Genomic DNA, 60,948 nt, shown 5'->3' on the forward strand with positions numbered 1-60,948 from the left:
AGACGTGATTATAGTGCACTTTCTTGTACTGTTCTCATCTTAGCAGAAGAGGTTTTAGTATTTCGCCTTTAAATGTGAGTTTGTTATGTTTTTATAAAATCTTTTTTAAACAGTTTTTTCCCTTTTTTAATTTTTGTTTTTGATGCTGGTGATCAAACCCAGGGCAAGGTGCATGTTAAGTCCGCGCTTCACCAAGGAGCCGGGCCCCAGTCACACCTGTGCTCTGAGACACAAGGTGAAATGGTTACTCTACTCACGTGGTGAGCCTCTCAAGTGGCTGCCTTCTCTCTGAGTGACAATGGTGCCCGCGTCTGTCAGCAAGCTCCCAGCACCCATCGCGGGGCGAGGCACGCGCAGGCGGCGGGAGCGTGCTGCCGGGGTTGGGCCTGCCTTGGGGCCTGCTCCTGCTTCCCAGAGCCCAAGCTCTAGGGCCCTTGCTCTGCAGCCCCTGTGTCCACCCCGCCCACCCTGCCCCGGGAACCGCAGTTCATCCTCTACGCAGTCGAACTTTCTTGTTCTGTGGATTCCACACACAAGTGAGACCACGCAGTCTCGTCTTTGCCCGGCGTATTACTGGCATGATGTCCTCCGGGTCCATTGTCCTTTGTCTTTGAGGGACCTGAGAGATGAACGATCCTATCACCAATCGATTTATCTTGATCTTGAAAGTCTTGAAAGAGACAGAGCTTGTTATCCAGAGGAGGAAAAAGATATGAAGTCTGATAAGTTATCTACCCAACTATAGTTTCCCAGATAATAAACCCATTCTTGAAAGGAAGAAACATTACTCATTTCTTTAAAATAAAAAAAAAAAAAAAAAAAAAAAACTTACTTGTGCCAGCCAGGAAATGCCCTATCTTGCTTGGTCCCTTCTTCTTAACTAGGAAAGATATCTTCAAGTCTAGCAGCGAAAAGAGAAGACCCCCGTGGACATCGTCTCCTCCAACTTCTGAAGGGGTGACAGCTGAGTGCAACGGTTTCAGCGCTTCCCTCCAGCGCCCAGGAGACTTCCCAGGGGCTCCTGCCCTCAGGGCTTGCCCCAGGCCCCGGGCCGTGCCAGGCTGCCGCTCCTCTCCCCTGGGAGCTGTCGCATGGACTTGGTGTGCAGCTGGACTTTGGGCGGCACGGGGGCTGGTGTGAGCGCCGGCCTGCTCTGACCCTGCGGCTGGGGGTCTGTGTGCCTCTTCAGTGTCCTCCGTCCACTTCAGTCTGACCAGCTCGTTGGCTTATGTGGCGTCCCTGTCATCGTGGTGCTGGGCACTGTGGGGCTGTGGATGGCAGAAGGCTCCAGACTGTCCCCAGTATGCTCCGCTTGCAGCACGCAGGTCAAAGCTAGAGAAGCTCCTGTCCCGGCCTCTGAGGGTGAATGATTGCCCAGGGCTGTGGTGGTAAGAGAGAGGTAAGCCGGGCACGTGAGCTTGGAGGACCTCCTGCGAATTAAGACATTGACGGCGGGTGGGAAGGGCCAGGCGGGCAGACAACTGGCGGAATTAGACCACGATTGCCTGAGTATGGCTCTTGGCTATTGCTCTTGGCAAACCCGGCCATCTTGGTGTCCCCATTCAGCCCAACCTGACATTTCCCCACAGTGTTCACCATCAGCCCTTGTCCAGATCACCGCTGTGGAGGTCACTCTGCAGCAGCCTCCTGCCCACCCTGTGTGCCCACCATCACTGTGCTGTCCTGTCCACCTGCCTCTTGGCTCAGGTCCCCTGTGGCTTCCATCACACAGAAAGTAACCTGGAATTCTTTCTCTTGTTTGGCCTCCATAGCCTGAGCATTGGCCTGGCTGACCTGGCCTCCCAAGGCCTCCTCCTCCTCCTCCTCTCTCTCCTGGCCTGGGGTCCTCTGCGGGGCTCGGACTCTCCAGGTGCATCCTCTCCCTGGGCTCTGAGTTGATGGTCAACCATGAGGAGTGGCTCTCCTCGTGCTTCTCAGGACTCACGTCGTCCTTCCACCAACGTCCCTCCTCCTAGAGCCTGTCCTTTACCACCCTCTCCATGACCTGCTTCTCATCCTTCAAGGCCACATGCAAGGGTTCAGTCCTCTGCTGTCTGCTCTGCCCCAGATGCCTGGCTCCGGGCGGAAGTGGCCAACCTGGGCTGAAGGAACGTGGGAAGGCAGGACGCCCATGCAGCCGCCCCACCTGGACCGGCCGTCCAAGAAGCTCTGCCCCTCCTCCTGCGCAGGGTGTCCTCTCCTGCTGGAGTGTCTGTGTGCAGAGTCCTCTAGGGACGCAGGGGCCCCATGGGACGGAGCCCAGCCTGCCTGCGCAGAGCTACAGCAGTGAGCACGCTCAGCCTGTCTTGTCCACGGGCGGGGGCGGGACAAACGGGGGTTCAGTAGCCTGGAGCCATAGAATCCCCACCGGCGGCTTCCAGCCCCCCTCCTGGCTGCCCGGGCAGCTCTGGGCAGGGCTTGGAGGCCTTTCCAACAACAGTGGCCTGAGCCGGGCCCTTTCTGCAAAGCCCCCTCGAGCGCTCCTCACACACGCGCCCTCCCCTCTGCGGCCACACCAGCCAGGGCTACCTGATAGCCACGTCCAGGTTGGGTTACACGGGCGCCGCGGCAGTGCCATTGGCCACCATGACCGAGGCGACAAGGCTGAGTGACCGGGGGAAAACGTCTCCCGGCTGGACGCACCCCCTGCCGGCTGCTCACCACCGTGCCTCCTTCTATAATGAAAGAGGACATTCCTCCTGCTGGGAATGATGGCGGCTCCAGAAACGGTGAGCGAGGGACCCGGGGAGGGCGGTGTCGCGGAGCCGAAGCAGCTCCAGGGCCCGGCAGGCTCCTCGCAGGTCCGCCCTCGGAAGCGCTTTCACAGGAATCCCCACCCTTTCCTGAAGAGAACTCCTTGTCCGCCACGGGCCATCGAGGGCAGGATCAAAGCCGAGCCGGTTACTTTTCTAGGATATTCTTCCGAGTCGCTCCCGCGATGCGAGGGGAACGGTGGGTCTGGCAGACCCCACCCCCTGCCCAGAGCCAGCCAAGACCCTGTGCAGCCAAACTCGCTGCACGTGGCCGCTGGTTTCCTCTGGAGTTTCAGTGTCAGACAGGTAGTGAGGAAGAACGGAGGACAGACCGAAGGCCCATGTCCGCAAGCCTGTGGGTCCTCTGCAGGTGTTGGCTGGGGGACGCGTCCTCACGAGCCCACGCCTGATACCTGGGAGGGAGGCCTGTGGCTTGGCTTAGCCCCCTGGCAGCCCCCTGCCGTTTCCTGGCTCCCAGGGTCCCCCCTGGAGTTAGGGGAGTGGCTGCCACTGGTGGCCTTCCTGGCCTTGCGTGGTGGGGCTCTCTTGTAGAAGAGTCTGGTGTGGCTCTGAGGGCAGAGCTCCCAGCCACCTGGCTCCGTGGGGAGCTCTGGGCCCCAGAGGGCCTGGATACTTTGTCCTTAATTAGGTCACCTCCATGGGAGCCAGGAAAGGGAGGGTTTGGGGACTCTGTGCTGCTGCTGACACTGTGGCGGGCGCCCTTCCCTGATGCTGGCTCATTGAGGGCCGTGATGTTATGTGAGTACGGAAACTTGTCGTGCCGGTAGGTGTGTCAGGACTGGCAGGGGGTCTGTGCAGGGGGGTGGGGGAAAACTATCAGAAAGCACTTTGAAAGTGATTTACACCTGAAGCACAGTGACACAAAACCAACTACTAACAGGCATCTCTACCCGAGAGCCTTTTGGTGGATGGCATGCAGGTTAAACCAGCGACAGGAAAGCATGTTGTAAGGGAGTTACGTTTGTTTGCTCTTTTTGCCAACGCTGTGGCTTAAAGCTTCTCTGTGGTCTACCGCGGTTCTGGAAAACTGGGCATGTAGTTCATGGGTACCGACCATCAGATTGTAAAGATGTAAAGTTTGACGAAGCTGCTTCTGACCCTGGAGTTACGCACAGGGAATGAATGTCTCTGTTCTCCCTCGACTAAGGAGGTGGAGGTGGAGGTGGAGGTGGAGCCAAGCCTCAGAGGCCCTGAGGTAGTCACCATGGGGGAAAACGACCCACCGGCAACCGAGGCCCCCTTCTCCTTCCGGTCACTTTTTGGCCTTGATGATTTGACAATAAGTCCTGTTGTGCCAGGTAGGTGGGGCCAGGTGGGACCCTGTGATGTCTGCCTGTAGGTGATGAGTGTGGCGGGAGTCCCTGTGGGGAAATCTCTCCCTGTATGTCCTCTAGGTGGACACTGGCCCTTTCCCAGGGCTGCAGAATCCCAGAAAGAAGGTGCACCAGGAGGGGACACCTCCATGAGCAGCTTGCTAACCTGCCGAGACCTGGGCCTTACGCTCTGGTGGGAGGTTTTCAGAGTGGGGCTCCACAGGTGTCCTGGTGAGGCCTGGAGGAGGTCAGACCTTGGCCAGAAAACCTCTTAGGCCTCCAGGAAGTCCTGAGTAGCAGTGGCCACCGGTCCTTCCAGAGAACTTGTTCTGCCTCTGACTGCTTTCAAGCCAGGACAGTGGAGTTGGTGGTTGGGACGGGGTAAACGGCCTCTAAAGTTTAAAGTACCTGTCGTTTGGTCCTGACCAGTCTGCTGGCCCTTTCTGTGTCACGTGAAGTATCTCTGCATCTCTGCAAGTTGTTCTATCACAGCTTTTACCACTCCTCCCCCCCCCCCCCTCCGCTGGTCATCCAGGCTGTCCCCGAGCATTAACATTGTAAATGTCGCTCTCCTCAGTGTCCTTGTAGGTAGGAATTTGTAGGTAGGAATTTGTAGGAATGTCTTTGATGACACATTAGGATAAATTCCTAGGCTAGAAGTACTAGGTCACAAGTTCACCCACCTTGAAGCTTGCTGGCATCTATTCCCCTCTGCGCACAGACGCCAGCGTGCCGTGCTCGTACTGAGCGCAGGTGGGCACTTCCTTCACCTTGCACAGTGCACCACGACAGCTCCTTGTGCGGACCAGGTGCGGCTCTGCTAGCTCGCACTGTCTCCTTTGCAGGGAGGCTGGAGATTTCTCCTGTACTGCCTGCGCCCCTCTTAGAGAGGCTTTTCATGCCAGGCCTGCCTGTCCCCAAGGACACACAGGGAGAGGTGGGCCACCATGGTGACCACAGGCAATGATGTGGCAGAGGGACTGCGGGCAAAGGGAGACTAGTGCAGTCTCTAGCTCGGTGTCAGTCTCGATTCCACATTTGAGTCATTTCCTAAATCTGAACATACACAGCAGCAGGTCATTCTTGGGGTTCCTGCTGATTCTTTTTAGGGTGGGCATCTCAGGAGAGATTTGTGAATTTGGAACAGGCTCCTTCTGGGTGTGGGATGAGGGTGAAGAGAAGACCCTGCTAACTCAAAGCCTCAGATTTGTCACCCTCAAAGGAATTGGCCTCTCATACTGTGTTAAAAGTCTCCATTACCATCATGTCATTCACCCACTCACTCACCCAACCACCCAATCACCCATCCACCAAGCCACCCACTCATTCATCCTTCTATCCACCCATCCATCCACATATCCTCCCACCCACCCATTCACCCATCCATCCTTCCATCAATCCATCCATCCACCCACTCACCCTTCTATCTATCCATCCATCCATCCATCCATCCATCCATCCATCCACCCATCCATCCATACATACAGACAGACAGACAGACAGACAGACATCGAATGAGTACTCATCAAATGTTGCTGTTCAAGGCACTGAGAATACAGCCAAGAACAAGCTGCTCAGCTCATTCAGGCCTAAAACAAAGAACTTGCTGTCCATTTCTAGTCTCTGAGTAGTTGATGCACACCTTCCTTTTACTCCTCTGACCCTTCTGCTCCTTCTTCCTTTCCCTTCCATTCTATTTCTCTTCACCACTTTTGTCTTAGAATTCTGTCTTCAGCAGCCTCAGATGACACTGACCATTTGTGATCACACTCTACTCAGCTGAGGTGAAGCTGTGGCTTCCAAATGCAGGTGAGGAGACCTTTCCAGCTCTCCCGTGGGCAAGCTTCCCACTCCAAGTCTCCAAGCCTAGAAGAGGGGCAGGTGCGAGTCCCCCTCCTGGTTAGGGTGTGATCTGCCACAGGCTCTCTTCCCTTTTGGGTTCCTTTCTTCCTAGTTGTTAATGAAGATGACATCAGCATAGCTGAGTTTTTGGGACTGATGTAATAATCTGTGTGAAATGACCTAGTCCTGACAGGAGGAGCAACAGTAGGATTAATTTTGGTGTCCTGGAGAGATGGGCACTTCTGGGTATCTCAGTAGTCTTTAAAATTTCCCTTCCACCAAATCTGCCTAGTTCTGCAGGCAAGGCCTGTGAAGGGTCTGAGGTTTTACCCTTGTTGCAATCTAACAGTTTGGCCTGCCACAGTGAGAAGAGAGTCCTATGTCAGAGACAAGGGACACTCTGCTCACAGCACAGCAGGTGGCCTGAGCATCGAGCTTGAGCCTGTTGCTCAGCATCCAGTTTGAGCCTGTTGCTCAGTTTGAGCCACCCAGGCGTATATTGCACATGCAGGTGGTTTGCATCACAGCTGAAGAACCTGTAGTTAAGGGCTCCTTGTAACGGAGTGCAAGCTGAACTCTGTGAACTTTGCTCTGGAAGAAGACATTTTATTTATCAAACAGGACAGCGAGCAAACCTGTCCTTGCTCTGGAGGGACATGCTGCCTCTGTCTCCCACACATCCTTGGAGAGATGATCAAGAACAAAGGCTGTCTGTGTCTGTGCAGGGCCCATGGAGAAGGCTGTCCCTGTGTCCTGCCCTGGGCACTCTCTGGGAGATCCCAGCACCCTCTCTGCCTAGGGTTTACACGTTATCTTCGACACAGACACATTCTTGGAACCTGGGGCTCCGTCCTCCTCTGAACCAGTGTCCTGAGGCTACCGAAACCAAGTACCAAATCCTGGGTGACTTCAAATAGCAGGAATTCATGGTCTCCCTTCTGGGGGTCAATCCAGGGTGTCAGCAGGGGCGTGCCTCTTTTAGAACTTGTAGGGGCTCCTCCCTTGCCTCCTCCAGCTCCAGATCACCTGCCAGCAACTTTCTGCAGCCCTTGACTTCTGGGCGTGTGGTGCTGTCCTCCCTGTGTCTCTTCCTGTCATCCTCCTCTAAGCATGTCTGTCTGTGTCCACATTTCCCATTAGTAAGGACTACAGTCACATTGGGTTAGGCCCGCCCTCTGGGCCCCATCTCGAGTTGGTCGCTACATGAAAACCCACCAAATAAGATGACGTTCTGAGGCCCTGGGGGCGAGGACGTCAGCCTGTCCTTCTTGGGTACACCCCTCAACCCAAGGCACCATCTTTCAGTCCTGCATGGACAGATTAGGCTGGAGTGGGACGGAGGAGCACTGGCCTTCTAGAGAATGTGGCCCTTTCTCTAGTTAAGCCACCTTATGGGGGTCGTCCTGCGCCGAGGGGGGGGACGAGCCGCAACCCTCAGCTTTGGTTGCCGGGTGCTCTGTGCCTGGGTTTCAGATGCAGACGCTGTGGCAGCCCAGATCTTGTCTCTGCTGCCCTTGAAGTTCTTCCCGATCATCGTGGTGGGGATCATTGCGTTGATCCTGGCGCTGGCCATCGGTCTGGGCGGTGAGTACCGTCCATTCTTCGTGGGCTCCAGATGCCGGTGAAGCTCTGAGACGCCCACCTGCTTCCTCACTCCAGAGCTCTGCTGCCCTCAGCCCGCTGGAGACGGCCGTCCTTTCGGCTTGCTGACTTGGGGCTCTACTTACCGGCACAAATGCAAAGCCGGGCGGGGCTCGCAGGAGCCGTTGGCCATGTGTGGAGCTTTGTCACCAGGGAGCGGCCAGTGGGGAGTGTCCAGAAGCAGCTGATGAAACAGAATCCCCCGGGTGGGAGGGCCTGGGCGGGAGAGACAAAGAGTGCTTTCAGGCAACGCCAGGCTCTCCAGATACTTTACAGAAAGGTGCGTTTGGCTTTTGAGAAAGTGGCCACTGGAGGAGGGGTCTGTACTGGGGGACGGTTTCTCAGTTTCTCTTCTGGTGTGAAGATCGCAGACCAGGTTGGTATGCCATCTGCTCCGTCGGGTGGTCCACAGTCCATCCGTTCCTAGGCAGGGTTAAGGGGAAACAGGAGGCCCAGCCGGTTTGTCAGGGCTCCTGGCTTGGCTGGCCCACAGCCACCTGATTTTTCTTGACCCTGAACCCTCCAGAGCCTAAATTTCATGTTTGGTTGTGGCCTCCAGCGGGCCATGAGACAGCAGCCCCTCCCTCTGGAATTCAGCACAGAACCAGGGGCCACTGGTGAGGATGTGGTTTCAAGACAGGTTCCATTATTAATGGCAGGTCAGCGCCATGTGGCAGGTGGACAGTGGACAGTGCTGCACACTCACAGAGCTGCTTGCTGACACTCCTGTCCTCTTCCCTCTTCTCAGTCCACTTCGACTGCTCTGGGAAGTACAGATGTCGCTCATCTTTTAAGTGCATTGAACTAGCAGCTCGATGTGATGGCGTCTCCGACTGCAGAGATGCGGAGGATGAGTTTCGGTGTGGTAAGGTGCTGCCTGGAGGGAGCTGGCAGGAGGGATCCTCCCCGCTGAGGCCAGCCCTGTGCTCAGCGAGGTTCAGCTGTCACTTGGCCCTGGGCTGGAGGTTAGGGAGGGCCGTGGGGCTCGGGTGCAGAAGGAGGCCGGCTGCCCAGTGGGGAGGCTGCTGTGGGCGGCTGCAGGCTGTGGGGAGGAGGAGGGCTTGCGCAGCAGTGCAGCGGTCTCTGCCCGGCCTCACGGCGCCTCCTCCCGCGCGGCCAGTCCGGGTGAGCGGGCAGCACGCGGTGCTGCAGGTGTTCGCAGCCGCCTCCTGGAGGACCATGTGCTCTGACGACTGGAAAGGCCACTACGCGAGGGTCGCCTGTGCCCAGCTGGGCTTCCCCAGGTGAGCTCCGGAGCATCCCCACCCTGCAAGGCAGCCGAGTGACAGCGGTGAGGACGGGTGCCTCTGGGCCCTCCGTCCTCAGGCCTCCCTCAGCTCAGCCTCCTCCCCAGAGGGCAGGGCCCAGACGGCCTGGTGACTGGCTGGAGTCACACAGGAAACCAGGCGTGGGGCCCTCAGGGTCAGGGCAGGCCCCGGACGCGAACAAGCCACAGGCGCTTAGGTGTTGGAAGACAACGGCTCTGGTGCCCCTCCGCAGGGCCCGGGCAGACGCCTGGACACAGCCACTTGCTCCTGGCGGCCACCCCAATGTCTGTGTGTCCTTCCCCAAGACCCTAGAGCCCAGTTTTTAAAAAAGTCAGTGATGCGAAGTGCAGTCGTTTGAAACCTGGTTTGGCCACAGGCAGAAGAAAGACTGGCAGTGGTTTCTTTCTCGTGTCCAGCCTGGCCTGTGTGGCATGGTGCACGGGGCACACTGTTGTCCAGACAGGGCCTCCCTCCCACCCGCCCTTCCTGTGACTCCCTGGGCTGCCGCACCCCCCTGGGCGCCTGGCCTTGCCTGAGGCCTTGGCTCTGGTTCCCAGTGTGCAGCAGGTGGCTGTGTCCCCGCTCCTCTTAGGAACGGGGCAGGGCTGCCCATGGTGATCTTGGACTGCCTCCTCATCTGCACCTCAGGAAACAGAGGCCTCGCAGCCTCGCAGCCCCCATCCTTCCCCGAGGCTCGGTTTTCAAATCCGATGCACCACATGACTGCTTTCTCCAAAGCCAGTGAGTCCCTGGATGTCTGCCCCCTGCTCCCGAGACCTGGGTCCCTGTCACCCTGTGCCAGGCAGCCGAGTTCAAGTTCAGCCACAGCAGCTACAGTCGCTCACTCGGCTGCCTTGGAGAGTCACATGGACTCTATCCCGAGAGACCAGCGGGAGGAAGTTCACACCACGCATGCACGTGTGCACACGCACAGCACGAGAGGGTTTCTGCGCCCTCTCCTGCCTCTTCTTGCTTTGGCCTCCCTCTCCCCTCTTCCTCCCTGCTGACTCTCCCAGGGCCTGTGCTCTACTGTCTGGAGGCCAACTCCCTCCGCCCCCCAAGTGCACAGGCGACCCTCAGCTCTCCCTCCACTTCAGCTTGGTGGCAAGCTCCCTCCAGGAAGCTGGCTGTCCTCGCACCCTGTGTTCTGTGCTCTCTGTCCTCCCATCTGTCAGATGGACTTCAGTGTTCTTCCTTCTTCTTCCTACTTCTCTTTAAAAACCCTTCTTTGAGCCTCTGCTCTACCACATCCCATGCCAGATATTTGTGATAAACACACGACATAAACAGACCGGTCGACCAGAGAGCTCAGTTCCAACCCCATGCAGGCGAAGCGCGTGGCACTGCCAGGTTTCCTCCCTAAGCAGGGATGGCGCGGCTCCTGCTTAGCGGGCTGCCGGGAGTGGCCTTCGGGGTTGGAGGGACCTGCCACCAGGCAGCTGCTCTGAGGCCTGGTGCTGTGGCTCCTGCTTGGGGGCAACTGTGGCCCCATTTGTGGCACCTGGGGTCCCTCTGCATGTCTCAGGTCCCTGCCCACCACCCTGCCCTTGTGCCCAGGCTCTCTAGGGCCCAGCAACAGCAAGCTCATTGGTGCCAGGCCTTCTGTCCTCGCAGTGGTCTGAGCACCCCTGGGAGGGCCGCCAAGGTCACGGATGCAGGCTCCAAATGTCGTCCTCAGACTCAGGCTTGACATTCTCATCACTCCTGACCCTGATGACATCCTGCCTGCCAAGCTGCTGTGGTGTAGGGCGGGCAGCACGGGAGCGTTCCCCAGCAGAGGGGAGGTGGCTGGGGACCCCACCTTCCTGTGGGACTCTTCAGGTGCTTGATCCCCCTCCCTCCCTCCCTCCCTCCCTCCCTCCCTCCTTTCCTTCCTTCCTTCCTTCCTTCCTTCCTTCCTTCCTTCCTTCCTTCCTTCCTTCCTTCTTTCTTTCTTTCTTTTTTCTTTCTTTCTTTCTTTCTTTCTTTCTTTCTTTCTTTCTTTCTTTCTTTCTTTCTTTCTTTCTTTTTTCTTTCTTTCTTTCTTTTTTCTTTCTTTCTTCTTTCTTTCTTTCTTTCTTTCTTTCTTTCTTTCTTTCTTTCTTTCTTTCTTTCTTTCTTTCTTTTCTTTCTTCCTTCCTTCCCTCCCTTCTTTCTTTCTTTTTTTTAAATTTATTTTTATTGTAAACAAATGGGATACATGTTGTTTGTTTGTACATGGAGGAACAGCATACCATTTGCGTAATCACACATTTACATAGGGTAATGAGGTTTGATTCATTCTGTTATTTCCCCCCTGACCCCTCCCACCCCTCTTTTCCCTCTATACAGTCCCTCCTTCCTCCATTCTTGCCCCCCTCCCACCCACCATTATGTGTCATCATCCGCTTATCAGTGAGATCATTCGTCTTTTGGTTTTTTTGAGATTGGCTTATCTCACTTAGCATGATATTCTCCAATTTCATCCATTTGCCTGCAAATGCCATAATTTTATTATTCTTTATAGCTCAGTAATATTCCATTGTGTATATATACCACAGTTTCTTTATCCATTCATCAATTGAAGGACATCTATGTTGGTTCCACAGTCTGGCTATTGTGAATTGAGCAGCTATGAACACTGATGTGGCTGTATCTCTGTAGTTTGCTGATTTTAAGTCCTTTGGGTATAGGCTGAGGAGTGGGATAGCTGGGTCAAATGGTGGGTCCATTCCAAGTTTTCTAAGGAATCTCCACACTGCTTTCCAGAGTGGCTGCACTAATTTGCAGCCCCACCAGCCATGTATGAGTGTACCTTTTTCCCCACATCCTCTCCAACACCTATTGTTGCTTGTATTCTTGATAATCGCCATTCTAATTGGGGTGAGATAGAATCTTAGTGGAGTTTTGATTTGCATTTCTCTTATTACTAAAGATGGTGAACATTTTTTCATATGTTTGTTGATTGCTTGTACATCTTCTTCTGTGAAGTGTCTGTTCATATCCTTAGCCCATTTGTTGATTGGGTTATTTGTATTCTTGGTGTAGAGTTTTTTGAGTTCTTTATATATTCTGGAAATTAGTGGTCTATCTGAAGTATGAGTGGCAAAGATATTCTCCCACTCTGTAGGATCTCTCTTCGTATTGCTGATAGTTTCCTTTGCTGAGAGAAAGCTATTTAGTTTGAATCTACCCCAGTTATTGATTCTTGCTTTTATTTCTTGTGCTATGGGAGTCCTGTTAAGGAAGTCTGCTCCTAAGCCAACAAGGTGAAGATTTGGACCTACTTTTTCTTCTAGAAGATGCAGGGTCTCTGGTCTGATCTCAAGGTCCTTGATCCATTTTGAGTTGATTTTTGTGCAGGGTGAGAGATAGGGGTTTAGTTTCATTCTGTTGCATATGGATTTCCAGTTTTCCCGGCACCATTTGTTGAAGAGGTTATCTTTTCTCCATTGCATATTTTTGGCCCCTTTGTCTAGTATGAGAAAATTGTATTTATTTGGGTTTGTGTCCGTGTCCTCTCTTCTGTACCATTGATCTACCTGTCTATTTTGGTGCCAATACCATGCTGTTTCTTGTTACTATTGCTTTGTAGTATAGTTGAAGTTCTGGTATTGCGATACCCCCTGTTTCATTCTTCCTGCTAAGGATTGCTTTAGCTATTCTGGGTTTCTTATTCTTCCAGATGAATTTCATGATTGCTCGCTCTATTTCTGTAAGGTACATCATTGGGATTTTAATTGGAATTGCATTGAATCTGTATAGTGCTTTTGGTAGTATGGCCATTTTGACAATATTAATTCTGCCTATCCAAGAACATGGGAGATCTTTCCATCTTCTAAGGTCTTCCTCAATTTCTTTCTTCAATGTTTTGTAGTTTTCATTGTAGAGATCTTTTACCTCTTTGGTTAGATTGATTCCCAAGTATTTTGTTTTTATTGAGGCTATTGCAAATGGAGTTGTTTTCCTCATTTCCCTTTCAGCTATTTCATCACTTGCGTATAAAAATGCTGTAGATTTATGTGTGTTGATTTTATAGCCTGCTATTTTGCTGAATTCATTGATGAGGTCTAGAAGTTTTCTGGAGGAGGTTTTTGGATCCTCTAAATATAGAATCATGTCATCAGCAAATAGTGACAGCTTAAGCTCCTCTTTTCCTATTCGTATCCCTTTAATGTCTTTAGTCTGCCTAATTGCTCTGGCTAGAGTTTCGAGGACAATGTTGAATAGAAGTGGTGAGAGAGGACATCCCTGTCTTGTTCCCATCTTTAAAGGGAATGCTTTCAGTTTTTCTCCATTAAGAATGATGTTGGCCACGGGCTTAGCATAAATAGCTTTTACAATGTTCAGGTATGTTCCTACTATCCCTATTTTTTCTAGTGTTTTGAGCATGAAGGGGTGTTGTATTTTGTTGAACGCTTTTTCTGCATCAATTGAAATAACCATATGATTCTTATCCTTAAGTCTATTGACATGATGGATTACATTTATTGATTTACGGATGTTAAACCATCCTTGCATTCCAGGGATGAACCCCACTTGATCGTGGTGCACAATTTTCTTAATATGTTTTTGGATACGGTTTGCCAATATTTTGTTAAGGATCTTTGCATCTATATTCATCAAGGATATTGGTCTACAATTTTCTTTCCTTGATGTGTCTTTGGCTGGTTTGGTTATGAGGGTGATATTAGCTTCATAGAATGAGTTTGGTAGGGTACCCTCCTTTTCTATTTCCTGGAATACTTTGAGAAGTATTGGAATGAGTTCTTCTTTGAAGGTCTTGTAGAACTTGGCTGAGAATCCATCTGGTCCTGGGCTTTTCATGGATGGTTGATTTTTAATGGCTTCTTCTATTTCATTGCTTGATATTGATCTGTTTAAATCATCTATGTCCTCCTGGTTCAGTTTGGAAGGAGCATATGTCTCTAGAAATTCGTCAATGTCTTCGGTAATTTCTATTTTGTTGGAATACAGATTTTCAAAGTAGCTTCTCATTATGTTCTGTATCTCAGTGGTGTCTGTCGTGATATTTCCTTTTTCATCATGAATTTTAGTAATTTGAGTTTTCTCTTGCCTTCTCTTTGTTAGTGTGGCTAAGGGTTTGTCTATTTGTTTACTTTCTCAAAGAACCAACTTTTTGTTTTGTCAATTGTTTGAATTGTTTCTTTTGTTTCAATTTCATTGATTTCAGCTCTGATTTTAATTATTTCCTGTCTTCTACTACTTTTGCTGTTATTCTGTTCTTCTTTTTCTAGGGCTTTGAGCTGTAATGTTAGGTCATTTAGTTGTTGACTTTTCATTCTTTTCTGGAATCCGCTCCATGCAATGAATTTTCCTCTTAGTACCACTTTCATAGTGTCCCAGAGAATTTGATATGTTGTATCATCATTCTCATTGACCTCTAAGAATTTTTTAATCTCCTCCCTGATGTTTTTTGTTATCCATTTTCATTCAATAGCATATTATTTAGTCTCCAGGTGTTGGAGTAATTTCTGTTTTTTTATTTTGTCATTGATTTCTATTCTCAGTCCATTATGATCTGATTTTTTGCATTTCCTAAGGGCTGCTTTGTGGCATAACATATGGTCTATTTTCGAGAAGGTTCCATGTGCTGCTGAGAAGAAAGTGAATCTGTTCGTTGATGGATGGAATATTCTATATATGTGTGTTAAGTCTAGGTTATTGATTGTGTTATTGAGTTCTATGATTTCTTTGGTTGGATTTTGTTTGGAAGATCTATCTAGTGGTGACAGCAGTGCATTAAAGTCACCCAGAATTATTGTGTTGTGGTCTATTTGATTCCTGGCATTGAGAAGGATTTGTTTGATGTACAGGGATGCACCATTGTTTGGGGCATAAATATTTACGATCATTATGTCTTCCTGATTTATGGTTCCCTTAAGCAGTATGAAATGTCCTTCTTTATCCCTTCTGACTAACTTTGGCTTGAAGTCCACTTTATCTGATATAAGGATGGAAACCCCTGCTTTTTTACTGGTTCCATGTGCGTGGTAGGTTTTTTCCCATCCTTTCACCTTTAGTCTGTGGATGTCTTTTTCTATGAGATGAGTCTCTTGCAGGCAGCATATTGTTGGGTCTTTCTTTTTAATCCATTCTGCCAGTCTGTGTCTTTTGATTGATGAGTTTAGGCCATTAACGTTCAGGGTTATTATTGAGATATGATTTGTATTCCCAGTCATTTGGCTTATTTTTGGTTTTTAAGTTGGCTTGGTTTCTCCTTTGAGTGGTTTTTCTCTAAGGTAGTTCCTCCCTTTGCTGACCTCCATTGTTGTTTTTCATTTCCTCCTCATGGAATATTTTGTTGAGAACATTCTGTAGTGCAGGCTTTCTATTTGTAAATTCTTTTAACTTTTGTTTATCATGGAAGAATTTTATTTCATCTTCAAATCTGAAGGTTAGTTTTGCTGGGTATAGGATTCTTGGTTGGCAACCATGTTCTTTCAGAGCTTGAAATATGTTGGTCCAGGCCCTTCAGCTTTTAGAGTGTGGGTTGAGAAGTTGGCTGCTATCCATATTGGTCTCCCCCTATATGTAATCTGATGCTTTTCTCTCACGGCCTTCAAAATCCTATCTTTATTTTGAATGTTAGGCATTTTCATTATAATGTGCCTTGGTGTGGATCTGTTGTGATTTTGTGCGTTTGGTGTTCTGTAAGCCTCTTGTATTGATTTTCCATTTCATTCTTCAGGCTTGGGAAATTTTCTGGTATTATTTCATTGAATAGGTTGTTCATTCCTTTGGTTTGTATCTCTGTGCCTTCCTCAATCCCAGTAATTCTAAAATTTGGTCTTTTCATGATGTCCCATAGTTCTTGGAGATTCTGTTCATGATTTCATACCATCTTCTCTGTTTGGGCAATTTTATTTTCAAGATTAAATATTTTGTCTTCATTATCTGAGGTTCTGTCTTCCAAGTAGTCTAGTCTTTTGGTGATGCTTTCCATTGAGTTTTTTATTTGGTTTATTGTTTCCTTCATTTCAAGGATTTCCATTTGGTTTTTTTTGAGAACCTCTATCTCTTTGTTGAAATGATCTTTTGCTTCCTGCACTTGCTCTTTCAGCTTATTGGTATTATCATTCATTGCCTGCATTTGCTCTCTTATCTCATCCTTTGCTTTACGAATCATTTTAATCATGTATAATCTGAGGTCCTTTTCTGACATTTCTTCTAACATACTGTCATTTAATTCTATTACTATAGAATCTAGGTTTATTTGGATCATTTTCTTCCCTTATTTTTTCATGTTGCTTGTGTATCTTCCCCTCTAGCGCTGCAGATCTGGGGTACTGCAGTTTCCTCCTATAGGCTTATAGTGGCCCTATAGGTTTCCAAAACCCTTTCTTTAAGGGGAGATCAATATTAGCAGTGCCCAATTCATACACTACGCAATCCTAGACCAAATAGCTCCTATGAGGACAATAACAAAATTGTCATAATAAACAGAATGAGTTCAAATATTATCTTCAGTAAAACAAACAGATTTGCAATAAGGTCAGCAGTTTCAAATGGAGGATGCAGAGGGATGTAGAATGTGGCTATTAATGGGATTAGAAAAGAATATACAGAAGTTCTAGATAATAGAAAAGGTGAGAGTGTAATCAAAATAAATTGGATGTTAGCATGCAAAAAAGGGAGAAAGAGACTCTGAGGGAACAGGTAAACAAAAGGAAAAGAGAGCAAGAAAAGTAAAGAAATAAAAACCTAAATATTTTCAATAAGGAGAAAAAAGAAAATCTACAGTATAACAGTCATATAGTAATGAAACCTCCCATTCTTCAGTAGCCTGATGCATGAGAGGTACCTGACAATGAGCTTCAAGCCTCCAGCAGGCGTCTCAGGATGGGTTTTGCACCACCTAAAGATAGGAGCTCCGGCTTCCAGGATTATCCAAGATGGCCGCTCTGGCTTCGCGATGTGTTGGCAAATGGGGAACTGCAGCTCCTGTGTGGCTGTGGTCAGCAGGAGGTCCTGGAGGCGGGATGCGGTTGGTGAGGCAGGGTTCCTGGAGGTCGGGTGTGTTTGGTGTGGTTGTGGGATCCTGGAGGCTGGTTGCAATCTGTCGGTCTGGGGGCCTGGTGATAGGGCGCAGTTAGTTGGTCTGGGGGTCCTGTCGGCAGGGAGCAGTCAGTCGATGTGAGGGCCCTGGAGGCAGGGAGTGATTGATCGGGCTGAGGGATCCTGGAGACGGGGCTCAGTCAGTCCCGCCAGGGATTCTATAGGGCCTGCCTGTTGTCTGAAAATGGCAGCAGCCACGTGTAATCAAACCTGCAGGTACTATGACAGCAAACTTCCAGGCGACAGCAGGCAGCTGGTGCTCCACTGGTGGTCGGCGATCAGTTTGCTGACTGTTGTTGGATGATCGGGAGGTGAACCTCGAGCGTTGAGCATGGATATGTGTAAGGCAGGCGATGGACAGGCGAGAGGCAGGCAAATGGCGGATGATAGTTGCCAAGAAACAGATATCCTCTGCTTGAAACCGGAGTTATGGAGCGACAAGGAACGCAGCCTCCCTCCAGTCCGCCACCTTGGATCTCCCTCTTTCTTTCTCTCCTCTCTTCCTCCCTCCTTTCTTTCTTTCTGTCCTTCCTCCCTCCCTCCTTCCCTTCCTTCCTTTCTTCTGCAGTACTGGGGATAGGGCACATCTTTGATTTCTTTCAGCCCTGATTTTTTGTCTCACCCCTTTCCCGTTCCCGCCCAGGAGACCTGCTTCCTCATGCTTCGCACATTTGCTTGGCCCTGGGGTCCCTGAGTCCCAGCCCTCCACCTCTCCAGGGAGGCCTGCCAGCTCTGAGCAGATTTGGGAAGTCACTTGTGACCTCCCAGCCTCATGTGGGTCCCAGCTGATAATGCCAGATCTGGTTCTGCCCCCTCCCCGCCTCGTGACTGGCTTCAAGTCAAGCAAGGCCATTTCAGATGGATGCTTCGTGGTGGCGCCCACAGGGTGTGTCAGGATGTGGTCCTTCCTCTGCGTGGCTGGAGCCAGGGCAGGAGGGCAGGGTGCGGGCCCTGGTCTGTGATGCCTTGCTAAGCTGTATTCAGTTCATTTTATCAGCAAAAGGAAGTTTTTGACTGTGGGGTGGACAAAACTACGCCCCCGCCCCAATGCTTCCTATCGGCTTGTGACTCGCGCTGGGTTGATGGTGTGATGCAGCCGTGAAGCCTCTGAGTCTGTGCTTCTGCTGTGCTTGCAGCTACGTGAGCTCAGACAACCTCCGAGTGGACTCTCTAGAGGAGCAGTTCCGGGGGGACTTTGCATCCATCAATCACCTCTTGCCAGACGACAAGGTGACTGCGCTACACCACTCGGTGTACGTGAGGTAAGCAGTCCACGCTGCGTTGAGTCACTGTCCAGCTTCGTGAAGCCGGACTCGGCTCCAGGAGGCAAGAGCACGGAATGAGCTTGCAGGGTGGGGCGGCCACCTGGTTAGGCTGGGCGGGTGGCCCAACAGAGGAAGGGGAGGAAATACAGTAAGGAGTAACGATGACCAGGACAGGGCTGTGCCTGCCACCCGCAGGGACTCAGGTGTGTTTGGGAACTGGAAACAAGGAAGAAAGGAGGGAACCTGGAAATAAGGAAAGCCATTTGCTTACAAAGTACTGCGACATTCCTCACTGCTTTCCGTGCTTCCCATGGGCAAGGGAAGCCAGCGTCCTTAGCAACAGCTGTGGCCTGCAGATGAGGGGGTCACCTGCGTTGCCCAGGTCAGACCCTGGGGGAGACGCAGTCAGGTGTTCTAAGCCCACTCTCCTCCTGACACCTGGGACCATGCTCTGAGCTGAATGTCCTTTGCTCTGAAAACAGGCACTGTGGCCCGTCCACCCTGGGTGAACGGCACCGGGGTCCGCAGGCAGCGCAGAGGGACCTGCCTGTGGCGCTGTCTTCGCTTGCGTGTGAGGCTGGGGCTCTAAAGGCAGAAAAGTTGCCAAGGCCTCGGCTCCCCTCTCCCTTCAGTATGAGAAAATCGGCGTCCCAGGTCCCCACCAGTGCTGGGCGGGGCTGGGGGCGGCTGTGTTCCTTCAGTGCGCCTCACTGTCCCAGAGAGGAGTCCCGTCCAGGTGTGTGACCCCGGCTGAAAGGGTCCTCGGGGGCCAGGCATGCCGTCCCCGGGGCACCCTGAGAGAACGCCGGGGGGCAACCGACACAGCAGCACCAGCACGTGTGACCTGCCTGCGAGGCCTCAGTGCCAGCCGAGGCCTGGGAACCAGAGTCAGACGAGGCGCGTGGCCTGGCTCCCTGGTTTGCCTTCTTTTTTAAACATGCACCAAAATAGTGATCCAAGGGCAAATAGAGTTGGTCTTTCTTCCTTCCTTCTTTCTTTCATTTCGGGAATTTAACCCAAGGGTGCTCAACCACTGAGCTGCACCCCCAGCCCTATTTATTTTTAATTTTGAAACAGAGTCTCACTGAATTGCTTTGGGCTTCGCTGAGTTTCTGAGGCTGGCCTCACACTTGTGATCCTCCTGCCTCAGCCTTCTGAGTTGCTGGGGTCATGTTTGGGCCACGGTGCATGGCTTTTCTTTTACATCAAGATTAAGTTAAAAAAAAAAAAAAAAAGTGTCCATTTCACACGCCTCAGAAATTTCTCTCAAAGCCTGCCATTGTTTCCATTTCAGGGAGGGCTGTGCCTCTGGTCACGTGGTTACCGTGAAGTGCACAGGTAAGAGCTTCAGACGCAGAGGACTAAATGGATGTCAGTGCTGGCGATATTCCGTTCCCTCCTCCACCTCCCAGGACGGCTCTGGGACCCTCCTGCCCAGGGGCCAGGTGGGAACCCCATGTCTCTGCACCCTGGAGGAGAGGACCATGCCAGCCTCACCTGTCAAGCGGGGACGTGGCCCCAGGTGCCTTCTTAGCAGTGGCTAGGCCCGAGGTCCCTGCGCATGGTCTGGGAGCCTGGCTCACCGCTGCTCCCTCCCTGAGCACACGCGGGTTGCTAAGGGCCTCCTGTTCCTGCAGAAGGCAGCGTCCCCCTCGCAGGGGTGGAGTGCGGTCTGACTTTGTCCCCTCACCTGCTCATGGAGAGCCTCTGTGAGCTCCAGGTGGTGGCCACCATGTTGGGAGGAGCGGGTCGGAGGGGTGACTCCGTTGGCCTGGAGCAGCCTGTGGGCCTCCCCAGCCCTTTCTCCCTCCGCAGTCTGTGGTCTGAGAACAGGCTACAGCCCACGCATCGTGGGTGGAAACGTGTCCTCGCTCGCACAGTGGCCCTGGCAGGTCAGCCTCCAGTTCCAGGGCTACCACCTGTGCGGGGGCTCTGTCATCACGCCCCTGTGGATCGTCACTGCTGCACATTGTGTCTACGAGTGAGTGGCCCTGGCCTCCGGGTCTTCCCAGACCTCTGTCCATCCTGGGTCAGGTGGGGTGGCCTGAGCAGACACACCAATGACCACGAAGTCTTGTCCTCCCCACCCGGGATCCGACATCATCAACTGGGAGGGACTGGTGACTTCTGCTCATTTAAAGAGCTTCAGACCTGCAGATCATGCAGGAAAGGCAGAGGAGAAAGCTTGTGACCAGGAGGGAAGCCACCAAAACAAAAGGCCCTAGAGCTTTTGAGTAGCTGATTCCCTCGGCAGAACGCATCATGACTGACAGGGCAGGCGGTGCAGCACGGGGTGGGGACAGGGTGCAGGACACCGAGTCCCCCAGAGCAGTTGCTCTCAGGGGTGTAGAGGGCGAGAAAACCACAGAAAGATTTCTGAATGCAATGGCTAATCTCCTGTTATTTTTACCTCCTGCTTTGGTTGCTGTTGGATGGAGACTAGCCCCTGATAGATCCCTTGCAGTGAGCAAGTTGAGACCAGTTCTCAAATGCAGAGAAGTCCTCATGGCGCAGAGTGATGCCTGTCTAGGATATACTCAGGGTGTGGGCCAAATTTCTGCAGGGCAGGAGAGCACGGTCAGATGCCAGGCACAAATAAGCAGGGTGCTGGACCATCTCTTGCCTGATGACATCGCCCACATCTCCTGGGCCCCCAGGATACCTGAGATCAATGGGTCGCTTGATTGGATTTTTCCTGTGCCCCCCTCTGGGTCTGTTCATTTCAGCCTGTACCGCCCCAAGTCATGGACCATCCAGGTGGGTCTGATTTCTCTGCTGGACAGTCCAGAGCCTTCCCATTTGGTGGAAAAAATCATCTACCACAGCAAGTACAAGCCAAAGAGGTTGGGCCATGACATCGCTTTGATGAAGCTGGCCGGGCCACTCACCTTCAATGGTATGTCTGGGTTGCTACGTCATTCCATTGCTTCTCATTTGTTTCCAGAGAATTCGTGATCGTTAGTTGAATCATTTTTATGAAAGCTGCCTAATCTTTATCAGAAAATTCTAGTGCCTGACTTATGTGTGTGTTTCCGTCAGTTGGTTGTCTTTTCTCAGTTCTTGGTATAAATAATTTTCAATTACATCCTGGACAATTTGGCTATTATGTTAGGAGACGCAGTCCTACACAAATTTTCGATTTTAGCAGTCTGTTGCCTTCTTTAGCTTCATCTGTTGCCTGGCCATGGTTCCAATGCCGATTTAGTTTCAAGGACTTCCTGGTGCTACTCTAATCTCTGTGGACTGTTTGGTGGCAGAAAACTTCTTCCGGTCAGGGCACTTGGTGCCCATAGGTGGTGGAGGGAGTCGTTTCTGTAGGGACAGAGACTTCCCTGTTCAGGTGCTTGCTGTGTGAAGTCCTCTTCCTCGAGGAAGAGGAGCAGAGTCCCAGCCTCTAGGAAGCAGAGCTGCCTGGTGGATGTGGCAGGGACTGCCATCTCCTATCAGCTCTGGAAAGTACCAGGCAGCCTCAGCTCCCCAGAAATTCTCAAAATAGTTGTACCAGCTACCGAGCTCTGCAGGCTCCAAACGGCTCTGTCGCTTTGAGTCAAGTCCAGCCCCAGGACAGTATAAAAATGCCACAGCAGACACCCCTGATAGAACTCTTAAGGGTGTGTGGTTAGAACCTCCCCTAGTAAAGTCAAGCTCCTTCCCTTGCCAAGGACATGGGCACTCAGAGGGCAGGTGGGTCGTGATCCATGTGGACTCCCCTCCTCTGAAATAGGACCTGCCCCGAGCCGCTGGGCTCTGTCCCTAGTAGTGTCTGTGTGCTCGCTTGAGCGTGCAAAACATGCAGAAAGGAACGTTTCCAGAGAGCCAAGGACAATTGCTTTGCTACACATGGAAGTGGGTTTCCTCGTTCCTTTTTGGCCTTCCTTTACAGTCCCACCAGGGAATACACTTGCACGAAAGCCCTGGGCACATGGGTACCGTTCCTGCTGGCGGGTTTGGGTAGCACAGCCCCACATGCGAGCCAACTTGCTGCCACTAGACTAGGCACGTCAGCAGGGGCAGGAACACCCACAGGACCATGTTCTGTGATATGAAGCACGTACCCGAGGTCAGACCAGGAGGACCCACCTCGCCTGCTGCCTGGAGCGTGGCCCCATTGTTGACCATGCTCCAGAGGCAGAGCTGAGTGGCAGAGACAGACTGCGAGGCCTTGGAGCCTGGACTACTTCCTGTGTCACAGCAGAGCCCTGTCACCGCCTGTGGTCCTCTCATGGTGTGGGGAGCTCTGGGCGGAGGGTGGGGTGACTCCTGCTCTGAGCCCATGGCTCCCCAGAGGTCGGTTGTTTTCTCCGACGGGCGCGTCACCGAACTGAGGCCATTTCCCCTTCTTCCACAGAGATGATCCAACCAGTTTGTCTGCCTAACTCTGAGGAGAACTTTCCTGATGGAAAAGTGTGCTGGACGTCCGGATGGGGGGCCACAGAGGACGGAGGTCGGTGGTCTGAAATCAGACTTTGAGCTGAGGAGCTCAGAAACTTGGGACTGGGAAGGGGCCCCTCCAGTGTCCTCGTGTGATGTCCCTGTGGGGTGCAGAGAGCACCCAGCCACGGGTTTGCATGCCTTGTTGGGCACTCCCTCTGCAGTGTGGCTGGGGTCCGGAGCCAGGGCTCCCTTTGAGGACATCACGGGCCGGCGGTGTTCTCGGGGAGAACTGAGACTCCAGGGAGGACGGCTCAGGTGCCTCCCCACCCCTCCACCTCCCACCCACTAACCAAGTGCACGTGGCGCCTTCCTGGACAAGACTCCACACAGCCAGAGACGGGCATCAGCTGGAGCCCTGGTGCCTGTGGGACTTTGGAAAGGTGTGATATTTCATCCTACAGAGACCAAGTAGAAAAAGCAACCCGATAGGCTCTTATTGCTATGATAACAGCAGCCGTGGCCACGCAGAGAACGCCAGCAGCAAAAGCAGATGAAACCCAGCCCCTCTCCTCACAGTGGGGCACCGGTGTGGTGAGGACGCTGGCTCGGGGTTTCCGTCAGTCGCTCCTTGTTAGGAGGAGCGCTGTTTCTGCAGTCCACTGGCTCACCACTATAGAAACGTAAGGTCTCGCAGTTCTGGAGGCCAGAGGTCGGAGGTCAGGAGTGGGCAGGCCTGCTGCCTTCCGAGGCTCTGTGGGGGCATCTGCTCCGGGCGTCTCTCCAGCGTCTGGTGGCACCCACCGTCCTTCCCGTTCCTTGGCTTAGAGATGCTTCACTCCAGGCTGGTCTCCATCTCCATGTGCCTCGGCTCTCCCTCTCCTTTGTCTGTAAGGACTCCAGTCACAGGGCTTAGGGCCCACCTGAACGAAGGGTGTCTCACCTTGAGGTTCATCACATTTGCAAAGACTGAGCTCCCAAGAGAATCAGACTTCATGGCTCCACGTGTGCATGCTGGGGGCGGCCAATTCAGCCAGCGGCAGGAAGCTCAGTGTTTTCCTTAGACAGCCGTGAGCTGAGTGTGCCCTCCAGAAGGCACACGGGAGCCCGCCCAGGTCCAGAGCGTCCATGGGCCCTGCTTACCCAGCATTCCCAGCAGTACACCCAGTGTGTCCACCCTGTCTGAGGGTCTGTACAGTGTTCGATGGTTTCAACCCACCCACCCACTGTGCCACACTCTCTGCCAACGTGGCAGGAACAGGGGGCTCCCAGCTCCATCAGAATCAGCACCTCTGCTCTGTGGAGCAGAGCAGGGAAAGCAAACCACACCCTCTCCTGGGGAGCGCTCGCTCAGGACCATGCGGCCCACCTGAGGGACTGATCGCAGTGGGCTGGGAGAGGAGGGGCTGGAGGAGAACCCCTTCCCCCAGGAGTCCCGGCGCATCTGCTCATCTTTTCAGGGGTGGTTGTCTCTGTCCCAAGAGGCCCTCCTCTTCCTCACCCTGCCAGGCTCTGTCCCCAGGGCTTGCCCCCACCACCTGCCTGTGCAGGAAACTCCTCCCACAACCAGCTGGCCAGGGCCTGGTGTCCACCTTCAGCCTCCCACTCTGTCTTTCTCCTCAGCCATCTTCGAGGAGTTTGAGTGCCTGGAGGGGAGCTTGTCCCCAGGATGGGTGGAGAGGGCCGTACTCTAGCCTGTCCTCAGCACCAGGCAGTCCCACTGAGCATGTAGGGCACTATGTGGGCGGACCTGGGGCCCACACAGAAAAAGGGGGTGACTCTCACTTGTCGCTCACTTGAGAGCAGGATTTTTATTGGTGTATAGAATCGTACATAATCTTGGGATTTTTGGTTTCATATTTATACATGCACATAATATAGCCTCATAATTTGGTCATTAAGACGTGGGTTTTGAGGAGCACGGAACCCGCACCCCTGCTCTGCCTGCTGGGGATGGAGAGGACGGCCCCTCCTGCCTCAGGACGACTCTCGATGAGGTGGCTGGTTGATCTGTCAGTGGTGAGCAGATCTACCACAGGGCGTTGGTCTCCTGTGGCTGCTACAATGGGACCCCCCCAACTTGGGGGCTGAAAATGGCAGGCTTATCACTTACAGTTAGGGAGGCCAGAACCCAGCGAGGTCTCAGTGGGCTGAGGAGCGGTGGCAGCCTGGCTCCCTCTGGAGGCTCTGGGGAGAACCTGCTCCTTTCTTTCCTCTTGGGCTCCTGGGCTCCTGGCCTCTGCCCTCCTCCCCAGGGCCAGCAGTGAAGTGTCCTCCAACCTCTCTGGTCTCAACCTCTGTGTCTGTCGCTTCTCCTTCTCTGAGTCTGTTAAGCCCTGTGATTTCACTGGCTTCCCTCACATGATCCAGTTGGTGTCACCGTCCATACCTTTGTTACACCTGCTGAGTCCCTTTTGCCAGGTGAGGTGGCCGAGTCACAGGCTCCAGCAATTGAGATGGGCATGTTCTTGGAGGGGCATTTTTCTGCTGACCACTGCAGGGCCCTGCTGTGTGTGACCTTCATGAACCCCAGTTTCCTTTCTGGAACCTGGACTGGCCGGTGTAGCTCGGGAGCCTGGCCCAGGACAGCCCTGGAGCCCTGTCTTGGGAACACTGCCCCCACGTCCTCCTTCGCTCCAGGCTCTTTAGGGAAATTAGTGACCCTGACATGAGGCCCACTCAGGAGGGAGTGAGGCTCTAGGCCACAGCAGGCTCGTCTGCTCTCCCACCCACGGGCCCTGGCCATGACCACCATTGCAGCGGTGGCCTGCCCCTCACTTCCTGGCTCCCAGGTGCCCAGCACACACCCTCTGCGTTCTGAGCTGGGCCTCCCCCTCCCTCCTCCTGGCAGGTTTCCATTCTTTCTTTGAAACAGGTGACGCATCCCCTGTCCTGAACCACGCAGCTGTCCCTTTGATCTCCAACAAGATCTGCAACCACAGGGATGTCTACGGAGGCATCATCTCCCCGTCCATGCTCTGCGCCGGCTACCTGAAGGGCGGTGTGGACAGTTGCCAGGTGAGGCTCCTGGATGCCCCGGGGGTCATGGCAGCAGGCAGGGTTCCAGTGAGCCAGCCCATGAAACAGGCTACTACCCACATTTCCCTGTGACTGAACGAAAAGCAAATTTACACAGCGTGGGGAAGAAATTTGCTTAAGATATCTACCTTTCCTGGCGGCAGGGCCGGTGTTTACCCAGCGCTCCCGTCTGCAAGGCTGTTGGGCTTGGGAGGGACCTCCCCTCCTTCCCTCCAGCCCAAGTCTGTATGAGCAGGCTAACAGAGTGGGAGGCAGGTGGGAGCCAGGGAACCCGGGCCCCAAAGAGACACAGTGCGTGGGACTCCAATACTGCCTGGTGGACCACAGGGGGCCGAAGGCCTGGCCCAGGCAGACCTCCTCCAGAGCTCCCGTGGCTGTACTGACTGCCCTTGACCTTCGTGGGCTCAGTACCTGTCTCCTGGTGGGAGACACAGCTGGAGGGAACCCACCCAGAGGGGCCACGGGGCCACGCTCCTGGAACAGCATGCATTCTGGAAGGGCGGGTGGGGGAACAGAGCCATCCTCCTGCAGAGCCCATGATGCTGTAGGGCCTGTGACCAGGAGCACTCCATGACAGTGCTGTCCCCTTGACTTCTGCCTCCTTCCTGCCATCCAGGGAGACAGCGGGGGGCCGCTGGTGTGTCAAGAGCGCAGGCTGTGGAAGCTGGTGGGTGCCACGAGCTTCGGCATCGGCTGCGCCGAAGTGAACAAGCCCGGGGTCTACACCCGCATCACCTCCTTCCTGGACTGGATCCACGAGCAGATGGAGGTGGGTGTCGGCTCCTGCTCCCGCAGGCTCCCGTGTGGCCCAGCTCTGCTGCAGAAAGCCAGCATGAGCCAGTAGCTGCCGACTCAGCAGGCAGAGATTGGGTGGCTCCTGGGCCTCGGGCCTCCAGCATGGCTAACCCTTGGGTGAGGCCATTTGCAGGTGTGGTCCTGGCACACAGAGGCGGGAAGAGTGGAACTGATTTACCCAGTAGGGCAAAGGGCAGCCCAGTGGAACCTCTCTGGGGTGGGGACAAGTCCAGTGTGCCTGGACAGAGGGGGTGGTAGAGTGATCACGGACAGGCCGAGTCAGGCAGGGAGGACCCAGGACACTCCCTCCAGGACTGCACCTCGCTGGGAGGCAGGGTGGGACGGATTGCTGCCGTGTGCCCGCCCAAGCAGCGCTGCTTTGGGGGCATCCCTGGGAGGGAAGAGGCAAGGGCCTGCAGGAGCCTGGTCAGTACGTCTGGCCTGCAGGCCCTGGGCAGGCAGAGCCCGGAGCCTCCAAGCAGCTGGGACATGCTGGGCACCCAGGGGAAGGGAATTTCCAGGGGACACAGGTCCTGCTGTGATAGTGGAAGGGTGGGGGTGACCCCAGCCCTCCAGAGCAAGTGAAGGAGGCAGGAAGGCGAGGCCAAGCCATGGCCTCCAGGACACTCAGCAAATATTTGCTGACCTGACCTTAGATTGAGTCTCATATTACTCTTTGGACCAGTTTTGAAGACCTTCCCCCCCAATTCAGGTTAAATTTCCATAGCATAAAATGGACCATTTCAGAGTGAGCAGTGCCGTGTTGTTCTGTGCACTGACAGTGTCCTGCGGCCTCTACGTCACACAACACTGTTGTCATCCCCAAGTGAACCTCGTCCCCTTTAAACAGACCTCCCACTCCTCCAGCCCAGCATCCCCCTCTGCTTTCCGTCCCTGTGGGTCAAAGGCCATTTGAAGTCATTGAGGAAGAAAAGACACCACTTCCTAGTGTGCCTCGGGCATGGATCCCTGGGTTTTCCTCTTGACTTTTTGCCTCATGGGAAGGCGCGTGGTTCCCTGCCCTCCAGGTGGGGCCCAGGGCTGGTTCTGGACCCAGCAGCCCTGCGATGAGGCAGGTGACTGTGAGCAGCTTGCCTTCTCCCCACGGGGCGTGGCGAGGCCGTCAGGGTGGCTGGAGTGAGCCAGTCACGAGAGGCTGTGCCGGCTGTCTGCCCGGCCCTGGGCACTTAGTGCCGTGGCAGGCCCTTCAGAGGAAAATTCACCTGGAATGTGCCTGCACTTGGGAAGGATGGGTGGGTGTCTGAATGGGTGGTCTCCTCCATGCGGAGGCCCCTGAGGTGCCGTGGGAAGATCCTGGGGTGCAGATGGGCCATGTGTTGCAGGGAGCATGGACACACGCCAGCATGGCGTCTGTGTGGCTGCTCTCAGGACACAGGCCCCAGGTGACAGAACTGGAAGCTGAGCTTGAAACGCTGGAGGAGGCAAAGAAGATTCTCCTGTTCTCCATGCTGTGGGCAGCCTGGGCAGCTGGGGCAGCATCTCCCGTGGGGAGCCCACGGCCGGATGACATCAGCCCTTTCAGCCTGGCCTTGTCCCGGGTGGCAGATGCTATGATCCTCCTTGCAGGACAGGCACGGAAACCTTCTTAGGGCCCCCAAATAATAAAAGGGCTGAACGCGGGTCTGAGCAGATCCAAGACGGTTGCCCAGCGTGGCTGTGCTGTGGAATGACCAGATTTCAAACATGGCATGCGTAAGGCCCTCCCTCGTTGCTGCTGAAGTAAGACCTTCTCCAGACAGTCTGGCTTGCCGCCTGGGCGTGAGGGCCAGCTGACTTTGATGCCCAGGGGCTGCAGGGCTCTCTGAGAAATGTTGGCCGTGTCCTGTGGCTGCTGAAAGGGTTTAGGATAAGTTCTCACCACTCAGAGGAGCTGCCTGCTCTCTGAGGAGCGTCATCCATGGCGGCTGGCAGCTGCCTCTGAGGCTCTCTGTGGGGTATCCTAGGCACCTGCTGCCTCTGACCACGGAGTCTGCAGAATGCCCCAAATCCCTCCCGCAACATCTGGAGATGTTACAAGTGGCCTCTCCTCCCACGAGGGCTCGGTCTTGGGCCCCTCCAGCACGGGCTACCTGGGATCGCCGTCCCGTGGGTGACAACGGCCCTGTCAGGCCGCCTTCGTTTCACCCAGCAGGTTTCTGTACCGAGCTGGGGCATAAAGCAGAACTGTTCTGACTCAGCCAGAACTCGGAATACCAGGCTGAGTCGTAGGTTCCCGAGGAGGCCAGGGGCTTCTCTGGGCAGCAAGGAGAAGCAGGGCAGCCTCTCTGGGTGTCGGGTTTCACATACAGCCTCCTCCCTCGGAGGCCAGGCGTGTCCTCACTAGCCACGGAGATCACTCCTGGTGGGAGGCAGGCGCCCACCTGGCCGTAAAGCCCGAGAGGTGACTTGCAGGGTTACAGTGCTAACACTGCTGTTTCTCACTTCTAGAGGGACCTGAAGACTTGAAGAGGAGGGGACAAGCTGCCACCAGAGCTCTTGAGGGTCCAGCCCCCTCCTTCTCTGGACTCGTGCCTGGGCGTGATGGGCATGAGCACAGGTCTCCAGAGTTCTGACCGAGGCCCGACAGCAGAGCCAAAGGGAGGCGCACCCTCCTGGCCCTCTTCCAACGCCTTGGCCCAGGGGCTTTGGGCTGAAGTGACCTTGAAGATGCTTTCTGACTTCCACTTGGCACAAAAGCAGGAGCCCCCAGGCGCAGCCGTCCCCACTTGCCCACTGCTTGTCTGTACGGGGGTCCTCAAAGTTGCTGACACAGCCGGCAATCTCGCAAGCAAGAGCGCCCATAGTCACTCAGTCAAGGCGTGGGGACCCAGGGACGCCGCCAGCCGTCCCTGTAGATGCAGCTGTCCCCACATGTCCCTCTAGACACCAGAACCATGTCCTCGTAGCCCTGATGCTTGGCCCCTTATTGGCCCTTGCTTCCAAAGAACATTGGCATTCCCGTTCTTTGCTGAGTGCTGACTGCTCGTGTAACTCCAAATCCTAAGTCTGGAGCCTCGTATCTGATCTCTTCCGTGTCTACTGTGGAGTTTGCGTTTTTCTGTTGGAACAGGTTTCTCAGCAGGATCATATTAAGTCGTGTTATATCACAAGACTCACAAGCCAAGTCAGAAGGGATGCCATCCTGGGTAGAAAAGAACCACCCAGGTCCACCCCCTACCCCAGCGGGCACTAACAATAAGAAGAGCAGGTGGTCAAAGGTCCGCTCCATGGAATTTGTTAACCTTCCGCACACCTGCCCCTCCCAGCTGACCTCCCTGCCTCGAGTCCCACGTCACACAGTAACAGAGGAGGGTCACCTGGTAAGTTTCACTGGCCACTGGTGCTTGTCTCAAATTAAGTCATCAGAATCTGAATCAGTCGCTTCGCGAGTGGCAGTAATGAGCAGGGATGTGATCAAGTGCCTGGGGAGGAGCGGCTCCGGGAAGAAGCATGTGTGTGCGCACGCGCGCGTACCTGTATGCAGGGGACAGAAGAAGTACAAGAGCTAGGGCAAACTGGCTGGCGTGGCTGCACTTGGGTCTCCCCACCCATACCAGGGCTACGGCACAGACTTCCACACAGTACGGCCTGGTGCTCGGGGATCATTCAGTGGCCCTATGCGGATGGCTGAGCTGGGCAGTGCTGAACTCTCTCCATGCTTTCCCTGTACATACATGCCTACAGATTAATCTATAAAGTGGGCACAGGAAAAGATTAAAAGTAACAACTGATAATAAAGTAGAGCAATTCTGAGGATGTATTGTAATTAAAATGGTGTGGATATATCTTTCAAAATATCTTTCTGTACTTTCACCTTTGCTTGAAGGAAACTCCTCATGGCTACTCAGTGGCATATCCAAATTGTAGATGTGTCACAAATTGGCATATCTTGAATCTGGGGACCATGACTAAGTAAAATAAGGGTCACTTGGGCATAAATACTGCTGTATCTTGACAGCCAATCTTTCAGTTGAGATGATTCCAAGTGACTAACAGGGGGGTGGTGTGTCCAGTGTGGATACACTGGATGAAGGAGTGACTCACGTCCTGGGCAGGATGAAGCAGAACGGAAGCATATTTCACCACATACTCAGGATGGCACGGAATTTAAAACTTACTAATTGTTTACTTCTGGAATTTGCCACTTGGCAGTATTGGACTGTGATTGCGTTTGTGTAACTAAAACTTTGTGAAGAGAAACCTTGGCTGAGAGGGGACTTCGGCATTAGAAAATGTCCAGCCCATTTTTATTTTGAGTCTCTTTGCCTCACAGTCTTTGGACAATAGCTTACATATTATGTATCCACAGAGTGAAGAAAAAAGAATTCCTGTGCACCACGCTGCTTGAGAAGCAGGTTTCTATTCTGTTGTGGCTCTGGCCTTCTCTGACCACTGTCTCATCCTGCTAGGAGAGGTCTGGCACCTGGCAAAGGTGTTGGGTGATGCAGACGGGCAACGAGCCAGCATGTACACACGGCCTGCGTGCCTGTGGACTCCTTCCGTGGGGTGTGAGAGGCGTAGCACTTTCCCAGGGCCCCACGGAGGGTCTGTGGCGCATCTGGGGTCCAGAATAGCTCATCGTACTTCAGGAAAGGAAGCAAGACACTTCGGCGTTTGAGGCAAAGGTGCTTCGTGCTGGCTGTTTGAAGCCATCGGAGGCTTGTTAGTGAGTCCAAGTCCTGCTGGTTGCGTCCTCCTTCCTCCCAGGCAATGTTTGCTCTCGTGGAAACAGTTCTGGCTTGGAGTGGAGGTCCAGGGGGTGGGGCTGTTGGCTACCCTCTCTTCTCCACCTCCGCAGCACAGGCCCTGCCTTGTGCCCGCGAGCCAGGCCAGGAAGGAAGTCATGGCAAGGGCCCTCCTTGCCTGCAGCCAGGATGTACCAGAGGCCAGTGAGCTGTCCTGACTGGTGGGACCTGGGACGGGGAATGTGCAGGGCACTCTATCCCCACAGCCATCCAGGACCGAGCCACGGGCACAGCAATCTCTACTGAATTCCCTGTGCCTTTAATGTAACATTCAAAAAGAATTATAGAAGACCTGACAACAGCCAGGCCAGGTGCCCACCTGCAATCCAGTGACTCAGGAGATTGAGGCAGAAGGGTTGCAAGTTCAAGGCCAGCCTTGGCAATTTAGGGAGATCCTGTTTCAAAATAAAACATAAAAAGGATGGGGGTGTAGCTCAGTGGTACAGGAACTGGTTAAATGCCCAGCACCACAAGAAAGAGATGGAGAAGGAGAAGAACTAAAACATTCTAGTAAGTTTGGGGAGAAGAGTGTTAAAAATTGGCCACAGATTATTTATCTATTTTTTTTATTTGTTTGGTCAACAATTTAAATACCATAGTTGGCCATGAAAAAGGAAGGCTCGCCTTCCTCCTGGGGCAGGAGATGCCTGTCTGGCCCTGGGTGCCCTGGGACTACACGCTCCAGCTCTCCCCGGCTGGTGCAGGAGTGGAGGCCACAGATGCAGGGCAAAGCCCCAGGGCCTCCCTTGGCAAAGAATGGAGACTCCCCGCCTCGGGCACGCTGGCCTTCAGGTGGGCAGGTGCCACTTCTGAGCACCAGCCTCAGCAACGGGGAGGAGGAAGGGGCCGAGCCCGTGGGGACAGGAAGCACAGCCATGGCCAAAGAATAAAGCTTCTGTTGCCGGGATCGCCAGCATCAGCTCAGATCAGCTCGTTTAGATGGAGTAGACAGAGTCCCTTGTGGGCCACTGTGTCCCCCACAGCCTGTGACAGACAGCCTCGCAGGGCCTGCGGCTATGCTGGCTGCTTGGCCTGACGGTTCTCTGTCTGAACAGGGCCTTCAGAGGAGCTGGCCTGTAGAGCTGCTGCTGGTCTGGCCACTCAGGTAGATTCCTTTGTCTCTTTGGGGGATGGTCTTGGGGAGTCGTCTTGGGTGCCCCTGAATCTGCGGCCCCACTCTCTCCTCATAAATCCTGTGTGCGTGTGCACAAACCTGTTGTGTGTGTGCGGGGTGGCACTTCCATGGCAATGTGGCGTTTGCTCACAGGTCTCTCACTCCAGGCTGAGACTGACTGAGCACAGAGCTGCTCCTTCTCCCCATGTCCCTGGCACCCAGGCCAGAGCTAGGACCCCTGGGAGCTCAGGAACTCGGAGACGTGAATGAACAGCCACCACAAAATGAGTGCACCACTCCACAGCTCGTCCAAGAGCTGATGCTCCACAGGCTGGCACTCATCTCTCTTGAAATAGGCGAAGATCAGCCTGAAGGGAACATAAATCAGTAATAAGACTCATTTCTGCACTTAAAAGTGCAGGGACAATGCTGGAGGTGAGCAAGTGGAGGCCTGCCATGCCTCCGTCCCCCTGGGTTCTGGTCTGCCTTAGGGCAAGATGGGATCATGCAGAAAACCAGCAGCTCCAGGTCTAGCTCAAAGAGAGGCCAGGGTCCTACCACAGCTGGCGGCAAGCTGCAAGCAGAGGCTTCTTTTCTAAGAAGGAAGAGCAAAGCCGGGGGTGGGGTTTGAGAGCCACCCACAGCCCTGGGGTCGGGTTCAGGGTGTGTGCTGGGCTCTCAGGGCATTTCCTCCCTTTGTCTGGTGCCATGCAGAGGCCCCGCCCTCCCCCTGTCCTTGGCAAGGAGATGGCTGTGATGAGGCTATGTCTTCTATCCCCTCCTCACCTGCCTTGGCCGCTTGCTGACCCCTTTCTGCTGCGAGTGGAGGCTGGGAGGATGCAGCCCCTGCACCTGCAAGAGCCCTTTTCTGGCTCTCCTGGCCTGGAGAGGCCCAGCAGGCAGACTTCTGGGGCGGGAGCTGCTGATGTTGCAATCGTCAATCCCACATTCCCACCAGCAATGCAGGAGGGTTCCCTTCTCTGAATGCTCACCAGCAACGGGTGTTGTCACTTTTTTTTCTTTCAGCTGCTCTGATAGGTGTGCGGTGACATCTGGTGTGGTTTGGTTTGGATCTCCCTGGTGGCTAGCATCCTTTCGTGAGCTTGCTGCCATCCTCTCTGCGAAGCATCTCTGTGCCCTTTCCCATTTTCGGCCAGATTATTTTCTACTGTTGCAGTTTGGAAGTTCTTATTATATTCCGACACAAATCCTTAGCCAGATATGTAGCTTGCAAATATTTTCTCCTAGTCTGCAGGCTGTCTTTCTGTCCTTGTCTGCTGGGCTTTCCTGGAGCCAGGGTGTTAACTTTGGTGTGGTTCCTTGGATGAAGTTTTCCTTTTGCATCTGTGTTCACACTGTCAACCTGGAGAACTCTGCTCAGTTCTGGGGTCCCAAAGGTTTGTTTTCTTTCCACATTTTGTGAACCGGTGCATTGTAGTTGTACATAACGATGGGGTTTCCTGTTACACGTCCTGCAACGCTTTTTTCCTATTCCTCAAAGTTCTGCAGTTTCATATCTTAATTTGGATTCTGTGATGTGTTTTGAGTCTCATACCAGTTGTTCCAGCACCACTTGGTGAAAGGCTTTTCTTCTTCCACTGAATTGGTTCTGCTCCTTTGCCCACATCAGCCGGGCGTGCGTGAGTCCATTTCCCAGTCTCTCCTTCGTTTTGTTGATCTGTGAGTCTGTCCATCTGCTACTACCAGGCTGTCACAATTGCTGTCCTAAAATAGGAAACCTAAGTATGGCAGATGGGGTTCCTCCCGCTCGAATCTTCATTTTCAAGCTTGTTTTGGCTATTCTGGGGCCCGGGTCTTCCAACATCAACTCTAAAATGAGCTGATGTGTGTCTGTAGGAAACCTGGCCGGGGTTTGTGCAGGAACTGCTTTGCATCGAGTCGAGTCGGGGGCCTGGCCTCTGCCAAGTCGACCAACGCGTCACCTTGGCCGGCCTCTCCGTCTCCCAGGACCTCTGATTCCTTTCCTCAGAACCTTGTCACATCCACACGTGGATCTTGTTCATGTTCTGTTAAATGTATTCCATTTTTGAGTGACTGTAAGCGGCGACTGTGTTTCTAATGTTAAATTCTGCGTACCCAGTGACATTGCTGTGGGCTCTTGTGTCCCCGGGCCTCGCTGGCTTCTCTCAGGCTGACTGAGCTCTACCTCAGGCTGCAGCCCATCCTCCAGGTACTGACCTGTCCTGTCCTCATCTGAAGACAGCAGCTCCATTTCTTCCCTGCTCATCTCTGAATTTCGTCTCCTTCCCCTTCTTAGTTTCGGTGACGAGAGCTTCTAGGCTGAGTGGATTGAGAACGATGTTAGCTTTGCAGATGTTCCTCTCCAAGTGGAGGAACTCCCTCTGTTACTAACTTGCTGAGACTTCTTTTGCTAAATTATGGATAGGTGCTGGATCTTGTTAATTGTTTTCCATATTCGTTATACAATCACGTGCTTTGTCTTCTGTGCCTTGCAGGTGTAATGCTTTCCGTGACCTCCTAAGGTTGACCAGTGCCACGTGGTGGGAATGAGCCTGCCTGGTCACGTGGGACTCGTGCTGTGCATTGTTGAATTAGGTCTGCTAATGTTTCACCGAGGAACCTTGCATCTAATCCAAGATCATCTGTTCACGAGAGATGACAATGTACTGTTTTCTTTTGTGCATTGGTTGTCTGGCTTTGGTAACAGGGTAAAAGGAGCTGGGAAATGTTCACCTGACTTCTATCTTCTGGAAGAGATTGTAAAACTTGTGTTCATTCTTTAAAAAAAGAAAGGGGGGTATGTAAAAATTTCTACTTTTGGAGATTTAAAACTGAATTCAGTTTCATGGGTGATGATAGGGTTGTTCACGTTGCGTATGTCTTCTTACCTGAGTCATGGTACTCTGGTTTTTGAGGGCTGAGTTTATTTCTAAATTGTTAGATTCTTGAGTGATGTTCTTCATGATTTTCACTTTAGATGTTTGCAGGGTCTGTTGTGATGTTCCCTGTTTAACTCTGATGTGAATTATTTGTGTTCTCTTAATTTTTGTCAATTTTGCTATAGTTCCTCAGTATTACTGATTTTCCCAAAGAGCAATTTTTTTTTTGTCTTTTTCCCCCTATTTTTAATTTCATCTATTTCTGCTCTTAGCTTTGTTATTTATTTCCTTCTCCTTGTTTTGGGTTTATTTGGCTCTTCTTTTTCTATTCTTTTGAGGTAGAAACGTGGGTTATTGATTTGGGACCGTTCCTTGTGTGTGTATGTGTGTGTGTGTCTTTAAGATGGGCTTTCGCTGTTGACCTCACACTCCTGGGCTCAGGTGACCTCCTGTGTAGACTCCCAAGCGGGGACTGTAGGCATGTGCTCCTGGCCGGGCTCTCCCTTCATGTCTACTGTAGGCTAACCCTGCAGATTTCTATCTCAGCACTGCTTCAGCTGAGCCCTACACATTTTGACATGTTTTTATTTTCATTCAGCTCTTGTGTGTTTGAATCTCATTGAAACTTCCTTTTCAATCCATGCATTACTTACAAGACTGTCACCTGATTCCCAGGTGTCTGGAGAGTCTCCTGCTGTCTCTGTTTGCATTGCAGTCGTGGGATCCCCTCACGCCATCTCAGTTATTTAGATGCTTGTTTATGGTGTATTTTGTTTTTTATTTTTCTTTTTGTACTGGGGATTGAACCAGGGGTGCTTTACCCCTGAGTCACATCCCCAGCCCTTTATTTTATTGGGAGACAGGGTCTTGCTAAGTTGCGGAGGCTGGCTTTGGTCCTCCTGCCTCAGCCTCCCTGGCTGCTGGGTTTAGCGGCGTGCACCACTCTTGCCACAACCTGCATGGTGACGGAACACTTCTCAGAATGCAGGCAGTCGGTCAGATGAGGAGACTTGATATTATAAGAAATAATAAGAAATAAAGACTAAGACTCAAATACAGGTGAAGAGCAGGCCCCGCTGGCCGGTCACCCCTGACAGTGATCTGAGGGCTAACAAAGAGTGAGACTCCACTTGCTTTATTTTGTAGGTGAAGACTTCAAAAGGGTTTATTGTGAGAAAAGCTTCTTCAAGATAAACAAATAGAGTTACTTTATATTAGGTAGAGGGGAGTGAAGGGAGGGGAAGGGACACGGGGTAGGAAAGGTAGTAGAGTGAACAGACATTATTGCCTCCTGTGTTTGTGTGACTGCATGACCCATGTGGTCCTGCAACATGTATGATCAGAAAAAGGAGAGATGCACTCCATTGATGCATGAGCTCTCAGAGTGTATAAATGCATTCTACTGCCATGTGCAACTAATCAGAACAAAAACTAAACAAAAGTCGGGCCTCATTGAGGACTCAGTGACCCGCGAGGTGCTTCTGCCTCCTCCGGGCGGCTGGCGCCTCAAGGCTGTTTGAGCATACAGGTCACTCTTCCATCCCCGGCAGCTGGCATTTGAATTTAGGGCCATTTGAACCAATGAATTCCGTGGGACACAGAATCCTCTGTGAGCTGGACGTCACCAGCTGACCAGGTGACTGAGCTGTCTCCAGCCAGCAAGGTACCACGGAGAGTTCTCAGAAGGGCATCACCTCTGCCCTGAGATGGGTGGAACAAAGCGTGTTCCATTCGCCACTCCCCACCAGCCTCCGCACCTGGCTTACGGCGGGTCTAACCGGCACTTAGAGATGTACTGGCTGCTGTTCCTGGTGGCGTAGCCTAGAGAAATCTCTCGGAGCCCTTCCTTGGGTGGTGTCGTTGGGTTCAGATCTCTGGCGCCCTTGCCGACTTCCTGCCTTGAAGATCTATCAGCTGCTGTGAGGGGTCTTGATGTCCCTGCTGTCACTGTGTTCTGCTTTCCTTCTTCAATCCCGTCAGTTCGATTTCTCGTATTGTGACGCTCTGTTATTTGGTAAGCCCTGACACTTCTGAAACGCCATGCCCTCAGCATGAACCTTTTGAGACGATCCATGCTCCATTTTCCTCTGGGCCTCTTGCGCCTCCCCGTCCCCACTTCCCCAGTGCAGACTGGCAGAGAAGCCCAGGGGCCCTGAGGTCTGCTCTCAGAAACCGACTCCAGCTCATCATTTCTGCACGTGGGAAAATCAAAAAGACCATGATGCCCTTGGAAAGGATTATGGCTTCCCCTTCGTTAAGTGGGAATTTAAAAATATACACTGAAAAAAAAATACACTGATCTGGTGCATTTCCATTGCTCTAAAACGACACTGAGGCTCATACAATGAAGAGGTTTGTTTGGCTCCCAGCTGTGGCCCCGGCAGCATGGTGCTGTGTCTGGTGAGGACCCCCTGGCAGTGTCTCAACATGGCAGAGAAGCGAAAGAGGAACTGGCTTGCGCTGCAGGAGTGGAGGAGACTACTGTACCACACCACTGTCACCAGAGCTACACCAGTCCCTCCACGGGCACGCCCCATGACCTCATCATCTCCCACTGGGCCCCACCCCTTGAAGGCAACCCCATCTCCACGATTCACACTGGGGCCAAGCTTCCAGCACACCAGCCTTCGGGAGGCAAGCCACCTGCAAAGCCAGCACAGTGATGGGTGGACTTAGCTGCCTGCCATGCGCCCTGGAGATGGACTTCATACAGGGGGCCTGGCTGGGTTCTGTCAGCTTGGTGACTTTAGAGCCACCCCTTCCTCTCACTTGGAAGGGGTCAGCATGCCATGTTGCAGGGAGGACTCGCCTCCTCCTAACTCATGTTTCAAATGAAGTCGCTCATTTGAACCCTGCTGGTGCCATGGATGACCCACTGCTGGCCATGTGCAGCCTGTGGCATGTGCTTGGTACCCACCGTGGCAGGACACATGCTTTCCTGAGTGGGCTCAGTGGTTTCCAGGTGGTGAGGTGACCCAAGAAGAGGGACACGCTCTTCTGGACGCAGGTGGGCTCAGGAACCCTGGGTTCCAGGCCCTGCCTACCACAGGGCAGTTTTGCAGCCCAGGTGCCTTTCCCAGCCATGTGCCCTGCCCCCAGGGCTGCTTTACCACCTGCCTTTGCAGATGTCAGGGCTGCTCAGGAGATGAGAACCGGTGCCAGTGAAGGGCAGGGCTGGGAGGAGGGGCGGGAGAAGGGGACATGGGTAGACAGGGGTAAGGCCCCGTCTCACCACTGTGGCCACTCGTGTCCTGTCCCTCCTGGCCAAGCCTGCACATTGCTGGTGTGTGTAGGAGCTCAGGGTTTGCTGGGAGGGGCGCTTCCCTTGCTGGGAGCTGAAATCTAAGAGATACAAGTGCTCGGGCCTCACCTTGGGCCCGTGTTTAACTTCAGGGAAGGAGCGAGCAACAGTCACAGAGCCAGTGTGTCAGTGGGGCTGGGCCCCTGGCACCCCAACGTCAAACACCCCTCTGCATCTGGCTCTGACTCACTGGCCAGGGAAGGGGCACTTCCTCTCTTTCCCTCTCCCTTTGGGGGAAAAAATTGCCACACTGCACTTTTAAAATACAGTATTCTCAACGGTAAAAGTTAATTGTGTGCATTTTAGAAGTGCTTTAGGAGACTGGGAGGCGGAATCCAGGGGAAGGCTCTTCTTCCTACTGAGTTCTTTGTAAACTTTCGTGTCTGGTGCTTTTTGACTTAATACTGCAGCAGAACAATTTTCCATGTTATTACAAAGCTTCCCTAGGGGCGGGGGGGCAGGCCTCACTGGACACGCCCTGGGACCAGCTGAGCCGACTCAGCCATCACCTGAAGTCACACGCTGAGCTACTGTGGGGTTTGGTTTCTGAGGCTCCGTCAGGCCAGAGCTAATGCTTAATGACCCTGGAAAGCCTTTTTTCTTTCCCCAGAGCGTAGTCACACTGGTTGCATTAGCTCCTGGGGCTGTTGCAACAAAGTCCCCTGAACCCAGAAGCTTTAATGACGGAGATGCGCCATCTTGTGTTGCTGGAGCCTGGTGTCTGCCGCACACTCCCCCGTGGGTCCCTTCCAGCCCTCTCCCCGGCTTCAGTAGCCTTAGCTGTCCCTCGGCCTAGATGGTTGCTCCCTGTGTCTCCACTCGCCTTCCTGCTGCACCTATGTCCACATTCCTTGTTTTTATAGGGAGACAGTCCTGGCCACCTGAACAACTCCAACTCACCTGGCTCATTCACAAAGACCCTATTTCCAAGTCAGGTCATGCTCGCAGGTGCTGGGGGTCGGGACCTCGATATCTTTTGAGGGGATACAAGGTAACCCATAGCACCGGCACATGGTCCAGCCATTCTGGGGAAGGCTTGGGACAGAGGTCACCATATACCTTGTGGCCTTGCTCTAAGACCCCTCCCCAGACCCTGGACTCCATTCTCTTTGAGGGATTCTGTCCCACATCAACCCTGGCCTCAAAGCCTGGGCTACTGGACTTCTGAAGGATGCTGTGGGCATCTTTCTTCTTTTGATCCCACTTTATTTATTATTTAAATTGACTGAAAAATTAAAATTATGTCTATCTGTGGTATGCAAATGATGTTTCAGCACAGGTGTATACCTTATGGAGTGGCAAAATCAAGTACTTAACATATGGGTCGTCTCGTGTGCACATATTATTTTGTGCAGTGAGAGCACTTAAAATCTGCTCTCTGATTATTCAAATATACAGTATGTTGCTATAAACACTATCACCTTGATGGATGCTGGCTTTCTTGAACTTGTTCCTCTGGTCTGACTGGAACCGTGTGTCCTTTGATGCTTCCCCAAGCCCAGTTTCAGCCCGAGCAACACCACTCCACCCCCTGCTTCCAGGAGTCCAGCTGTCCATGCCTAGGACAAGCTGGATTTGTCTTTCTTGTTCAACTCAACTCACTCAACATAACACAATCCGGCTCCATCTGTGTGGTCCCCAATGACAGGCCCTTCTTCTGTCTTAGGGCTCACACTATCCCGTGGCCTGTAGGCACCGTGAGTTCCATGTCCATTCACCCCTCTGTGGTCCCCACTCCCCCAATCCTCCACCCTGGATTCCATGGTGTGGCCGACTGAAGCTCACGCAGGGGTGGAAAAGATTCCAGGATTCCCAATTTCCCTGTGGCATTTCTGCCCAAATCCCCCCCCCCCCCCCACGTCTCTGAGTTCTCTTAGGGTGAGGGACTGGAGGTGACGGAGGTCAGCTGGCCTGCAGACCCAGAAGCCCACAGCCCCCACCTGCAGCCCCAGCAGCCCTGTGTCCAAGGTGGAGGCCGCTGGAAGGGGAGCCTCTGGGTGGGGCCAGCTCCCTCTCAAAGGCCCTGGGTGCCTGGCACTCACGTACACATTTGCCATGGAGATGTCCAGCAGGACAGAGCAAATGGAGAGAAGGTGCCGGCAAAGGTCCAAACCCCTGGGGCGAGCAGAGTGGGGAACAGACTCGTCCCTCCCCTGGGCATCTTGTCCAGCCTCAGAAACCCTCCCTCAGACCTGGACTCTCCACATGGCTGAGAATCACTCCTGGGCCCATCAGAAAGGACTAGGTCAGCTGGATGGGGCTCCTCCTCCCCAGTCACCCTGGAAGGGGACATAGTTGAAGCTACTGGGCCTTCCTGGACCTTCTGTCCCTATGAATCAGCTCGGTGAGAGCAGCGTGTGCTCCTGTGGGAGGGACTGGACCCAGGTTGGTTGGAGGACCTCATGGATAAGACAGGGACTTTCTGAATCTCGAATCTCTGCCCCGGGGATCGCTGGCCACACAGCGCTCTCCCTATCAGCAAACTCGCTGACCGGCTTCACGGGGTCTCAGGAACGCCTTGTAATTGGTGGAGATTGTTTGGCGTGGAGGAATGGGGACCCTCCCTAGGCAAACTCTGTCTCACACTCTAAGCAAATAGTCCTGTCGTATAAAGGCGGGAACTCGGACCGATTCCCATCCTGACTCGTGGTCTGCTCTGGCCGAGAGGAGGTGAAGTAGCCATGGGGCACAAGGTGACCTGCGTCCTGCTCATGGTCCTCATGCTGACCCTCAGCACCCTGGCAGGGGACCAGAAAGGTAAGGCAGCCTCCTGCTTCCTGCTGGGCATGGCCCGGTGGACGTGAGAGCCTTGGTGTCGAGTGTCGCTGTGCAGCCGCTGTGCCTGCGCCAGCACTGTTCCAGCCCCTGGAAGTACACCCGTCGACAGGACAGCAGAGGCAGGCGGCAGACACCGCGAGGGCAGGCTCGGGGACCCGCGGGAAGTCGCGTTCTCCCTGAGAACGGAGGAGGAAGGGTCCTGCCCGTTCGGAGGACTCGTCTGTCCCCACTCCATCTGGAGAGGGGAAGGGTGCTCTGCCCGGGTCCCCAGCTCGGAGGGGCTGCAGAATGCTGCTGATGGGTGGCATCTGCTTTGGGGGGCGTGTAGCAGAAAGTATTTCCCAAATTTCCAAACCCAGGCCCTCCGCAGAGGCTAGAGAGGAGCTAGGGGTGCTTGCTCGCCTTCAGGCACCTGCCAGGCCTCCTGATGGCTGTGGCTGTGGCCAGGTGGAAGCAGGTACTTTAGGGCAGCAGGAAAGAGAATGCCTATAGTTTGGGGCCTCCAAGGTCATGGCAGGAAGTGGGTGGGCTTCTCAACCCGAGGGAGAAAATGGCCTGAGTGAGGGTCCCAGCCTGCTCGGCTCTTCCCCTCCCTGCCCAGTCCCCAGCTCAGCCAGATTCGCAGTCTGGCAGCCCCTGACCCTTGCCCTCTGGCCTGGGGCCCAGGGCTCGTTTTGAATCCCCTGGGTCCACAGCCCGTCGCAGCACAAATCTACAAGACCGTAATTGCATGTTTGGCCCTCAACGGTCCCTCGTGTGACCACGCCAGGTAGGCAGGACAGAGCCCTGTAGAGCACAGAGGCCAGTTCAGGAGATCTGAAACTCCTGTTTGGGGACCCCAGCTGGGAGGCAGTGGGTCACCCCTGCAGTGGCCAGCTGCCCCTATTGCCCCTTGGGGCTGCTGATTCTCCCTTTCTGTGGGCTCCCCTAGACCTCCAACTGTCCCATGGGGTGGACAATGGCCACCTTAGATTCATAATGGGGATCAGACCTGGGAAGGCTGATGTTCCCACTGAGGCCACCAACCAGTAGGGATAGGTCCTGACATTTCCTGCAAAACCAGGAGCCCTTCAAGAAAGCCCAAGGTAACTTCCACATGTGGACACAGACCAGGAGGGTGGCACCTGTAGAACCCTGGACATCCCCAGAGCGCTCCTGAGCCCTCCCTCCCGAACCCCAACACAGAGACGCACGGGGAGGTGCCGCCCTGTCTTCTGCTGCCTGCCACAGCCTGATGGCCACCAGAGCCCTTAGGCCCCCAGACTATAGTCCCCAGCTCGGGCCTGGCTGACCTCGTACCCAGGCCATGTGACCGCTGTGAGCTGCCCCTGTGAGCCTTGCCAAGCCTCCCCAGGAGTATCCCCATGAGTGAGTCTCCCTCTGGACACTTCACCAAGGCCCCGTTTCACACTGCTCAGGGGCCCCCAGGCTAAAGTCACCCCAGTCCCCACCTCTCTACTCACCTGCTCCTCACCTGCTCAACCTCCTCCTGCAGGAAGCCCTTCCTGTTTTGTTCAACCTGTCTGCCACGGGCCCTCCTGGGAGGCCCACTGTCCTGCACTTCCCTCTGAGCCCAGGGGTGACGGTGCTGTGCTGTCTTGTCTGTTTCCATGAGCTTCTCCGCTAGGCTCTGAACGACAGCTCTAGTTTACCCTTCTGGATACCCATTGCCTGGCCCAGGTGTGTTTCTTGCACGCATGAGTGGTGCTTGGTAAATACTCATTTACCAGGTGAGTGAAGCTGAACAATCCTTTGCTGGAATTAAGGAGCAGGTGGATAAGTCACGGGGCAGGCGCAGAGTGGCGGGCTTCCTCCGTGTGCCTATGTTTGCACATTTGGAAAGCGGGCCCTGCCTCCCACTCAGATCCAGAGCCCCACTCGGCATCAGCCTCACCAGGCGGTTTCTTCCTTGGAGAAGGAAGCCGGGTGGGGTGTGGATGATAGCATGGGGGAAGCCAGCCCTCGATTTACCTGTGCTTCTTGCCCTTTCTGCACTTGTAGAGTCGTGTGAGGTGGCCCCCAGTCAAAGGGAAAATTGTGGTTTCCCTGGGGTCACGGCCGAGGAGTGTGAGAAAAAGAACTGCTGTTTTAAAGCCTATCCCCCTGGGTACCCCTGGTGCTTCCATCCTCTGATCCCAGACAACACTACAGACCGTACTGACGAAGGTACTGCAGCTGGCAACACAGTGGGGTCTGAGGGTTGAGAATCAGAACAGCTGTGGGGACCCTGGGGCTGCTCAGCGCCTCGGGCTGTGCTGTGCCTGCCGGCAGCCCTGGGATGCAATGAGGTGGTTCTGCCTGCCAAGGCTGGGTTCCAGCCGGGCATGGAGAGTTGGGGCTGAAGGACCGTCCCGTCCGGGACCTTCGTCACCACTCGAACCAAACCCAGGGAAGATTCAGTCCATGTGACACTTTCTGCTACTTGGGGTGGATGTGGCAGGGTGATCATGGAAACATGAAGGCAGTTCCTGCTCTCTAAAGATTTTCCTGCTGTATTTTAAGCAAAAACTCTGCAATTGCTCCGAAGGGAGAGAGAACACGTGTTCCCACTAATGCCTCTCTCCCCCACTGCAGAGGAGTGCGCCTTCTAGACGCCCTTCCCGCCGCCCGCTTGCACCATGACTCTGCACCTGGTGGCCCTGGAGCTCCGCCACCTCCTGCCAGACCCACAGCCCTGTTTTGCAGCTGTTCTAGACGCAGACGGACCTCTCTGACTCTAGTACTTAAAATTGGCCTGAAATTAAAAGAGATGAGCGTTATTCTCTGCTTTATTTTTATTTTTTCTAAACACAAACTGCGTTTCTGTGTCTGAGAGTGGAGTGCAGCGTTTCCACTGCCAGTTTCCAGATCTGGATTGCAGACTAGCTGTGGGGCAGGAGAGGGCGGCTGGGGGGACAGGTGGGGCCCCGTGCTGGTGGCATCAGTGTCTGTGTGGGGCCTGCAGATTCCAGGCTCATTCTGGGTTTTGAGGAGCGAGTCTCAGCCATAGTCTAGTGAAGTCCCAGGGCTCTGCAAGCCTCGCTGTGGGGGCCCAGCCACCAGGGGACACAAATGCCCCTTTACCTCCCAAATGGAAGCTGGCTTAGGAGATAAAGCTTGACCGCGTGTCTGAAGTGCCAAAGATAAGAACGCAGACAGCGGGACACCTGGAGGCCCCACCCTGGAAAACTGAAGGAGGGGGAGGGACACTGTCGCGCAGAGTCATCTTGTCACCTTTCTACTATCACAGGCCAGATAAAAGGATGCAGAGCCACCTGAAATTCCCAACCAGACGCCACGGCACGTGGCCCTGCTGACGAGGGCACAGAGCCCCCTCCGTGAGGGTGCGGAGAGGTGCCCCCCCAGGCAGCTGGATTCCTCTCCCCACTTGGGTCTGCCAGGTGCCCTTGGGCTGTGTGCTACCTGCACAAAAGCACAGGAGGTCTCACTCTGGGTAGTCAGCTGGATCCCAGCAGGAAGAGTGTTGTGCCCTTAGACCAGCTCTTCCCAAATTAATAGTCAGGTCTGCCAGTCCCCAGACCATCGGCCAGTAGGCGGAGGAGGAAAGAGGAGCAGGAGGCCAGCAGACACCCACAGGAGAGCCACAGCAGGATGGGAAGGACCTCACCTGCACACAACAGCACAGCGGCCCCTGGTGTTCAGGTGGTGCTGGGTCCAGAACCCCATGGACGCCAAGATCTGCGGGTGCTCCAGTGTCTCGTAGGTAGTTGTGCCGATGATCTGGTATACTTTAGGAAATCTCTAGATGTCAAAACAGACCAGCTGGCTGGGGCCCCATGCCTTCTCCCCACAAGTCCTCGGGGCCAGGGAGGTGGCTTTTCCCCATGACAGTTCAGAACTGGCCTGTGTCCTGGGTGCCTGCTGTCCTCTTCTTCCCTTCTCACCTTCTGCCTTATCTCACTTCCACTCCGTGAAGGACGGGGAAAGAACTCACTTTCCACCCTCTCCTTCAGCCAGATGTGGCCACATGTCTATGTTGGCATGAGACGTAGGTGGCATCTTGAAGGTTCTGAGGAGAGACCTTTTCTCCCTGGTAGAAGCCTGCACGCCCCCGAGCTGATGATCTGAGCTCCCACTGCCTCCATTCTGAGCTGGGTGAAGCTGGTGTCCTTCCTTGCAGGTCAACTGCTGCTTTGACCACCTATTCCCAAGGCCGGTATAGACCCTCCACGGAGAGCAAGCCTGAGGCCCAGCACAGTGGGCAGTGGCAAGTGCTCTTAGCCGAGGTGAGAGTCCTGGGGACGAGTCCTCAGGAGGGTCCTTGATCTGTTGGGGATCTGCTCTCCATGCCCGGTGCTCACTGCAGTTCTCACTGCAGCCGGCAAGTGTCCCCTTCTGCCCCCGCACAGCCCCACTGCAGGTCAGTGAGCGGGGTCCAGAGAAAGTCTCCTCATGTTGGCACCATCGGCTGCGTTACAAGTGATGCTCCTCCCTGGCTTGATCTCCAATCTGTAGGTGAGGGGCACCTGCTGCCACACAGGTCAGGGTCACATCAGGTGGTCCCAGAACTGAGGGTGCTGATGACATGGAGGCCCCGTGCAGCCAGGATGAAGCGGGCTGAGAAGCCCGAGGTCCTGCCGTGTCCGTGGCATCTTGGATGGGAAGCAGGTTTGGGAGGATGTGCCACCTCTTCAAACTTGCAAAGGGACTTTGCTGCAGCCTCCACATGTGCTGATGCCCGGCTGGGCCTGCCGTGTGACCTCCGCACTGAGCACCCCCAGGGGCGAGCACAGGGTGCCCAGTGCCCATAAGCACACCTTGCCATGCACTGTCCCAGTGTCCAGAGCAGAAGACACACAGGCCACAGGCCCTGCACGATCACTGCCAGCAGCAGCAGGAGGAATCGTGTGCCAGCCGGGGCGAGCTTGGCCCTGGCTTCACCATCCAGAACCCTCACCTGCTCACCGTCCCTGCGCCCAGCACAAGCCCCAGTCAAGCCTTCCTCGGAGGGCGTTGCTGCCCCTTGGCGATTTCTATCTTGAGTGGAGCAAAAGAACCGAGCTGACCTGAGATACCAAGAACTGGGGACAAAGGCCAAGCAAGGCCAAGAGCAGCCCCTGGGGCATGGAGGGCACCCCACCTTCCCCCCCAGTGCCTCAGCCCCAGAACTTGAAGGAGGTGTGGGCAGATGTGAGGCATCTCCCGACAGAGCCTGGAAACCGGTCTGAGCCACATTCTCCCCGTGGGCTCCTACAGCGCACCTGTGGGCGGCCAGGAGCCTCCGCTGGGGCAGCCGCTGCGGACGCTTTGCTGCTGGCAGGCGCGACTGGATGGCGGCTGGGCCAGCTGACAGGAGGCTGACCAGGCAGGGCCTCTCCCCTCCTTTGGTCCCTGGGCCGCTGCCCGGTGGGGGGAGTGAAGGGGGTGAGTGCCACCACTTGCTCCCTTTCTCTGTGTTCCTCCACCACGCCCTCTGCTGGCACCCACCCTCCACACGCACACGCTGCCGCTCAGCGTCAGGATGGGCAAGAGGCCCAGGACTCCAGTGGGAGCAACCCTGCCACCACTGCCCTCTGCCCTCTCACTCCAGGAAAAGGGCACAAAAGAGTGTCTGGACAGCAGTCTCTGCTGCACATCCTTCTGGAAAGTCTCGCCAGCCAGGAGAAGCCCAGTGGTAGATTGCAGCAGAGGGGGCAAAGGAACACGCAGGGGTGGGCACAGCCGGAAGAATGGCAGAGAGCTCCTGGGCATGGGAGCCCGAGGTGCTCCAGAAACGGTCAAAGACAGATGCAAGGCCTCTCCTGGCCCCGGCCCCTTGGCTGCCTCAGGGCTTCTCAGGGGCATCTGCAGCTCCCTCAGTCTTTGTCGGGTGTGGGGAATTGCTGAATTTTGTACATGACAAGCACAGAGGCAAGTGAGAGGACTCATGGCTTCCTTCTGGTCCTCACACCAAGTGGTGAGGTGAGAGATGGGGGCAGGGGCAGAGGAGGCCCCAGGAGGGAAATGGCTTCCTCCTACACCCCGGAAGTAAGAGGGAAGCATCGGCCCAGCACCACCTCTGCTTGCCATTCTGGCACTTTCCAGGCAGAAGAGGAAGCTTTGGAACAGCAGCCCAGGAGCCGCAGGGTCCTTGGAGTGCCAAGGGGTGGGGCGGGCCAGCTGTGGCCCCCAGGACCTCAGTGAGACCCGCTCCACACGGGGGCTGAGGGTTTGTCGATCATAGCACCTGCCCACAACAGGTGCTCTCAGGAAGGGGCCTGAGGTGGGGCGTATACCGCCATGCGGGGCAAGGGCTCCTAGGACCCTGAATCCGTGGGATCCCTGTAGGGGTCCCCCACACTCACAGTGGCAAATGCTGCTTGGTGGTGGAGACTCCTTTGGTCTCTCTTCCTTTGGACACAGGCCCACCTCAGCAGTGGTCGGCAGAGCTGAGCCACACTCTTCCTGCTCTGCAGACATGAAGTCGAAGCACCTGTCTGACCAGTTCAATCCCAGGTGCTGCCATAGCTGGCTGCAGGTCCTGCACCCTACCCGCTTCCGACTGGCCTGCGGATGGCAAACCAGGAACTTTCAAGCACTTCCCATGTCCTCAGGTGGAAGTCCAGGGAGTCTCTTGTGGGGAGACATTCACCTTTGGAGGCAAGGCAGGGGCTTTCCAGTAGGCAGCGGGGCGTGGAGAGTCCTGTCTATCCCTGCAGCCGTCTGGCACGAGGGTGGGCTGCTCGTGGTCTGTCTGAGCTCTGATGTGGACTTGGAGTGTGGCCTGAGAAGCAGTGAGGGCTTGCCACCAGACCCAGGAGCCAGGGAGTGGCAGGGGTCCTGACCCTGCGGTTCCAGTGACACTGGGCCACACACAGAAGGCCTCTGTATCCTCGGGTCCCACATCTGCAGATTCCACTGACCTCAAGTTAAAAACATCAGAAGAAAAGTCACCTCTGTGCTGCACACACAGGCTTCTTCCTGTCATTATTCCCTGAGCAACGCAGCATGATGGCTCTTGTCTAACCTCTGCATGGTCCCGGGTGTCACATGTCATCAAGAGATGAGTTAAAGTGCGCAGGAGGCCCTGTGTAGGTGATGTGTAGAAGCTGCTCCCGCTCACATCAGGGACTTGAGCACCCTCGGGATTTGGTCCACGAGGGTCCTGGGCCACTGCCCTCCAGGCACCAACCCCTCCTCACCCCGAGTAGGCATGCGGGTTTCTCAGCAGCACAAGCACAGCACACTGAGGGGCTTCAACAGCAGACACTTGTTTTCCTGCAGTCCTAAGCTGGGAGTCCAAGATCGAGGGGACAGCAGGGCTGGCTTGTCCCAAGGCCTTGCACCTGGGCTGGCAGAGGGCCACTCTCCTGCTCTTCCCAGGAAATTATCTCTGTGTCTGGCATCTGCATCCAGTCACCTCTTCTCCTAAGGACATGGCCGTATAGAGGAAGGCCCACTGTAAAGACCTCATTTTACCTTCGTCAGCTCTTAAAGACTGCATCCAAACACAGTCACGTTTGGAGGCACTGGGTTGGGGTTTGAGCCCATGGACGGGGAGGGTGTCATGATCCAGTCCGTGACCCTGTAACATGCAGCGGGGGAGCCCTGTCAATGCCAGCTACCAAAGATCAGGGTAATAACTGTTCACTAATGAGAATACTAGTCGATTCTGCTGGAGATGGTTAAAAAAAAAAAGTGAATTTTGTGATACCAATGATGTGTCGAGTATAGACAGTGGGCAGCCAGGAGGTTTGTGGGATGTGGTCAGTGTTCACAGGCATGGTTCCTTGTGACACTGTGTGACCTGGTGACCTGTGAGATGTGCCACATGACAGCCTGGAGCCAGCAGGAACACTCACAGACAGACAGGGATGGGAAGCCAGAGTTCTAAGGAGCAGCACGCACCTACGTCATGACTCTGTGGGCCACAGGTGGGTGACCCTGGCAGCTCAGCCCCAGCATCGCAGAGTGAGAACACACTGCTCTGGGCCATGCCGGACCACAGCGTGGTCAGGCTCCTTGTCCCTCAGTCCTCAGGTAGCTCGAGGGTGCATGGTGGCCAGGGCCTCCCATCCCCAGGTCTCTGGCTCTCTCCAGCACAGTTCTGCAGGGAGGGGGAGAGCAGCAGGCCCCAGGAAGCTCCCAGAGCTCACGGCCAAGCTGTGTCCACTGCACCTGCGTGGAGCCTGCTGCCCCTGCCCCAGGGCCCTCCCTGCACCGTGAGCTAGGTCGGTGCGCTGTGCAGGGCCAGCACCTCCATTCGGTCTGTGAGCCTCTCTGCTCTGAGCTGCTCCTGGGCTTCGAGGCTTCACTGCTCCGGATGATTTCCCACACGACAGGGTCTATTCGGAGAGTGCGGAAGCAAGGACAGGACCAGGAGCTCTTGAGAAACCGAGCTGTGGTTTTAGATCATATCTGTAGGGCCATCCACACAATCACGGCAAGGGACAGTCAGCTTAAGGAAACCTCCTCGTCTTGGGTTGAGCCTGGGGAGGGGCAATTCGCTGCTGAGCCTTTGGGAAAGGTCACTAATGAGAAGGGGACTTTGGCCAAGGCCACTGGGAAGGAAGGGCTTGCAATTTAAAGGACCACGCAGACCATGGCTGGTGACGCAGAGACTACTCCAGAGGTAGAGCTCAGCTGTCCCTCCCAGCCCTTAACCTGTCACCGAGCTGGATTTTTTGAGACAGCAAACATTGAATCGGGCAAAACCACACATACCTGCTCATGGCTGTGGTCCAGGGGGAGTGAGCCCGATGCCCAGAGCAGCTGTTCTGGAGACAGGCAGTGGAGGGTTGTCCATGTCTAGTCCTCTCTGGTTCTTCCGGGTCGGAAGCTGGGAAGAGCTTGCAGGCTGGCCAGTGACCTGCCACTCTTTCTGGATTTCTTGTGGAAACTGGCAGAGGCAGATCCCTGGTCAGAGACGAAGGGCTTTTTGACTCCTAGGGCAGCAAGCAGCACCAACAGCAGGAGGGCAGGTTCCCTTTGCCCAGAGACCTGGGGCTGGCAGGGCTGGGCTCAGGAGGAAGCCCGAACACTCAGGGAGCTGCACTGCAGGAAAGGGCCCCTGACCGTGGGGACACGAGGCCGCCTGCCCTTCATTGTGGAGAGAAGACTTTACCTAGGCTCCAAGTCGTTTGCTCCACAAACATCCTTGAGAAGACAGACCTGAAGAGAGGGCTGCTTTCGCCGCCTATTATCACGGGGGTGAGGGGTGGCCAGGAGGGGAGTTCTCCTTGGGCTGTGGGGCTGGCCAGGCACCTGCTCCCAACCCTGGATGAATGAGAGCAGAAGCCACATGCAGCCCAGGAGAGGAGGACGGGATGCACCCAGCATGGCCACACAGGATGCACTCAGGACCAGAGGCAAGGAGCCACAGCTGTGGGAGGCAGCCCTGTAGCCTCCAGAGGGAGGACGGGGTCCGCTTGCTCACATCACCCTGTTGGCTGGCAGGGGACTGAAATCCACGAATCCCTGGTGAGCAGGCACTGCGCCTGTTCCCTTGAAAGAAGGTCGCCTGACAGGAGGCCTCACCCCTGGGAATAGAGGGTAGGGGATGCGACGCTCCCCTGGGCAGAGTGGGGAGGGGCGCCCTGCCCGTGGGCCGTCCAGAGGGCACTTCCGTTAGGCCTCTGCTGTTCCCCCCATGCTCCCCCGTCCTGGCGGCACTTAAAATCGAACCCTGATTTTAGATCTTACACCACAGGATGGTTAGTCTTCCTTCACAACGTGTGCAGAAATGTGAGAAGCTCATGGATCACCGCCTCCAACAAGCAGAACACTGGACATTTCATTTCCAGATTTCAGAAGGACTGAGATAGCATTAAGACTTATTTATGTAAGTAAAATAAAGTGATTCCCTCCATCTTTGTTAGGACGATTTTAAGACTATACTACAGGAATAAGCAGATTTTTTAAGAAAAGAACTAGGTAGTCAATGTTTCAGGTATTACGGGCCACATGGTCTCTGTCACAGCTAACAGCTTCACCATTGTGTCTAGAAGGCTGCCATGAAGCTGTTCCTCTATGGATAGAGGAGCAGCGTGGCTGTGTTTCAATAAAGCTTTATGTAAAAAACAGGTCATGGGCCCATGAGCCATAGTTCTCAACTCCTACTAAGATACATTGGTTTACTTTGACTAGAACTTTAAAAGGGTTAATGTCTCAACTTTAAAATTGCCCAGATCACAGCTTGTCCCATGGAGGCATCAAATCATGGAGAGAGACCTCCAAGAGAGTTTCACTCTTGACTGCAGGATGCACTGAAGATGCGTTTGCTTTATGTTCATCTGGTCACACCCAGACTTGTAAGACACCCGTGACCTCATTCCCTCCCCAACTCAGCACTGAGATTCCCATCTGCTTTGGTCCATCTGCTTATTTCTTCTCCCAGCTTTGGTTGAGTCCTTTGTTATATATTTAGTCCTGGGCTTTAATAAATTCTATTGCTGACTAACTACACTGATCTGCACAACAAAACTCCAAAAGATCAGGGCCCTGGGACAGGACTTTAAAGTGTATGCCATTCAGCCTTCCCCATCCGCATTAGGGACAGTGAGAGTGGAAATTGGGATAATGAAAATGCTTTTTGTCCTGATAACAATAAAAATGAGACCTTATCATGCTTAGGTTTTAGGGACTGAGTCAGACATGGGACGGCTTTCCACACATCTCGTTGGCACCTTCCTTTCTGTGGATGAGGGAGCAGTGGAGGGACATGGTGAGGTTTGCCTTATTTACTTGCAGTTATCCATGCAATCCATGTCTAGATATTATTTTGTGATTTCAGAAGATAATTTGGATCATGTGTAACACTAGGTGGCAGATTCCTTTCCCCAAACACCCAGGATGATGACCATCCACTTGTCTACTCAACTGCCATCTTGAGGTCAGCCTGCCATGTGCCAGACACAAGGCAGAGTCCTGAGGAACTGCAGCGAGTGGGGTCTGGGTGGGGTCTGCTCACCCTGCATTGGCTAGCTGTCATTTATGCAAAGCATTTCATTCACCTGGGCATAAAAAGGTGGATGGTTACCTTAGCCTCACCTCTGGATTGTTATAAGGACTCAAAGAAAAATAGCATATAAAAATCCTTGGACAATTGCCTGGCATCAGCTAGCCTGCAATCTTTGGTAAAATTAATACAGGAGCCATAAAAGTAAAAATTCACTCAGTGTAGGTGAGGCAAAGTGTGGACAGGGTGCAGTAGGGGAAGGGTGAAGGGCATCTCTTTTAACTCTGGGTAGAGCAAAGAGAGCCATCCTGGAAGAGATGAGCTGAGGAAAGACAGGAGCTGGAGAGAGTGGAGGAAGGACCTGAAGAGGAGGGGCACGTTGACACAGGTGTATTTCTAGAAGAAGTATGCTTGAGAGCCCAGCCATGGGCATAAAGGGTCCTGCTTCTCCTGCTCAGGAATTTGGTCTGTCTTCTGTAGGCTGTGAGGCTTTATCATTTTGTAATGATAATTAAGGCAGATTTTTGCCTAGATGGAGACAAAACTGTGTTGGAGAGACTAGTTAAAAGACAGTGGTAGGAAACCAAGTGATGAATCACATGGACTTGACTGGGTTGCAAATGTGAATGCTGACAGAGCAACCTGGCACCATGATGGAGCAAATCTGTAGAGGTGGAAACTATCTGGGGCATCCTAGAGAAGTCAAGCCCTGTGTTGAGGGGTGGTCAGAACTTCAGCGCAAATATCTTCTAATGTTCTTGGAGGAAAGGCTTATAAGTGACAGCTTCTCTAAGCTGTCTTCATCTAGAAGCAATATCCTATTTTATGGGATATTTTCACTGAGTGCAAATCCTGACTCACCAGTGCTGTTCCATTGTCCACTAGCTTGCATTGCTTCAGGTAAGAAGTCAGTTGTTCCTCAGTGTTCTTGAGGGAATGTCATTTTCATCACTTGCTTTAGCTGCTTTCTTAATCACTGATTTGCACTATTTCACACTGTTTTTCTTTGTATTTATCTTTCTTGAAGTTATTTGAGTTTCTAGGATTTGTTGGTTTATCTTTATCAAGTTTACAAAAAGTCTGACCAATATTTCTTCCAATAGTCATTCTTAGCCCAGTGTTTGTTCATCTACTTTTTCTCTCCTCTCCTACCAATGCACTAATCATGTGTATGTAAGGTTGCTTGACACTGTATCAAAATTTACTGAAATTCTACTCATTTTTTTTCCCAGCACCTGTTTGTCTGTGCTTTTGTTTGGATAGTTTAGATTACACCAGCTTCAAGTAAACTGACCATTTCTTCTGCAGAATCTACTTTTCAGCATCTAGCCTAAAATCCCTACAGTGAATTTTTCATTTCAGATAGTGTGTTTTTCATTTCTAGAATTTCTACTTGGATTAATTTTTACTTTCTATTTCTATATTGAGATTTTTTTATCTTCTATATTTTTTTATCTTCATTACACACACACACACACACACAAACATATATGTAAATTTGAAAACTTTTGTGTCATTTCTGAGTCTGTTTCTAATCACTGATCTTTGTGATGGGTGTTGGTTGGACATGCTTTCCTGCCTCCATATTTCTGATAGGTTTTGATTTTGTGTTACATACTATGAATGCTGTGTTGTGCATCTAGATTTTGTTGCTAACTTTAGTGGAGTATTGAACTTTATGCAGTCAGGTAGTAATACTGGTTGAATTCTGTCCCCCAAATGTGTGTGTTGGAGCTCTAACCTCGAGGACCTCAGTGTGTGACTATTTGAAATTTGGGTCTTAAAGGGGTCATCAAGGTAAAATGTAGCTATCAGGGTGGGCCCTGATCCAATATGACTGGTGTGCTTATAAGAAAGAGACACGAGGGATATGGTTGTATTGAGGGGAGACTATGTGAGGACGTGGGAGAAGACACCATCTGCAAGCCAAGGAGAAAGGCCTCATGAAGAACCAGCCCTGCCAGCACCTTGGACTTCCAGCCTCCAGAACTGTGAAAAATTGCTTTTCTGTCATTGAAGCTCCATTGTGGATTTTCTCATGGCCACCTTAGCAAACTAATGCAGGTAGTTTACTTGCAGATTAGCTGGGTTCTTTCAAGACTTCCTTTAAAATTTTTCTAGAATGGTTCTAGAGCACCTTCATCCTGGGACAGCAGTCTGCTTTCATGCAGGTGGGTGATCACTTGCTCTGCTAGGCTGCTCAGAACTCCAGGGTCCCAGTCCCATGAGAACTGTACTGGTTCTTCAGCTCAATCTCCCCAGCAATGATCCTTCCCCAGCAGCCGTTTTGTCTGGCTTTGGAGACACAAGTAGATCAATATTTGACCAGAAACCAAGGGACCCCCTCATATCTCATGCTTCCTTTTCTTCCTTCTCCTACTCTACCTACCCCAGTAACCTCCGGTTCTGGCCTCTGCTGCGGTGGCTTTGTCTGTGGTCCCCAGCAGGCAGAGATCAAGGGTGATCCTGGCTCTGTCCCATTGCTTCCCTTCCCTCCCACACGGCTGTCCGGCCTTTCTTGCTGCTCTGCTGCTGTCCGTGGGGAGGGATGGTGACAAAGAATGGCATTGCCACCCAGTGCCCAGCGGGTCTGAGAACATGCCTGGACACGCTCTGTGACTGCAAACCCGACAAGAGCAATCAGGAGAAGAAAAGCTTAATTGGGGGCTCACTGTGTCTGAGGTCTCATGCCATAGATGGCCAAATCCACTCCTTAAGGCTCTAAGTGAGGCAGAACATCTTGGAAGAATGTGGTGGAAGAAAGTGACTCAGGACATGGCCAGGCAGCAGAGAGACTCCACTTGCCAGATACAAAATACATACCCCAAATGCTGTCCCCGGGACCCGCCTCCTCCAGCCACAACCTACCTGCCTTCAGCTACCACTCCGTTTATCCCCATCAGAGAACTGATTCACTGACTGGGTTAAAGCTCCCATGACCCAATCATTTCACCTCTCCATGTTTTTGCATTGTTTCACCAGAAGCTCTGGGAAACCCTCACATCTAAACCATGACCCTGTCAATGGCATAGGCACAGGAAAGCCTGTGGTGCAGTGAAAGTCTGCACTGACACGAGCTTTTGCTTGAGGCAGAAGCTGGGCCTCAGGGTCGGTGCGTGGTGCCCACGCCTGGGCCCTTGTGCTGGGAGTGTGGTCACCCAGTGTGGCTGCTGAGGCGCATGGGTGCTTGCTCCAACTGGAGCAGAGTTCTTGCTCTCGGTTCAGACACAGTCTTTGTGACGATTTCCCAGCAGGGAAGGAAATCGGAAGAAAGGTTCCCTTTTCTCATTTGCACTCAAGCACCATGGGGCCTTGGTATCCTGGTGGAGGGCCTGAGCCCGGCGGCCTGAACCATCTCAGTGTGAGAAACACCTCCAGGAGTCACAGGCTTCCTCTGGGGCCAGGGGGCAAGAGGCCAGAGGCAGAGCAGGAGGAGAGGGGTCTGGTGGCTTCAGTGGAATCCTGCAGGGCCAGGAAGGGGACACAGAGAAGAGAGTGGGGCTGGGTGCTGGAGAGAAGGGTGATGCAGAGCACTTACGTCTGGGTGGAGACAAAGGGTGACAGGATTATGGGCGTGGTTTTCAAGGATTGAGTCTCCCAGCTGCTCCTTGGAGAACAGTGCAGGGTGGCCGGAGGGGCTTGAGCCAGAGCTGGCAGGACCATGAGGGAGCAGACGTGCCCTCCAAGCCCCAGGACGGGGCAGGCTCTTGACAGGGGTTTGGTGTCCATGCACCCCTGGTCACTGACTGCCCAACCCACCATTCACAGATCAGCAGCCTCTGGAGATTTCCCTGGGGTTGAGAACTTAGGATCCCTCTCTCCTTCCCACCATGCCCCTCTGATTTTATTTTGGGATGTGTACCCCTGACTTCTTTCTTCTCTCTGTCCAATCCACAACCTCACCTTTTCAGAGCATCTGACCCCCAGAAGTGGGCCAGGGTCCAGATGCCATCTTTGAGGACATACAGAGAATTCCTACACAAGAAAAGATGCTGGTGCTGGGGAGATAGCTCAGTCGGTAGAACGCATCCTCCATGTTAGGCAAGCACCCCACCACTGGCTACGCCCGGCCTGAGAACCAACCTATTAACATTGCCGCTTCCAGGCGGCTCCATGTCCCTCCTCAGCCCCTTCTTCATGGGGTGCAGCCCCCCACTGCTGCAATGGGCCAAGAGGAGACAGACAGGGCCTGTGCTGCAGCCGTGGAGGTGTCCCTGCCGTCCTGAGAGAGTCCCCTCTTCCTCTGCCCACGCTCTCTCTCTGCCTCCCTGCCCGTGCTGTTCAGTTATAAACGTCCTGCAGTGGCCACCCCCTTTATCGGGAGCACCACGTGGAAACCCCCCCTCCTGGGGGTGACCCTGTAAGTGCCAACTCCAGACATGCACATGGCCCTTTTACACGTCAGTAACCTGGCAGGAATGGCTTCCTGCCCAGGGCAGCGGGTGGCTGTGTGCAGGGAGCGCGCTGGGTGGAGGCCTCTGGCGCGGGGCAGGACTTCCTCCGCCTCCTCTCGGCCTCCACTCTGGGCTATCTCAGCGCCCTCTCACAAAGGAGCTGGAGGCTGGGGCCACGGGTGGGGGCGGGGAAGGTCAACAGTGCTTGTTCAACAAACAGACAGCAGAGGATAAAACTCCCTCGGTCCCGGGAACGGGGCATTTTGCAGGCTGCCCTGGGGTGCGGTGGAACCGGCATGGGACCTCGAGGTGCCCAACTACTGGCAGTGCTCCTGGTCCTGGGGCTCTGCGTCCTGGTGGCGGGCCAGCATCCTTGTAAGTGAATGCCCACAGGTGACCCCAGACTCTGTCTCTTCCCTGGCAGGTGGGTGGGAGTGGGGGCCTGCCTCCTGCAGGGCTTCTGCCCCCTGGGGAGGCTCTCGAGAAGGGAAGGGACCTTCCCGTTTGTTCCCTTGGAAGGACCAAGGCGGAGTCCTGAGTTAGCTCCCGAGGGGAAGGAACCTGGGTTTCCAGACCCCCCAGAAGGCTGGTGGCCATGGTGGTCGGGCAGACAGAGGAGGGCCAGGAGGGCCGCAGCCCCTGGCTCACCGGGCTTACCTTCCACTTTAACTTCTGCCTGGTCCATCTGATCACTCTCTGCAGAAGGCTTTTCTTTACCTTTTAAACTAATAAAACCATGTCGGCAAAGGCCTGTCGGTTTCTTGGGAGGAAATTGCATAGTTCAAACGTGGGCAAGATAAGCCCTTGCACTGCTCCCTGGACAGGGGGAGGCAGGGTCCTGAAGCTCCTGGGGGGCGTGTCCTGACTGCAGATCTGTCCACAGCCCCCTGCCGGTGCTCCAGGATAAACCCTTACAACAGGAAGGACTGCGGCTTCCCCTTCATCACCAAGGACCAGTGCTTCGTCAAGGGATGTTGCTATGACCACAAAGTTGGTGGGGTTCCCTGGTGTTTCTACCCTCTCCCTGACCAAGGTGATCTTCAGAAAGCCAGACCCTCCTGGGCCAGTGGCCAGCAGCCTGGACCTGGCTTCGGGGTCAGAGTCTAGAGCAGCAGCTTGTGGAGGCCTGGGTGTTAGTCTAGAGCTAGCTCTGAGCTCCGCAGGCTGGTTAGTCGAGAGAGAAACGAAACCAGAAGGTAGTTGAACCCACCTCTCCCACCTCGCCCACCTCCCCTGAAGACATGTGTGTGGACCCATCAGTTTTGCTTTGTTTGAGGGGGAAAAAATGTCTTAGGTTCCTTTTAGCTTTAATATCATGACTTTGGAGGAAGCTCCCAAGGGTAAACAGAAACGTGTAGCAGAACATTAGTGACAGCACAGCTCACAGACCTCCAGGGTAAGGGAGCCGTGCAGACTTCAGGAGCACTTGGGGATGAGCCTCCTGTCTGTGCTTACTGTCAAGAAGCAAAGTTGTAGTGTGGAGGCTGGCACAGAGCAAAGCCGCTTGGGCCCTGCCCCTCGCTGGTCCCTCCTGGGAAGGGCTTCCTGCCCCGAGACTGTTGCTCAGAGCTTGTTGAAAGGGAGCGAGACAGACGCACGGTGGTGAGCGAGAACGCTCCCCAGGGGTACAGTGCTGGGCATCAAAGCTTTGATCAACAGCTCACGTCTTTAAGAGGTGCTGGCAAGCCTTCTCTAGTCTTGGCGCAGCACCTCCAGAGCAGAAGGCTAAGAGGGAGAAGTGCTTTCCCCAAGGCCCCATCCTCCATCTTCCGACCGCGGTGACCGCTGCACGGGCTCACACCTGTGGGAGGCCAGGCCAGGTCTGGGAAGTTTAAGTTCTGAGGAAGACCACCTCCAGGCGGCCCCTCAGGATGTGAGGGGGCCGTGAACCTGGTGTCCCCATGGGAGAACAGGCCTGGAGGTTGCGGTAAGCCCCCTGCTTGACAGGGCCTTGGCACTGTTCCCTCCCGCGACCAGTGGTAGAGCAGTGTGTCATGGAGGCCTCCGCCCGCAGCGACTGTGGCTACCCGGGCATCACGACCGAGAAATGCGCCTCCCGACACTGCTGCTTCTCCAACGTGTCTTCTGAGGGTCCCTGGTGCTACTTCCCGGAGCCTGCGGATGGTAAGCTGGCGGGACGAGCCCCACCTGGGTCCCCACGTTGGAAAGGTCTGCAGAAGGACCCCAGAGGCAGGGACGGGGGCGGAAGGAGCTGGCCGAGGCCCCAGCGAGCCCACTGGGGAGGTGCCCGAGGCGTGGGGTGGCCCTGCTGTGGACCAGCTCTGGTGCCCTCCACAGAGACGGATCTGCAGTAAGGCCAGCTGCCCCCAGCACACCCGCTGGCTCAGCCACTCCCTAGTCTTGTGCAGGCGGGTGGCAGCCACACTGCGATCCTGCCATTGTGTTCCCACGCTGCTGGGTGCTGTGCGCCAGGCTGGCCCAAGGGATGGGCCTGGAAGCAACCAGTCCCGCTCCCTCCTCCCTGCCTCCCCTCCACCCCACTGCCCTCGGAGAAGGCTCTGCCCACCACACGCTCCCCCAGGGCCATCCACAGGCTCTGTCCCCAGGCACAGGTTTGCCCACCTCCCTATCCCAGTCTCCATGCCCCTGACTCTGAGTTTTGGCCAGATAAGGATCAGACTGACCCCTTCAAAACCAGGGAAAGAGCTCAGGGGTCGCTGGGGATGACTGTCCTGCTTCTCTAGTAGGACATCTGAGTGCTCCCAAGAGCACCCCTCTGAGGGGTTCCCTGGTGACCCCAAGGTCCTCTTGAAATTTCTGATAGTTTTTGGGGAAAGGGCCTCGCAGAGAGGCTCAGGATGGGGGTCCTGGTCTCGACTGGTCCTCCATGAGGGGACTCCGGGGCAGAGTGACTTCTGAGCTTGGTGCTGTCCTGTCCCCTGTGTGCTCACCAGTGTCCGCGTCTGACTCTCTAGACTGTCATCACTAAGAGGTGCTGGCTGCAGAGAACACCCCTGGCTCACAGATCTGCTGAGACGAAAGAAGGAAGTCCACAGTCTTACCGGCTTCTTATTTCCTGAATTCCTGGGTTTTCTGTCTTCTTTTGACCCTTTTCAGGGATCCAACGTACAATTTCTTCAAATAAAGGAATTCTGAGAATCTGCTGAATTTCATCTTGGTTTCACAGACATGTGTGTGCGTGCACGCACGCATGCACATGTGCGTGTGCACATGTTTATGTGCATGTGCGTGTGTGGCTCTGTGTGTGTGTGTAGTGTGTGCAGTGTGCACGTGTGTGGTTCTAACACCCTCTCATCTGTGACAAGTCACTGAACACTTCCAGGCTGCTCTGGTTGCAGGAAAGCATGGCATGACGCTGAGCTGCAGGCAGGCACACTGTCAGCGTGCTCCCTGTCCCCTGTCCACTTCAAAAGCCCAGGAACTTGACCCCAGGCCCCTCCTGCAGCAGCCAATGGTTTCAGGCTGCAGTCACAGAACCCCTTGGCCTTCACAGCCCTGGGACTTTGGAAATAAGCACACATTGCTGAAGGTCTCCCCTTCTGCCCAGGCAGGGGCCTGGGGGCTCCTGCAGGGTTGGTGGCACCCTCTCTGGACCCTGTCTGTGTTCCTCCCTCTACCCGAGATTAGCCTGGACAAAAAGCTCGGGACGAGGGTGTTGGCAGAGGAAGCTGGCTGCGTGTCATGGAGGCCGTGCAGACAAGAGACTGTGTGTGATGGGTCTCTTGTCCACTTCAGGGGCCCTGCATCACTGAGCTAGGGGCAGGGACAGCAGTGTGGTGACACAGGCCAGGCTTTCTGTAACTATGCCCACTCCTCCTGCTCCCCATTCCATGTCAGCCAACCTAGTGCCTGCCACTCAAGCCTGACCTTTCCCCTTGGGAATCCCGGGTCCCTGCCCCTGTGGTGGGGTAGGGCCAGCACCATGGGCTCAGCACTGGAGGATGCTGAGTTTCAACGGTGCTTCTTCAAAGAGTGGACTGACCCTGTTTACCCTGCCAGGACTTGTCCTCTGAGAAGACCACAGTGGTCACCAGTCGCCCTCAAGCCTGTATGTTGCTTGGAACTTGTCCCTAAGCTCAGCAGGACCTGACTCTTACAGTGACCACTGAAGAGGGCTTCTGGAGCTGTCCCCTCACGCCTCTCCTCCTCACCAAGGGCAGTGGCCCCTCATGCTCGTCCTCCCTGTACATGTGCCCCCGAGGGAGCAGGCCCCGGTCACACACAGCTAGGTCCACAGCAGGCCTGCGTCTTTCCGAAAAGGGCCCTTGCCACGGGCTTCCACAGCTGGCCACAGTCCCTGTGCCCTGGCCTTCTCTGGTCCACACCTCCTGTTCTCTGGCAGGGTCGTGCAGGCCTCCAGGAGCCTGTCCAGGCACAGGAATGTGCTTCCGTGCGGGGCCCTTCCATCTCCGTGGACTTCTTCCTGGGGGCAGCCTCTCTCACGCCCACCCCTGTCACCGCCCCCTGGAGAAGCTCTCTGATGTGTTAACACCCCACTTTCTGAGCGGATTCCTGGGCTACCCTGTGGATCATCAAGGCACAGATTCTGGGA

The 60,948-nt window shown here is 54.0% G+C and overlaps 3 protein-coding genes across 7 annotated transcripts; all 3 read left to right on the forward strand.

Moving 5' to 3' along the window:
* Positions 1-3,888: 3,888 nt before the first annotated feature.
* TMPRSS3 (transmembrane serine protease 3) lies at positions 3,889-29,925 on the forward strand. The gene is made up of 13 exons (XM_079100473.1): positions 3,889-4,072; positions 7,403-7,513; positions 8,319-8,435; positions 8,691-8,814; positions 18,012-18,137; positions 19,435-19,478; positions 19,956-20,121; positions 20,867-21,036; positions 22,489-22,584; positions 25,387-25,529; positions 26,167-26,319; positions 28,794-28,835; positions 28,876-29,925. Exons 1-12 carry the CDS (start codon positions 3,979-3,981, stop codon positions 28,809-28,811), a joined length of 1,362 nt encoding a protein of 453 aa, XP_078956599.1. The 5' UTR covers positions 3,889-3,978; the 3' UTR covers positions 28,812-28,835; positions 28,876-29,925.
* Positions 29,926-40,986: 11,061 nt separating this feature from the next.
* On the forward strand, positions 40,987-43,903 carry TFF1 (trefoil factor 1). The gene is made up of 3 exons (XM_079155818.1): positions 40,987-41,123; positions 43,146-43,310; positions 43,719-43,903. Exons 1-3 carry the CDS (start codon positions 41,048-41,050, stop codon positions 43,733-43,735), a joined length of 258 nt encoding a protein of 85 aa, XP_079011944.1. The 5' UTR covers positions 40,987-41,047; the 3' UTR covers positions 43,736-43,903.
* A 12,174-nt stretch (positions 43,904-56,077) lies between these two features.
* TFF2 (trefoil factor 2) lies at positions 56,078-59,526 on the forward strand. Of its 5 annotated transcripts, XM_079155814.1 has the most exons (5): positions 56,078-56,580; positions 56,684-56,789; positions 57,298-57,447; positions 58,429-58,538; positions 59,351-59,526. In XM_079155814.1, exons 2-5 carry the CDS (start codon positions 56,711-56,713, stop codon positions 59,453-59,455), a joined length of 444 nt encoding a protein of 147 aa, XP_079011940.1. In that variant the 5' UTR covers positions 56,078-56,580; positions 56,684-56,710; the 3' UTR covers positions 59,456-59,526. The 5 variants fall into 5 exon arrangements, with proteins under 5 accessions (XP_079011940.1, XP_079011939.1, XP_079011941.1 ...); XM_079155813.1 differs by lacking the exon at positions 56,078-56,580 and having other exon boundaries at positions 56,593-56,789; XM_079155815.1 differs by lacking the exon at positions 56,078-56,580 and having other exon boundaries at positions 56,593-56,789; positions 57,298-57,408.
* The last annotated feature ends 1,422 nt before the right edge of the window (positions 59,527-60,948 follow it).

Source organism: Sciurus vulgaris (assembly GCF_902686455.1).
Source record: "Sciurus vulgaris genome assembly, chromosome: 10".
Classification (NCBI taxonomy): Eukaryota; Metazoa; Chordata; class Mammalia; order Rodentia; family Sciuridae; genus Sciurus; species Sciurus vulgaris.

Coding starts and splice junctions, on each gene's coding strand:
- TMPRSS3 (XM_079100473.1), top strand. CDS start 3,979: ATGGGGGAAAACGACCCACCGGCAACCGAGGCCCCCTTCTCCTTCCGG. Junction 18,138..19,434: donor CACCACTCGGTGTACGTGAG/GTAAGCAGTCCA, acceptor TTTCCATTTCAG/GGAGGGCTGTGCCTCTGGTC. Junction 20,122..20,866: donor GCTGCACATTGTGTCTACGA/GTGAGTGGCCCT, acceptor TGTTCATTTCAG/CCTGTACCGCCCCAAGTCAT.
- TFF1 (XM_079155818.1), top strand. CDS start 41,048: ATGGGGCACAAGGTGACCTGCGTCCTGCTCATGGTCCTCATGCTGACC. Junction 41,124..43,145: donor CCTGGCAGGGGACCAGAAAG/GTAAGGCAGCCT, acceptor CTGCACTTGTAG/AGTCGTGTGAGGTGGCCCCC.
- TFF2 (XM_079155814.1), top strand. CDS start 56,711: ATGGGACCTCGAGGTGCCCAACTACTGGCAGTGCTCCTGGTCCTGGGG. Junction 56,790..57,297: donor GGTGGCGGGCCAGCATCCTT/GTAAGTGAATGC, acceptor ATCTGTCCACAG/CCCCCTGCCGGTGCTCCAGG. Junction 57,448..58,428: donor CTACCCTCTCCCTGACCAAG/GTGATCTTCAGA, acceptor CTCCGCCCGCAG/CGACTGTGGCTACCCGGGCA.